Here is a 72,089-nt window from a genome sequence, read left to right as displayed (position 1 = left end):
TTGTCACACGGCAAGGGTCCTGGTCACTACAAAAAAACCCCAAACGACCCCCCAACACCGTAAAAGGTCCTGAAAACTCGAGGGTTGGTTGTTTCCATCCCTGTAGTTTGACCAGTTTCGGTCGCCCGTGCAACTGTTACTTTTCTGCTTGTCAGCTGCAGGGTTAGCTGCAATTCGGGAGCTTCACTTTTGTGCTTTTATCTTTAAATGTCAGCTCAACCTGCTAGCTCTTCCGCTTCCTTGTCCAAAAGAAAGCTTACTTTTTTTTTTTTTTTTAATATACACCGCTAAGTCTATGCAAGTTGTTATGGTTAACCAGGCAAAGAATGTGTCTCTGAATTTATTAGTTGGACAATTAGCCAAAGAAAGAAGTCCATAAATGGAAAGCATTGAATTTAATGCTCGAATAGAAATTAGAAAGGCGTGCTTTAAAAAGGAGAAATTTCATTTCCTAAATGCTGTTAAATTCTCCTGTAATTTTAAATGTTAGCGATGTGCTCACTTGCGTAACAAAGGAAAAGGCACAACAGAGATGTAGCGTTCTACTTAATAGTGTAGCACATGAGATGGCTGAAGGCTAAGAATCCATCTAAAATGCTGAACTTTAATCAGTGGCTCATAAGTGTCTAGGAAGAATCGCTATGTTAATACAAACTTGATACGATGATATATAAGCTGGTAAACCTGTTTGAAGTGGTGAGCTGTGTGAATAAGTAACTATGGTAGTGTTACAGGTAAGCTAAATGGAAGCAGAATTTCTGTAGAAGTACTGAGAGTTGGGTTTGGATTAATTTAAACAGAAATGAGTGGGGTTTTTTGTTTGGGGGGACATTTTTGTTCTTGGGGGTGGGGAGGGTTTTATTTTTTTCTTGGAAGATGAGACTGGAAGTGATACTAATTTTAAAAAAAAACAACAACAACAAGAAAAAAAAAACCACCAGGATGGATTAGATCCTTTGGTTGTACTGTCTCTTCCATTATATGTGATAACTTCTGTATCGATAAATACAGTTCTTTGGGCAAGACAGAAAGGTTACGAAGTTAACATGGAAATCCCAGTAGGGTTTAAGCTTTGTAAACTGCTAACTTTTAGGTATTTTTAAGAGGAACTTCCATATCAGGAAGAACCACTGTGAAGGTGGTGTTTTGTTTGCAGTGGCATATATTAGCAGTGGAATGCGAAGGCATCAGTATCATTTTTCTTGGGAATTCTTCAAAACAAATTACTCTTCATATACCTATGCATAAAAGCTAGTTTAGTGGCATGTTCCCAAAGTAAGGGGAACTACAGTGAAGTGTGAGATACGCCATTTCACTCATGTTTCTTCAGGAGGAAACTTCCTCTATCTGAAGAACCCTAACTTAAAAAGTGCTTATATGTAAAATGGGCTTTTACTTGCGTATTGCAATCTTGCGCAGAAAGATGAGGAAGTTGTAGAATGCATGACTACAGTAAAGGTTGAAAGTGTCATGTTGTTGGGTTGATCTAGATCATGAACGATGTGTGGTTTCGATGTTTGGTAATGCTCACGAAAACCTACTGAAAACAAGCTATACCCAGTGTTAATCCCAAGCTTGATCCTGACATGGACTGTAAAGTGACTGTCACTCTGTGATCAATATAACACATTGCTTAGTGATATCGTATGTTGTGTATGCGCTTCGTTATGATAGCCCTGCGTACTGCAGCGTGCTGTAAGTAGTTAACTGTTAGGTTTGGATGAAGTTAATAAAAGTGGATCAGTAGTCATGAATCAATTGAACTCTCCTGATACAAAGATCGACAAACTTTCACAACTACTGACTAACAGGATGTGAAGTGGGTTCTGAGAAAATATGAAAAACAAAAGGGCAAAATAACTAACTGCTAAGAAGAAAGTAGTAAAACATAGATGTGGTATATGTACTTGCCTCACGGTGTACTGGGTTTAATTAAACAGGCCTTAGATCGCACCTCTCATGGTGACAGTTTTATATTTAAAAAAAATGACGCCGTATCTGATAGAGCCGTTTCTTAAAAACTTCTGCTAGCAAATATCCACTAGACATTTCTGTCCTGCTTTTTCTTTAAAATATTTTCTCCATTCTTCTGTATCTTACTTTAAACATTTCACAGACAGTTAATAGGATGTGGAAAGTATATCTTGCTTCTAAGCAGGTTTTCGCATAAGTTTGTTCAAGGTGAAAAATGCAACACTTACTCCTCAGTAGTTAGCAAATGCATAGTATGAAATAAACTTGGCAGTAAACAAATCCTCTTTTTAGTTTGTTCTGTTCAGTAGCTTCACTAGCAAAATTACCTGATTACCAAAGCCAGCTTACCTTTTTACCTCCTTTTATCTCCAGTACAGGTTCTTTTGTAGGAAGGGGAAGGAGCTTGGATAAGAACCAGTGTTGCTGATGTTGCCTTCCCTTCCAAAATTCTGCTGGCCTTCTCTGGGCTTGCATCCTTTTAGAATTTTGTCCAGCAGGTAAACTAGCCTCTCCAGTGCTTGCTTTCAGGTTAATTGCACAGCCTTTAACTCTCTGCTTCCTGGTGGAAGTGGCAACTCTGTTTCCTCATAAAATTAAACTTTAACTTATGATGCTGTAGGCTGTTAAATAAGGCATCCATGAAATAAAAACTTTTAAGTTTTATATGAAAAAAAAGTCTTTTTTTTTTAATATCATTATTTTAAGAAAAAAGTTTTTGTGAGGTAGTGTGTATTTCCAAAGATGTGTGCTTTCTTGGCAGTGATGATAGAGGTCAGCACAGTAAGGCTGGGGTAACAGAAATTATTACTTAGAGTTTTTAAATGAGGCTATTGTGTATGCAAAGTGATTGCACATTTGTACTTCAAGGTGTTCTCTACCACTTCTTTTCTAGACAGTAATGTAATTGTTTTTATCTTTAGACTTTTCTCGGTAATGTTACAGGATTTATTTTAAGAAAATTTTTGGTTCACTCAAAATTATGCTTCCAAAACAATACCTGTTTAACACCAGAAAAAACCAATGTATTACTTGGTTTTATTTGCTTAAATGAAATTGTTTGGTCAAGATAGAGAACTTGGGCTATGCCCTAAAGTAATTAAGGATGTAACAGACCCTCATTTGCTTCAAATGGAAGTGTTAAAGGCTCTCTTGGAATGAGTTTTTCAAATTTCAATACATAATTTTAAAATTACAAAACATTGGCAAAAATGTCTTTATTTCTGTGTTGGTCAGAATAAAGGGAATTTTTTTAATGGATATTTTGTTTTAATGGAAGCCCTAGTCATCTAATTTCCTAAGATGCTGCACTTAGGGATCTTGAAGCATAAATTTCATTACAGCATCGTGCTTAAAGGCCATTGGTAACTTTTTTTTTAAAGTAGTGATGAAGAGTACCACAACTGAAAAATATGTAAATTATGCTTACACGATGGCACATCCGGTATAGTTTTTAGTTTGTTTTATTTTTCCGTTTCATATATGGGACAAGAATATTCATAAAATTAACATGATTGAAAAATGCTCAGTATTTTGTTAGTCTGCATGATAAAAATTGAACAGCTGAGCCTTAGATTACACAACTGTGTTTTGTATATAAATGTGTATAAATTAGGCACTTGCACCTCGCCATGTTCGGTTAAACTACTAGATGGGACTCTGAATGCCTGCATTTCATTCCTGGCTGCTCTGCTCTCAGCTAGGTGACATTAGGCAGATGACTTTGCTTACTCACGTCTCAGTTTCCTCATCTGTAGAATAGAGGTAATGATGCTTGCTTTTTTAGAGATAAAAAGTACTGTGTATTTATTATTAGCTGTGGTCAAGTGCCTAAGGACACCTTAAAAAGGTACAAGTAACCTAATTAATCTGTTTTGAACAGACATTGTAATTAGGCTGAACACTCAGCAGTAAGACTCCCTTCAAATACTGTTCAGCTGGGACAGATGAGCCTCAAATAATTTTGAATTACTCTTGTTTCTTCAGAACAAGAAAATGTCACATTCAAGTGAAAATATCCTGAACTAGTCTACTGCAGTTTAGACATGAAAGTGTGTGTACAGCTGCTTGGGACTTCTCAGGTCCCTACAAACGCTTCCAGAACTGGTGGATTTAGGGAAGCACTTCAGGTTTTTTCCATTTGTGGATATATATTACTCTTTAAACAGTACTCTGTTCAAAACTTGTATTAGCAAAATATACATCCTGTTCTCAGTGAAACATAAACAGTCCTTAAAATCCCTTTAGGTAGGTGCATGGGTGGGGGTTTTGGTTTTGTTTGGGACTTCTCAGGTCCCTACAAACGCTTCCAGAGGATTTGGATTTAGGGAAGCACTTCAGGTTTTTTCCATTTGTGGATTACTCTTTAAACAGTACTCTGTTCAAAACTTGTATTAGCAAAATATACATCCTGTTCTCATGAAACATAAAACAGTCCTTAAAATCGTTTTTGTTTTTTTTTTTGTTTTGTTTTGTTTCCCCCCCCCCCCCCACCCATCTTCTGAATTCTCTGCCTGCCTGTTAACATAGGAACTTGTATATGACATAGACTTGTATATATTTGCCTGAATTTTCTTTATCAGAGCAGCTGTCTTTCTAAGACCCAGATCTGTTATTTTAACTCAAGATAAATTATTAGTAATGGCTAGTAGAAAAGTATATTTAGTTACAGTATGTGTAATAGCTCTGTTGGAAGAGTTTTATACATTGTGAATGGTCATTCATTATAATGTAACCTAAAATCTGTAGTAGAATAACTAGATAAACATGTCCTTTACATTGGGAAACGGTGGTTTAAGGGCTTAATGATGGGATTAAGAATCTCTTAGTCAATGTCGCAGTGCTTTGCTGAATTAGAGACTAAGACATTACATGGCCTCTACTTAGATTCAGAGTAACAAAGCCTTATGGTGTGTTACATGCAGCGCGAGGGTCTCAGTCTGCTTTTTGCTTTTCCTTTTTCTAGAAATCATGTGTACGACTGGTACAAATTGGTTGATGGTAGACTTTTCATTTGTTTTGTTTTCTCTACGTGGATCCAGTAAGTGAATGGGTTCAGGAACGGACTGAGCTGAAGCATCTCTCATGAGATCTTGCTCTGTAGCATGGGCAAGGCATTTGTATGGTACTTTGAAGCTTTAATTATTAATTCTTGGTCTGCAATTCCTGGCACAAGCAAAATAGCTTCTTTGCTAGTGTTTGGGGAGGGAGGGGTTGTTTTTAAAGAAATGAGATTTATATTGTAGTATCTCATCCGTGACTTCTGTTACTTTGAGATACGATTCGGAAGTACTACATTGAAACAGAAGCTAGTAGTGCCATTAGTTAACAAAATGCTTTGGGCCTGCCCTTACAGTAACACTATATCTGATTAGTTTGTTTATTTGAACTGCAACAATATAATTATGTCACAGTGACACAAGTCCACACCATTTTTGTTACTGCCGTTTTACAGTTACTGGTTACTTACTGTTTGACAGCTCACCAGTGAGTAGAACTACTTGCATGGCAGTCTGGGCATGCATCCTACAGAGCAAAGTTCTGCTCTGTGAGTTTTCTCGTGGTGCTTTGTGGGGTGCTTTCCCAAACCTTCAGGAATTCTGTGACTGTGTGTCAAACTACTGCAGTTTTGTGGCATCCATCAACTTTGCCGGTGCAACTTCTGGCAGCTGGTGAGGAGGATACGGCTGAACTCTGTGGTGGGCAGACACTACTGTGAACAGGATAGTGACATGCAGTTGCAGGCTTATGTTCAGCTAAATGGACCAGCTCTGCTGTGAATTGTGCTGCTGTTGTACTGTGGGTAATAGAAGAGGCTGAAATCAAGCTGTTCAGGCTGATGCATTTAACTTCACAAATAGGGTGAGTTGAGGGAGTTCAGGTGATCAGTTACTATGGCTCAGTTGTGGGACCGCCAACTGTGGGTAGTGGTGATCTGATTGTTTTTTAAGAGTAGGCCACACCTATTTTTCTTGATATTACGTATAGATGCAGTTTCCTATGCAGTTTCCTATGCTGTGTATCAACATTATGCCCACTTTGGCTGTAGTTCCTGTTTGCTGCTACAGTGGTGTAGAGAGCACTTCTGGAGTGGAGGCACCCTGATGGCAAAGCTGTGCTCTCATCAGTGTGGTTTGTCACTTCTGGGCAACCAGGAAAAACACAGGAATATTAGCATAAGTGTATTTTGCTAGGACAACTGCATCTGTACTAAAGGCCTTTGTTATTTTATTATAGATATATAGATAGCTATCAGGTACCAAATAAGAAATGATTGACTGGGAAGGGCTGGGCTATGAAAGGTTAATATATGCAGATTTCTTTTTTTGTGCCATAAAGAAAGGTTGATCTGTGACAGGGCCCAGGGAGGGTTTGCTCAAGCCCATTATGCAAATCAGGAAAACTGGGCTATGTTGGTAAAAACCTTAATGTGGACATGACTAAATTAGTTAGCTTTTTCTGCCTCCAATTCCTGTGGATTTCTTTAAGCCTTATTTTCTTTACTGGAGATGTATTGGTTTTTAAATGACAGAGAATTTCTGACTTGTTCTCTAAATAAGTACAGATCAGAGAGCCTGAATCAAAAGCTTATAATATCTGTTTCATGTCTGTAGTGTTATGTATGGTAGTCTGGTGCTGAAGCTAACTGTTTTTTCTGTTGAGGTTTTTCAAATATTTGCGATCCTGCAACATGGTAGCAGGGCTCATAGATTTTAAGTTTCCATTAAACACAACAACATGGTAACCTGGAAATGAAAGTAGCAGAACCAGTGCTATTTCTATTGAGAAGAACCAGGGGGACAGCTTTCCACTAACTTTCCACAATTGTTATTAGTGTGTCTCAAAATACAGTAGGCGGCAGATCTATAGCCAGGAGAAGGCATAATTAAGTCTGCAATACCAAGGTGCTAATAGATTATATCAAAGTTCTGAGATAAATCACAGGAATAATGTGAGGCTGTGCCTGTTAGTGTGATAGAAACACGTGCAAGGAGATCAGGTCAGAAAGGACAACTTCTCATGTGGATTACTACAACAGTACTAGTATTCTGAATTAGTGCTGGGCCTTAAACCTGGAGAATATTGCTCAACTCTTGGAATGTAAGCCTGATATACCTTTTTTGTTAGCTCATAAAAGTTAATACTCAAAGCACTTGAAGATCACTATCATGTACAATTTCTTTATGAAATTTAAAAAGAATGTACATGAACTTCATAAGTAAGTATGTAACATCCCTCTGTTTACTCACATTTGTTAGACTATTGAAATAAATAGGTTATTAAAAGGAATAAGAGCTAATAGTAAGTGTAATTGTTATTTACCTGATTTAGAAATACTGCTTGCAAATAATTGCGGTGCATAGCTGTTCTGAAATTATTTTTCTATCTGTATGTATATAAATTTTTTTTCATATATAGACTTCATGTAACTTTTGAGGAGAAATTGAGAGTTGATGATTAAAAGAAGCAGAAAAAAAGTCCTTTTTTTTTTTAAAGTCCCAAACACAAACTGGCTAATTAAACAGGAAATAATATTAATGATATGGTTTACTATATCACTGGCGCTATAGTTTGCTTATGAACTTAGGAACTTTAACATATGTATCTTTTAAAACTGTCAAAAGGTATATTCAGTTTGGTTATTTTGTTGCAGATCACTAAGATGCAAGGCAGGTCTGTGATGTAAATTTAGGATGGAAAAGTTGCCGTGTGCTGGAACTGGAAGCTTTGCCCGTACAGACTTGAGGCTGTTGTTCAAAGAAAGTGTCAGACTTTGTCAGCTGGTACTGCTGCTGAAAACGAGTAGGTGCCATGTTGTGTTGCTTTACATTTGCACAGACAGCTATATGGTGAACAGATTTTGTTGTTAATTTTGTTGTGGTGGGTTTCCCCCCCATCCCAAATTAGTTTTCAGCCAGATCAGGTTCACAATCCAGTTCACTGTGTGGCCATATAAAGGTTTGTACTGGCATCTATCAGCGAATGGTCTGGGGCAGGAACAAACTGTTAGGGGAGGACAGGGACTGCTGGTTCTTTAGGGTGCTTTTTTTTGCTTGCAATGATGGGTTATGCAGTAAAATGTTTATCAGATTACAGGCTGAGATTTACTCTCGTGTATGTGGCTTTGAGCTAGGGACTGTAAAAAGAGTCCAATTCTGCTGTAGATGAATATACAGCTAACGAACAGTCTATGCCCTGTCTATGGCAATTCTTTCCTAGCTTCGCATTCTTCAAGCAGAAGGTCTCACAATATGCTGCATGTGACAGTAAAAACCTGTTTGTCTGAAAAAGCATTGAAAATAGAATTGGTTTGGACATCATGCATGGATGGAAGAGGTAGTTTCATTTAGTTTGATGTCAAAGGCTGAGAACAGTGTTAAGGTTTTGTAGCAGTACGCTAGGCGAATGTGGGGATATCACCACAACTTTATTTGCTAGCTTTCAGAACTTGCTGTTAAACCTTTTATGCACTCAAGGCAAGGAGTAGTTTTGAAAAATCTTGAGTCTCTTTGTTATTTCTCTAACTTAAGTGAAAGAAAAGTGAGTATATAAGTGAAACAGATGGGATCGAATTTTGGAGTGAAGACAACTTACTGTGCAAATAATACTATAAAATTACTGTCCATAAAAATAATGAAGAGTGTAAGGTATTACAGTTTGGTATGAATACATTTGTCAGTTATTGAATAGTTCAATAACTGTTATTTAGTGTTAACAGTTAATAACTGTCAGTTATTGAATAGTTCAATAACTGTAAGGCATATTTAGTAGGAAAAAACCCAAACAATGATGACTTGAATGTTTGCAATAACAGAATACCTCTTAATAGTCACATGAGCATCAATTAAAGCACCACTTAGAGGACTTTGAACCACTGTGTACAAGATTGATGCTGTGCTTCAGAGGCGTAGCCAAATTTGGTGGGGGGGGGAAGGCCTGAAAATATGGTGCAGAAATAACAAATTTGAGGTAACAAAGTGATTAAATGTTTCCAAAGTTCTCATGGTGTTGAATTCATTTTCAAAATTTTCAATTCTTTCTCCTCCTTGTACACATTGACAAACTCTGGGTGTGTTATCTTTGTAACTCAGCTATGCCATTAGAATCTGGGACTTTTTTTTTTTTTTTAAACTGTGCTGTTGGAGTGAAGGATTATCTTTAGAATAAACAAGGAGAGTGGTTTTGGTAATTTCAGATGTTCCAAAGCTCTCTACTAAGAACTAGCTTATTTGTGTAATGTGAGCAAGAAACTTTATGCCAGTCCTTAGATAAATGGAAAAAACTTGCTTAGTTCTGTTCTTCTGCCTACCTTTCTTATTTCTCTTCCCGCGGAAGAGAAACATGACCCCTTTTATGATAGATTTTAGGACTTACACTGTTTACATGACTTAGGTTATTAGATATGAGATTGAAATTGCTCTTTCATCATTGTGATGCATATTATCTTATCGCTTGGATTTTTAAGTAACTTAAGTCCAAAAGCCTCCAAAACTATTGTTGAGAATTTAGGAGGAATGCAAATTGACTGTGTGGCCTGTTGCTTTTTACAAGCATAATATGTAAAACCATCCACTCCTTTTCTACTTCATGTGTTTATTTATACAGGAAGACTTTGCAAAACAATTAAGTGGAATGTGGTTTAAGAGGATGTTCCCTTTATAGACAGATCTGCATATGACATGACGAGATTATTTCTTCCCTAATTCTCAAATTGTGTAGGCTAAAATTATAAGACAAATGATGACAAGTAGTGTCAGCTTTTCTTAAAAATAAAAGACACAAGTACATTATTAACCTCTGACGTTGTAAGGATGGATGCTGCTGACAACCTGTCCAGAGCACATGGGGAACTACATGGGCATAATGGGGTGGGGAGTCAGAATACAGTAAATTAGATTCTAGCAAAAGATTATAGAAGACAGAGTCAGACTGAAGGCAGGGTTTCAAAGACTTGTTTTGAAAAGTACCAAAATAATCATACTACAGATCTAGAGAACATTTTAAAATCGGCAAGGCCTTTTTGTAGGACATGTTCTAAACTTAGTGGCAGCAGTAGAAAAGTAAAAGTACTGTAAATCGTACATGCCTGACTACTAGTGTAGCATTCTTGAACTGCTGCCCATTTAGGACTCGGCAATCTCCTTTAATGGAAGCATGTTTTCTTCAATATTTGAGTTTGTTTGTTGCTTATTTATAAGCTCATATGAAGCTGATGTTTTAGGCTGAGAATGACTGGATGTTAAAGGTTATCGTTTGCAAATTACAATATCAGTATAATTAGAGATCCTCAGGAAGATTATGTAAATTTTGTTCTTGAAACTTAACCCATTATTTAATGATTTTGCTTCAAGTTGCTAGGATTTGTGTCTTTGGTCTCTCCTCTCCTGGAGAGATGGAAACATGACATTTTGAAATTTAAAACAGATAGTACTTTAACATTAGAACAAAATAATTTATTTCAGAGGGGTTTTTAATTGTTGTTCTCTACTTCTTTATTCATACCAGTTAGTCTGAGTCAAACTAAGTATTTGTCTGTTGGGAGAAAAATGTAGTAAGTTTTAACTATTAATCTTTATCAAGATGGTTCAAATATGATTCCTCATCTCATAAGCCACTTCACAAAGTAATATCTAAATCTGACTTTTTTTCCTTTTCATTTTGTATGTGCACTCTTCAAATAAAATGAGTGTCTATGGCAAAGTACATGGCATTCAGGAGCAGCAGCTAATTTTTGTTTGGGGGGCAAACTCCTTTCTTGAATTCTGCCTTCTGTTGTAACATACTGCAAAATGCAGAAACAATTTATGATTGTTAAACGCTTTAGAAATTGGTGTTTACCTGTATTAGGATTCAGTACAAGAGAGTGAGCGAATGTATTCTCAGGCTTTAATTAAACTAATTCTAACAGATTTAAAAAAAAAAAAAAATCCTTAGAAGTTTCTGAAGTGCAGGAGGAAAAACAACATCGGTCTGCTGTAGAGTAGTATTCAGGATCATCTTCTATTTTTCAGGTTAGCAGCCAGCACTAATATTAAAGTGTTCTTTTTTGAAGTGTTTCTTTTTGATGGGAGTAACTCAGTGACACAGTTGGGGCAGCAGCTGCTGTGCATGTGGGAATTGGTTTCTTTAACTCCAATTTGATTCTTGAACCAGATGACCTTGGGTATGAAAGAAAGGCAAGGGAGATGCAAGTTCTGCAAGTGGTCTCCCATTTTTGTAACTCTTTCCTTTCTATAATAGACAATACTGTTTTACGGACTCAAAAGTAACATTTCATTTCTTTAGCATCTGTCTGCCTTCCCGTCTGTTGCATTTACTTGGATTAATTAACTGTCAATTTAAGGTTTATACAGTACTTCAAGTAAACAGATTTTTAATACTTAACTACAGGCATCCATATTCTGAATTTATTCCCATACATTTTCTAAACTATGCAGTTGAATTATTTTCTTCTTGATTTCCATCTAGTGTGTAATATTTTCTGCAGATTTCCTTTACTAATTTTTGTCTTGCACTTTGCTAACCATATATGTTGAAAATGTCAGGTGTTTCTAATTACTTTTATGAATTTTTTCCACTGTTATAAAATAAGCTGTCTACTGTCCTGAAGTATTTAAGTGTTTCTTTATCACAATGAATACACTTGAAGCTTAGTACATAGTCAAGTACACCTACTGGGAATTCCTGCAAATCTGAGTTACAGCAGCAATGAGTGTTTTGGTGGCATATACTGGGAATGATCAGAGATGCCACTTCCTCCTTCAGAGCTAGCAAAAGGAGGAGGGAAGGGCTGGCTGTGGTTCTGGCATCTTCAGAAGATGGGGAGAACCTGTGTCTAAGCAGGAGCATTGGCTGTACCCCAGAATGTTTATAATAATGCCAGTTCATTGCGTCCTGGCTAGGTAAAACAGTGGGAAGGGTGTGAAAAAGAAACCAGTAATGCTCAGAGAGGTCAGAGAAGTATACAGTTGAGAGGATGCTAGTCTGAGCTAAATATAGTATCTTATTTTGGAAGATGGTGTGGACAGATTGAGACTGTACTTTATTTTTGTGTAGTTTAATTTCTTTTTTATTATAGAGACTGCTTTTTATTTTTCTCCTGTGACTCTTGACATCTTTAATAGAATGCTTGAGAGGGCCTCAAAAAAACCACATACACACACACACACACACACACACACACACCCCACCACCACCCACAAACCACCACCACCCTCCCCCCCACTTCAAATACAGCTAGGAAATAGCCACGACCTCCTAAAATTTAAGTTTCTGTCAGAATATGCTGGTCTCTCTGATCAAGTGGAAGAAGTCTTCCTGCTGGTATTTTTCAGTCAAAAGTTAGTTTGTGTATTTTTGTCTCCTAAAGATGACATGCTTTAGATTAGATAGCTCGTTATAGAGGAATACATAGTAGATACTCTTGGGAATGCAACAGGTTAAACTTCAACCATAAATAGCTTCTGACTGCAGTAATTTCTTTCTTTAGCTTAAAGGACTTCTTCATGAAGGTTTTGCTGAATGTCATATCTAGAGTACTTTTTGTAGCTCTTGGTTATTAATACAGCAGAATATTCTACTTCTGTTTAACATATTTTTCATGCTACAGTTTTAATTACTAACTAAAGGTTTTTCTCAGACTGCTAACTAAAATGCTTCTGAATTGGAATGAAGTGGAAAACTTCTAGCCTTGAAGAAGAATGTCTTGAAAGTTATGAGCATATCAAAATCAGTTACACTGGAATATTGGCAACAAATATTCCTAGAACGCTTTTTAAAATTGTAAGTGTGTGTGAAAACTACTGTGTATATATGCCCTGTAAAATAGGGTGAGGTTTTTAATATTAAAAAATGGATCAATTTAGGATAAACAAAGGTTAAATACCAGATTCCATTCACATGATTGGTGCTGGAAAACACATAGAATGCATGTGTAATCTTACCCACTCTGAAAAAGGAAGGGCATTGAAATCACTAACAAGTATGCCTCACTGTAGGCTTTCTGAATACTCAGCAGTATAAAAAGCAACATATCATTCCGCTAGTTTAATGCAGTTGTAAGGTGAGAACTTTTTGCCATTATTATGTAAAGTTGGGTTTATAGCATATCCTTTAAGATCTACTTTTATAGGCACATCTATATGTGATGCATTGAAAAGCTGTTGTTTTATGCTGCTTTATTTCTGTTATGTTACAGGTCTCATTGGTGCATTGGTTATTTGGAAACTGATGCTTCCCATTTTCAATTTAGCTGATATTGAAACTCTGCTGGTAACAAGAGCTAGATGGAAGAGAGTCCTACACAAGTATATATGCAAAACAGGAAACAGCTTACTTGGGCGATGGTACTGAGACTGAATGTAAAGAGTAAAACTTGTTAAATGAGCATTAAGAAATCCTTCAGCTAAAACCTTAGACTTTGATTCAACACTTCTCACTGTCAACTTCATATAAATGTCAGAGGTTCATTTTGGGTCGTAAGAAAGTAGATTTGGATTACTGTACTGCAGGTCAGTGGGGGATCAGGGCTTCTAAAAACTAAGAAAATGTAGAAAGTTTTTAAAACCAAAACTTTAAGCAGATTTGTATTTTGAAATGTAAATGTATGAAGAATTTTTTGTAGTCCACATAATCAGTAAGTGAAATCACCTGCCTCTTTTTCATTGCTATTGCATATAAAGCAGTTAGGTCAGGAAATTTTCTTTTTGCTTGTGTTGTAGGTTAAGACGGGCTTCTGTTTCTTCATGACTTATCTAATACCTAGGGAATTAAATAGAAAATGGACATTAAGAGCCAGTGAGAAATTTTCTACCGTATTTTAAGGGTCGGAGAAAGAAGGGTTGCAAAAACGCTATTCAAATGTATCACAGCATACATCAGTGATGCTCTGTAAAAGTCTCAGACAAATGGGGATGTGAAGTAATGCTTCTATAAATAACTCTGCGTTCATCCATAAACTTTTACTGGAAAGGCATGGAATGAGATGCCTGCATCTCTGCAAGCAGAATTTTGGGTGTGGCAATACTTATCCCCAATAGTGAAAAGTGATCTTTTCTACTGACCACCTGTAAAGTTGAGGAAAGGATTTAAGGAGGCTTTTTCATCCTTCTTTTACTGCTGGAGATGAAAACAGGAGCAGCATTTCCAGCTGGTTGGAGTGTAGGGTGTGAACTTAAGTAACTTCAGATATAATAGCCAAAACTACTGTGAAAGAGTTCTCAATCCTAGAGTATAAAGACATAGTTCCTTGGTATAAATACAAATATACGTCCCTTTCCTGTAATAACAGATTCAGCTACCAAGCTGGGGAACCCATAAGATGTGGTGAAGGCACTGTTGCACAGTCCTAGAAAGCAAAAAAAATCTGGTTCCTTCACCAAGATCTAGTATTTAGCCACTTGGCCTGTTGCCTCATAAAACAGATGTTAGTATTATCTCTGATATGTATTGCTGCATTTATAATGTACAAAATAGTTGGCTGCTAAAGATGATGGCTTAATTAGAGTGGAATGTAGACTCTCAGCTCTTCCATTAGTTTTGCAATGGCTAAAAATAGCTCCTGTAAAATATAGTAAAGTTAAATGGACTTACGTAGCAGTTGTCTGTGCTGAAAGCTGAAATTGCTGGAAACAGTTTTTTTTAATTCCCCCCCCCGAATCATAATTATCCATCCCGGAAATGGAGATTCTCATACATGGATCACTTTGTGGTGGTTTTCAGATTAAAGAAATTAGTGTATTGTTCTTTAACAGTGTCCTGACACTTGTATGTGTTATTGAGAAATTCCTGTTTACTAGCTGAGGATTTCTTTTACATCATTTCAGTGATTTAAGATTTTTAACCTGCACTGAAAGAACAGAGAAGTCCCAAATTGTACTGACTTGTTTTTGTAGTAAGGCATTTTAGCATTCTTCTCCTGTAGTTTAGTTAGAATGTGTAACACTTTAAGTACCACCACTTACAGATCTGGCAATAGCTGATAATGTAATTTGTGGATGAGCAGAATGGTCAATCTGTTGCATTATCTGAGATAGATAATAATACCTTTTAATTAGATAATAGTAGCTATTATCTAATTCATTTTTATCATAATAGAAGAAAACCACCTTACAGATGGGAGTGGACCTGTTTGTCATTAAGTATTAATAACTGGGGTTTGGGTTTCTTGGGGTTTTATTTTGACAGTTCTGTGTAGCGATTAAAACTTCTTCACAAGCAGAAATTTAACCACACGTTTATCTTAATGTTAACATTACAGCCATTGAAAATGTGTAGTTGCAACGTTAACTTTACATTAAGGTAAGTATATTTTTTGGATGCATGCCCAACAAACTATCACCTTTGTACAGTGTGCGTTGTGTTTGAGGAGGAGTTACCGAAGTCATAAGGCGTGATTGTGACTCATGTGTGTTCACTGACCTTTTTACTTTTGAATGTCTCTTCTACCATATCATATCCTGGAGCTTGGATAATATAGTAGTAATATTTTTTCCAACATCTTGAGCTATATGTGTAATATTATTCTGCTCTGAATGTTTGACAAAATTAGGTAAATATTTTATATGAAAAAAACCAATAGAAGTATTTATATTGGGGTGACATAAAACAAAATTATACTAACTTTCTGTAGCAGCAGAAATGCTTTATTTTAGGTGTTTGCTTTAACACACACTTCAACAGGTACCTTACTAGTTATGTTTTATTTGGGGAAGGAGGAGAGTGTTTATCTCGTGCACAGATTACTAGTTTCTGTATTACCAGTACTTGGAGGCAAATTTTCCACACAACATTTGCATGACCTTAGCTTTATCTTAAATAGTTCTGTTTCTTCATTAAGTTATGTTGAACTTCAAGCATTTCAGAGCAGTAAAACAACTGCTTGCACCAAACTTGAGCTTAATGTAACTACAGAGAAATCAATCAAGTCAAACTGAGACAAGTCTAGTGATAAGAATTTCTCTCAAAAAACCCTTGTTTTAATCTGCAGCAGTAAATCAAAATGAGTGTATTAATTTCTAAAAGAAATGGAAACCATGCATACCCATATGTAGTATTTGGCAAGAATATTAAAATACACAGCTTATTTTAAAAGTACATACTTTTTTTTCTTGTATATATTCAAGAAATTATTCTAGGCCATTAGGATGAAGTTGTTTATATATTTACATGGTACAGAAAATTACAGATGTTCCCATGAAGAAAACAATAACTCTATGTTTATTTGAAAGTGTTTAAAATAACAAACAAATAAAACAACCCCAAACCCCACCAAAACCTAAATCCCTTTCAATGTTTTTTTTTGCTATCAATTTTAAAATTTAAGGTTTTTTTTTTTTTCAAAGCAGCCTCAAACTGTCAAACACACAAAACCAGTAATTTCTCTGCTATTTACCAGTCTTCGTGTTTTTATTTGTGTAATGGGATCTTAAGAATTTTTCCCCACAGTACGTCTCAAAAGAAGACTAAATTTTCCAGATCAAATTTGGAAAATGCAAAACAAGTTTGTGCATGGAATTCCTGTGTTGGCAGTAGGAGATATGACACACATGCATGTCCATTTTTGCTGCCCAGCCCAGTACGTTAAATGTACAGCTCCAGTTCAGAATCTGTGACTAAGGGACTTCTTTTCTTGAAATATATTATGCTGCTTTGAACTTGCTTCTCTTTCGTTTATTGAACTGTCATTTAATCTGCCTGCTTTTCCTCATCTTTTAAACAGGAATGTGTGTATTTATCACATTATGAATACATGCTATGGTAATGCTACAGGAATTAGATGAGAAATTATCATTTCAGTGCTTCTACTGCATGCATCTAGGTGAGGCTGCATTTTAGGGGGAATTACTTCAGTCTTCTTGGCACCGTTCTATGATACATCATTATTGGAGATACTTCCAGCATGCGGTACGGTATTAACAGTTCATAAAATCTTTTTCCCTGTATCTTGAAAGAGCTCGTTTATATTTTGGCATTTAATAGAGCTTCTGCTACTGTGTGTGGTCTGCTTGAAACCATATTAATTATGTAAAATGCAGTTTTCTTCTGAGTCTGTATTCTGCTTCTTTATCTTGTTATACTAACTGAGTTACTGTAGCACCACTGATAATCATTGGTACTTCATGTGCACTTAAAAATGAGAAGCTAAATTAAAACTAAGACAGCAAGGTCTCATAGAGAATGGAGGAGTGGCGTTGTTATAGGCATAATTTCATATGCTGATCTTGTTCCTGGACACATGTGATAAAAGTTGTGACAGCAGGCCCCAGTCATCCTGACGGGGATTTGTGTTGTTTCTTTTGCACATCTGAAACTAGAGAGGGTAAGGTTTGTTTCCACTGTGCTGGCCTCTGTTGGAATTTTTTGGCTAGGAGTAGGAACTTGAAGTTACAGATAAAAGTTCGGAAACTGCTGAAATGTCTGTACCACGCCTGTTGCCAGAATATCTCGTCATGCTTCTTGGATACTGTAGCCATCTGCTGATCTCAGATTCAGGTGCTCATAGCTTGTGCTGTGCCATAGCTTCAGTCGAGTCCTCGCGATCATGAGAAAGGTGATTGTGGGGATTTTCTTTTAATGACATATTTCTTTGCAAGCCTCCTTGCAGGTCCTTCTCCTAGCATAAAACCATCAGGAGCTGCTACAATGAGAAGCAGCTGAAGGCAGCATTTCTTAAAATGTTTTCCTTCCTTTCCATGATGAGGAAATCGCCCTCTTCTGCCCCTTTCTATAATCAATGTTGGCACAGCACTGCATGGACACAACTTCCAGTTCTATAAGCAAGTCTGTGCTGCTGTTGGAGCCCATGTGAACCTCATGAGGTTCAACAAGGCCAAGTGCAGGGTCCTGCACCTGGGTCGGGGCAATCCCTGGTATCAATGCAGGCTGGGGGATGAAGGGATTGAGAGCAGCCCTGCTGAGAAGGACTTGGGCGGATGAAAAGCTGGACATGAGTCAGCAATGTGCGCTCACAGCCCAGAAGGCCAATCGTATCCTGGGCTGCATCAAAAGAAGCGTGGCCAGCAGGTCGAGGGAGGGTATTCTGCCCCTCTACTCTGCTCTGGTGAGACCCCACCTGGAGTACTGCGTCCAGCTCTGGAGCCCTCAGCATAAGAAAGACATGGATCTGTTGGAGCGGGTCCAGAGGAGGGCCACGAAAATGATCAGAGGGCTGGAACACCTCTCCTGTAAAGAAAGGCTGAGAGAGTTGGGGTTGTTCAGCCTAGAGAAGAGAAGGCTTCAGGGAGACCTCATTGCAGCCTATCAGTACTTAAAGGGGGCTTATAAAAAAGATGGGGGCAAACTTTTTAGCAGGGCCTGTTGCGACAGGACAAGGGGGAATGGCTTTAAACTGAAGGGAGGTAGATTTAGCCTAGCTATAAGGAAGAAATTTTTGACGCTGAGGGTGGTGAAGCACTGGCACAGGTTGCCCAGAGAGGTGGTGGATGCCCCATCCCTGGAGACATTCCAGGTCAGGTTGGACGGGGCTCTGAGCAACCTGATCTAGTTGCAGATGTCCCTGCCCACGGCAGGGTGGTTGGACTAGATGACCTTCAGAGGTCCCTTCCAACCCAAACTATTCTATGATTCTATACAATTCTATGAAATGCTGGCCTAATCAGGGATTGTTTGTAGCTGGAAGCCTAGATCTTAGCAAAGAATCCCCAGGGAATTTTAATACCTGCTTAGGTGCAATGTTCTGGCTGAGGCAGGCCACATAGCTTTTCATACAGGTGCTGTAGGACTGAGTGCTGCAGCCCAGCAGCTTTCTCATGCTTAAAAGCAAACATTCCTCCTGAAGTGTTCATTGGGGCAACAGCTCAAACTGGGAGAGAGGGGCAGAGGGGACCAGCTGATTGAGGACTGTAGGTTGGACATCCCTATTTTAGCAACACTTTTTTTTTATCTATTTCATGCTGGAAGCCTAGATCTTAGCAAAGAATCCCCAGGGAATTTTAATACCTGCTTAGGTGCAATGTTCTGGCTGAGGCAGGCCACATAGCTTTTCATACAGGTGCTGTAGGACTGAGTGCTGCAGCCCAGCAGCTTTCTCATGCTTAAAAGCAAACATTCCTCCTGAAGTGTTCATTGGGGCAACAGCTCAAACTGGGAGAGAGGGGCAGAGGGGACCAGCTGATTGAGGACTGTAGGTTGGACATCCCTATTTTAAGCAACACTTTTTTTTTTTTTTAAATCTATTTCATCTCATAGATGCAGCCAGGCACTCACTGTTTGCACACAGGAATTGACTCCCATTTAATCAGTGTCCTACTTGAATTCATCCACATATAATGCAATGCACTGTGGGTATTTGTGCCTTAAACAGCCTCTTGTTACAAAGCAGAGAACTGTGACTTAGATTAAATTTAAATCCTGATTTGTGACATGTTAGCACAGCAAACTAATGCCAAAATCTATTAAGCCTCCAAGGTTTTTTTTTTTGTTCTTGACGTTGGGTGAGTGCTGAGATCTTGACCACAATCACATTTGCTTCTGGGCAGGAGGAAATAGTCCATGTAGTTCCAGTAATCCAGACAAGCCGTCACATCTGGTTTTATGAATGACTTCAGGGGGGAAGGGAAGTTTGCAATTGATTAACATTGTTCTTAAAATCAGAGACTACTGTAGTTTCAGGAATTACTATAGAGAGATTCAGGGACCTTGGCAGTTAGCTCAGAAAAACAACTTTTTTTTTTTTTCTTCCTTTTTTTTTTTGTCCTAAAAGATTATTCCGAAAATTAAACTAAGAGACCTAATAGTTCCAAATCTGTACTTCCAGCTCTTCAAAATGAAATTAAAAATTAATACACATTTAGACTTTATGGATTATGGTAATTTTTTAAATTATACATAAGATGAAAATCCTATTTTTGTATTTGAAATGAGTATGCTTATGTTAAATAGCCAAGCATTTTTTTACTATACTTGTCAAACAGGTTTTCTTATTGTTTCAATAGACAATAGATAATTAAATGGTTAGTAAAATTCAAGAGCATATAAAAATGAATGCTTTAGTTTTAGGAAAAAATATACAATGTTTTACTGTGAGTTTTGATATGGTCTTTTTTATTTTTTTATAAAGGTGGGTTGAGTGTGTGCTAGTAGCAAGTCAGTGTGAAGTGTAAATAGTATTGTGTATGAGTACTCACCAGCTGTTAAGCATGCTGTAGTTTAAGGCTCCATTTACCTTTCTGTAACAATTCCTACCAGAAGTCAGCAATCCGAATTCTTGCCCTATGCAATATTCTCTGTGGTGAATACATGCTATAACACAGTGCAGCTGTACTGTGCTCTTAGGAGCAAGTCTTTGGGACTTATTAATGCCCAGGACTTTAGCATTATCTTTTTCTTCTAAGAGGTGGCAATTTGAGAATCTCATTTTGAATTGGAAGTCATTAAGTTTATACAACTTAAGCAGATTCTCTAATGTGTTCAGCTTCATGGTACTCTCTTCTATTCAGCAGTACCACTTCCATCGTTCAGCAATTTAGATGTTTTATTCTTAAATGAGAGTTTGGGTGGTAAATGCAGTTTGGCAAGGCACCTGCTTCACTGATTATTTGGTTCCAAATTGACCCAAAGAAAAAGCGTGGTGCCCCCATGGGTTTTCATAAACAACGTTACTACTCTCTTTCACCACATCAGCCAGAATAGACTCTGTGTATTATTAAAAGACATGCTCAGACCACTACCCATTATTTTCAGCAACTATACTTAAGACATTTCCCAGGAGTACAGAAATTGATGGCTGGCATCTTGAATTCATTTGTGTAAATAGATAGTCTTTGAGCCAGCAATCAAAGTGAGGTTGAGTCATTAGGCCACTGCAGCAGGAAAGCTGTATACATGGGTTCCCCCTTTTTTTTTTTTTTAAAGCAGTAGTATCTAATTTGTGGTTCAGTTTCATTACATGCTGAAATGTTTCAGAAATCTCTAGTCTGGCTCATAAACATGCATTTTCCCATTGCAAAGAAGTATGCACCACTGCCTCTAATTGCTTTCCATACAGCCCAGAAGCAGGTTGTTAGGAGCAGCAGCACCAGGTGCCTGCTGCCCTTTGCTGCTGCTGGGGCAAAGAACCAGGTCACAAGCAGTCTGCTGTGGTGCAAGGGAGAGAAGGATGCTATGCCGAGTGGTCCAGTCCTGGGACCACCCAACAAAGATCTGCTCCTCTCTTTTAACCAGCAGCCAAAACACTACCAGAATTAAAAAAGAAACTGAGAATCAGTAACTGGCTGCCCATTCTTTTGTCTTACATTTTAAAGCAGTGAGACCTGTTCCCTGTTTTGCCAGCAGGAGTGGTTTAGTCATTATCTGCTTCAGAGCATTTCCACTCTTAAGATATTTTATGTAAAATGATTCTGGGAGGGAGAGTGAAGGAAGTTGCTGTGCAAAATCCATTGATGGTTTCTTGGCATAGAGAACGTGAATGATTTCTTCTGTCTTTGCACCCTGCCTGACTGAGCAGTGCAAAGGAAAGGACCTGGCCCCTGCCTCCAACCGTTGTTTCTTTTGACATTGTTAATTTTCAGGTTGAGGGGACAGAACACCTACGTCCTAATGGATGTGAGGCTCATCCTAGGAGGGAGTTTGTCCAAATGGGGAAAAGAATTTTTTTGAAAGAATATTCAGCTCTAACGAGATTTGTAATAGGTTGTCATCAAATAAAGCTGGAATATCCTGTGTTTTAAGTCACTTCTCAGTTTAAAAGTAGAGTTTGAGTTTGGCATTTGGGGAGGTGCTTTTCTTAAAGCAAAACTCCTACCTCACTTCTCTTACTCAACTATTAGACGTTCTGTCCAGTTGTGTCCATCTTGGCATTACCTCCATTTTAAAATGGAATGTTGCTGAGGCTGCTCATCTCTCCGGCATGAGGATCTGTCTCAAACTTCCATTGCAGCAGCAAAACGTGTCAGCGCAGGAGCAGAGCAACTTCGCTTGGAGAACACGCTCTTGCTCTGCATTCACAGCGACCTTCAAGGTCACTGAGTGCACGGTTGTCTCCTTGGAAGACTGTTTATTTCACAGTGACCTTTGTGCCAGGTGACACGTCTAGGTAACTAGGTGACAGGATACTTTTAGTTCAAAAGTATAATTAACTCTGGATGACAAGATCTTGAGACAGAAGTATCATCTGTGGCTTTTGGGGGGATTTAAAGATGAATGCTTAAATGCATAGGCAGTGTGAGCAGCTTCCAGTGTTAGCATCCGTGCTATTGAGCTTGGCTGTCTCAGAAACAGATTGAAGAAGACAACACTGTATCCTGAAACCCTTAAGTCCAGGCACAAAGATGCTGCTGAGACTGCTCAAGCTGAGGAGAACTTCAACTTAATTACTGGAAATTTGGAATGCAAATTACTAATGATCATGGAGATTTAATTTAATTGAAGACTTGTTAGAGACTCTATATCTGGAACAAGGGCTCCAAAAACCTGTTTATGGAAGAACATAACATCCCTTTGACAGGTGGGATGTAGGGCTTGTAGAGGGATAAAAACCTCCCCTGTAACAAAATACGTTATTGTTCAATAGATACACAATTAACTAAAGTCTCTTTGGGAAACCCTAGTCAGGAATATTTCTGAATTATTTATGTTTTCATTACATTATTCTGTTTGAGAAGTGTACATTCTTGGCATAATTTTAGCATACTTCAAGTGCTATTGAAATACAGAATAAAGGTTTACTTTTGGTTTTGGGGTTGTTTGTTGTTCTGGGGTGTTTGGGGTTTTTTGTTGTTGTTAGGTTTTTGGGGTTTTTTTACATTTACCACTTGTCTTTCTCCTGTGAACTTTGAAAAGTGTAATATCATGCTTTGAAGGAGGTAGATGATAAGTTTATTTCTAGGAAGCTTGCAGAACAAGTGCAAAGGATTATGATTTAAAAATACACACTTTTTTATTTACAATCACTGTTTTGATCTCTGTTTTTAAAGGCTAAATAGTAGTATACTAATCTTGAAGCTCTTTTTTTACATCCTAAATTTTTGTGTGTTAAACAGGGAAATCAAAGATCTGAATCTAATTTGGATATACTTATTACTTAAATAGTTTGCTATACAGTTGCTATATGAATTTATTTTCAGTTTCAGTTGTTTCTCAAAACAAAACACTCAACATGTGGTGGTTGGTTTCCTCCATTATGGATATGAACCTTTGTACTAGTTGCTCATCACTATTGATTGTTCTTTAAAAAAAAAGTTGATGCTTTTTATATGCCTATATATGGAAACAATGTCATGTATTTCCCAGTACAACTATTAATAGCCTCTCTACATATGCATAATAAATTATTTATTTTGATCTGCACTAACAGAAGTGTACTTACAGGAATCACAAGTGCACTTTAAGTATAAATTTGCATTATTTTTTCCCCCTTTTGTTTCTTACTCAGTTTTTGTACTAAAAGTACAAAAGTACTTTTTTGTACTAAAAGTAGCAACTATGGGTAGAAATGTTTTAATAAGAGGGGTTTAAAGATGATTTAGTAAACTTCTAAAATTATAGTTGAGGACTAGTAGATTGGATCTTGCTTATAGAAGGCAGTATCACTGGAATGTGCACAGATTGAAATAGTTTGACCAGCATTACCTGCTGACATATATGGCCCAGGCACAACCTTCATGATCCTCACTTCCTCAAATTCTTTTGAAAACAAACAAGTCACTGTGGACTATACCTAGAGATCATGTGTTCTGGGGCATTCTTACAGTTTATTAGCCCGATGCTGTGCTGCTTGAACTCCTTCCTGAATGTCGTCTTCTACTGTTTCCTTTGCTGTATTGGTGGTGTTTCCAATAGCAAAGAGTGATGACAACTAATTTTACACCCAAAACTTTCAAATTTTTAATCATCCCTTCAAATACCTTACTGTCCATCCAAATATTTCAGAAATCTAGGCAATTTCTTAGTTGTGTTTAAGAAAACTTACTGGAATTTTGGTCTTTTGGGTAGTTACATACAGATCAGGCCACACATTTACTAAATACATCCTGAATTACGACTAGATCAGATTCTAAGTTCAGGAGAGCCCTTCTTTGATCTTCACTCACTTAGAGTGAAGCTAAGACTTCTTGGGTAGGACCTAGTGTCTACTTATTGTACAGGGTCCATGTATAAGACACACAGGAAGTGTTATTACATATGTAATTAATTGTACTTTATTGATGTAGGTTCTATAACATGACCTTTGTAGTCTTAGTTCTCAATGATACATAAACACATACTAGGCACAAGCATGACCTCATACATACTGGTGATCTGAAGACTTTTCATCCCCTGTTCCCTTACTACACCAACTCCTATTCATCACTGCAACTTTTTTTTTTTCATTTCAGCCTAGCTTGCCTGCACAAGAAAGTAAGATTTTTTGATTATTATTTTTTTTTTAAGTGAAAGGCTTTACTTGAGGGATTTTTTTTAAAAAAAAAAAAAAAGGTAAATTTATTTTCCAGTAACATCTTGACAAATCTTTATAAAGATGCCAGTATTTCTTTAAACATTTGCAATCATCACTAAGGTTTTTTTAACTTTCTTTTAACAATCTTTAGGAGGAATCTATTCTAATGAATGTATAAAAATTCATCATAGATAATAATTGTTAGAAGTTAGTCTTATTCCTATATCCACTTGGTCTATTAAAACACACAATTAAATCTAGAATGTGAGTCATTAGCTCTGAGGCATATAACTGCCAGGCAAGCAGCCATGACAAATCCCGAAGTATTTAAATCTCTTGGTGTTAAAAATAGGCATAGTAAAGATGTCGCTAAATTTAAAATAAATCTGTTGTAAAATGTAACTCCAGTTAACATGTAATGTCTTGTGAGATTGTTGCTTTAGGGCAACATGAGTGTAGACCCGTGGTTAGTAAATGGTCTTACAAAGTGAGTGTTTAATATACAGAGGCCTAAAGCCTAGTCATTTTAACTGTGCAGCGTGTGTTGTCAAGAAACAGTGTTTCCTCGAAGTTATATTACTGTTTTTCTTTCTAGGGGGATGCCAAAAGTCTTCTAGCCTCTGAGAATGTGAGCACTGGCCAAAAGTTGGACTTTTCAGATACAATGGTACAGCAGAAGCTGGATGAAATAAAGGACCAAATCAAGCGGGAAATAAGGAAGGAACTTAAAATCAAGGAGGGAGCGGAGAACCTCAGGAAGGTCACAACGGATAAAAAGAACTTGGCATATGTGGACAACATTTTGAAAAAATCAAATAAGAAGTTAGAAGACTTGCATCATAAGTTACAGGAGTTAAATGCACACATTGTTGTAACGGATCCAGAAGATGTTGCAGGTACCATATGTTACTGTGAAATCATTTTTTCCTCTTAGCTTAGATAAGCTGTATCCCATTTCACTTGAAAAAAATTGCTCAGCAAATACATAGCTGGCAAGTTTGTTACTTATATATGGCTATTTGTTTTGATTCACAAGTAAGTGTCCAGTCCCTTTGAGTTTTAAATTGTTTTCTGGGGAGCACTGTATTCCATGGACTATTTGATGATGCTCTAAAGACTAACTTAACATGTACCAGTTCTTCACTTTCAGTTATTAATATATTAAAATATTTTCTCTATCACTGTAATATTTCCTAATGGCTTTTCACTGTATAAAGGCAAATTTCAGTAGCTCTTCCAGTGACTTTCTCTGAGTTACGCTGTAGGAATCAGCATTAATACACATTTTTATTTTATGGTGGAAAAAAAATTACAACATTTGTACTTAAAAGTGTTTGATTTTTTTTTTTTTTTTAAACTTAAATCTAACTTTTAAAAACTTTTTCTGTTATGCCATTTATCTGAATAACTTATCAAACATTTCTTACTGTGGCAATGATTTGTTAAATCTTCAGGCTTTTCCACAATGAAGCTACCATGTTAAAGAAAATTTGAAATTGTTTTCACAGAATCACAGAATGGTTGTAATTAATGGTTTTAATTAGTATTTTCTGTGGCACGGCAGTGAGTCAATACTAATTTTGAATGTATTTTTTTAAAATACCAGGCTTGGTATTTTAAGATGGAATGTTGTGAAAGTAAACAGTCCTTTTTCAGCTTTGTGGAATGACTTGGGAGATACTGCCAGCCTGGTGATTTCACATTGCACAGACTCTTCTTGGCAAAAAGTTAATAAATATACACAAGCCATCGAAGGTGTTTGTGAAGTGAATGCCAAGCCTTAAAAAGCTTTGGCAGTCAAATAAAAGGCCGCATCATCCTTGTAAGAAAGGTTGGTTATAGTGAGAATTTAGGAAAATACTGGCAGGTGATGTCAGCAATTCATACTGTCTGGCCCTGTGACATGCTGCAAAACTGTTGAAGTGACCATGGTAGCCTGCACAGTATTCTCTGTGTTCTCTGCATTTTTTGCTTTTGATCTTCATGAGATACAAGGGGCGAAGGGGGGGCGACAGGTGGAACTAGTGAGGCAAAGTAGTTGCTGCAGCATAAAATGGGAATGAATACAATAATGTATGGTTCATAGATAGCCATTGGGTTTTTTAGTAGGCATGAAGCATTCTGTTCCATATTGGCTCAGGTTTATGAAAATCCACTTCAGTGTTGACAGTAGTGTGGCTTTTTAAAGGAATGGGAAGAGTGGAACAGAAAAAAAAATTGGATCCAAACTGTGTATAGACCGAATATAAAATCTGTGCAGAAATAAATTTGTGAAGTTCATCTAGTAGTAGAGTTGAAAAGTGGATGAGCACAGAATGCTCTTGTTGGAATGCCCCCTTCCAGTGTAGCATTTTAAAACTATCACAATGAGTTAATGAGCAATATTGTCCTTGTGCGTGACTCAGGAAATGCAGTAGACCCTAAGAAAGCACTTACTAGTTCTAAAGAGATGGGTTGGGTACAAAGATCTAAGTAATGTTGTTCAGATCCTTAGTACACTTCTGAAAAGGCCAGCAGTGCCCATTGCTTTTGTAAATAACTGTTAGCAGCCAGGCTCATCTCGCCTTGTGTTCAAATACCAGAGACTGAATGAAAGGCTCAAAGGATAAAACATCAAAGTTGATAAACTTATGTGCTTCTACCCACTTTTGATGCATGCTAAACTTAGTAATATGGTTTTAACTTTCATTCCGTTCAAAGTGTTATTGGTAAGATAGCATTTACAGTCTTAATTATTGAAATATACAAGAAAAAACTTACTAATTCTGTTGAGATCTTTATATTGTCTGTATAGTATCACATCAGGTATTCCTATATAAGACCCATTTTAATAGAATACATTGCATAACTTTCTGGGAAAAAAAAAGTAGTCTTTAATTCTTCTAATGTATCTTTTTAGATCAAAGATCTAGAAGCACCCACCCTCCAAAATTGAAATGCTTGAGTTTTTTCTACTGTTTGCCTTGTAATTTAATTGCCTGTCACCTTCCTCATTCATGGTCACTAAGTGATGGAGGGGGAGCACTATCGGTAAACATTCTGTCTGTCTTAAGACTAATGGGTGCAAGTGATCTAGGTGATACTCTGATTTTTAATACTGAAGTCTTAGGTTTGACTTAAGGTATTAGTGAGCTTGGCCTTTGCAAAATAAGGTTGGTAATATAAAACTTATGACACACCAACTGTGTGGGTGTTTTTGTGTGTGTGTATACACATAATATTCAGCAAATACTTAGACACATAGCTCTAAAGATCACTGCCATCTGACAGAAGATATCTCTGTGGAGAGGTCACAGGTATCTCAGTTTGGGAATTCTTGCTTTTGCTCATATCGACAGTGAATTTAATAACTATTTACTGATGAATATGGGAGCTCCCCGAATAAGTGCATTGTTTCCAGAGGTTAGCTTTATTCTAAGTTACAGCTTTTCACTTTAGCTCATGTTTGACCTTTTTCTGGTCAGTTAGTGACAAAAGATTTAAAAGAGAGAAGGAAATATATGGGAAATTTTTAGACTGTGCAGAGCATGAATGCTGAAAATAAGGTAAAGAGGGTTCAAGAGCTGTGGGAGTCAAGGTCTGTGTTCTCTTTATGTACTTTAATATTTTTCAGGGGTGGCCCTATGTTTTTCCCTGTCTTCTGGAGTATATTGTGTAGGTTTTTGCAGGTTCTAAGTAGCAAAGTCAGGACTGAGATCCATTGAGAAGTAACACTGAGAGAATTGTTGCCTATAAGATGATGATCCCTTTGACCTGTCAGGCCTGAACTCTGAAGATTTTTGGACTGTTTCTGTTGCCTGGTTGAAAGGTCGTTGTGGTAACTTGGAAAAGTCATTTAATCTTTCCTTGTTCCTGTATCTGAAAAGTGGGTGTGAACATATATTTGTAAAGTGCTCCAGATTTAGAGCTGAAAAGTGCCATGCAAGCTGTTGTGACTCTTACTGTTGCTTATGGTATCAAGCAGTAACTTACATTACCACTAACTTGTAGTGTAACTTCTTTGTAATCAGCACAATTTAATTGATACACGTTAAAACCATTAAATGTAGTGTTAATGAATGTACTGTAGAAAAATGTGTTTTAATAACATTCCATTTCAAGCAAATTAAGATGTTTTGATGGTAATTTGCCTAGAGCTGAAAGCTTTCCATGTCCTAATGTCGTAGGAAATTATTTTCACAACTGTTTGAAGAATTGTTATTAAACCTTAACCAAAAAGTGCAGTTTGTCAAAAAGCTATGTTACTGAATGTGAGGGTAGATTTGGCAGCAGATGTATGATTCAGGAACAAATTTTAGCATAACATAGGTTTACTTTACATTACGGGGTTGCTGGTGAATCTAGATTTGTTTTGGAAGTGGGATGTTGTACCCAGGTCTGCCCTTACCGTGCAGTGTATTAATCATACTAGGACGCAGAGTTTTAAAATTTGTAGGTCAGCACTTAAAAGTGAAGCAGAATGCAGCAATACAAAACGAGTAGGACAAGTCTAGTGACCATTACTGCTGAAAATCTGAGAGATTTATTTTAATGTGTAACATGGGGATGATTACTTCAGTCTTAGAGATGATGAAATTTTGTATCTTGAAAACATACTTCTACACAGTAGCACAGATTAAATTGATATTCTTTTCATGTGTCTAAAAAGTAGCAGTAGAGATTGTGGCTTTTAATATGACTCAGTAAGATGTAAGATTGAAATAGCTTACCTACAGCAAGTGACTGATTTAATTAGGCATATAGTTGATACGTAGGATATATATAAATTGGGAAATTAATCTGTTCCATAGAGCTGAAGTAAAGGTGGATAGGGTGGTGAGATGATAGAATTTTGAGGGAATTGAGGAGACTGGATAAAACATGGAGAACATGAAATCAAAAAGACAAGTTCATGCCTCTTCTTCCATTCTCCTAACTAACTTCTAAGCTATCCACTTTACATCAAATTTGGCTGTAGGGGTCACAAAGAAAATAAATTACTTTGTTTAAGAATATGACTAGCTGACAGGGGAGTGAGAGAGACTGTTTTGGGGATTTCTCTGTCCCTACAAATGACTAGGCTCACCTGTCAGACACCAAAGTGTCCATACAAGACCAATTACTGGAAACTGGTAGAGGTAGCAACCAAATTAGTAGAGGTAGTGACTTTTTAGACAGCAGACTCCACCTACAAGGCTCATATCTATAGGAATTTCATGGTAGCTTTTGGGAACCTTAATGTAGAATAACATTATTGAAGCAATTTGAAACAATCTCCTGCCACTTGTTTAGTAGTTAAAATTAGCCGTTACTGAATTGAAATTCAATGGACCTTCAAAAGTTTCCAGGAGGTCAGTGCTGGATGTCCTCTGGCTGCAGAATGTCCACTGCTGCCTTGGACTTACTGATGGCTTAGTTCAAGTGCTGATGCAACCATCTGACTCCCTGAGAAAAGCCTGATGATGCCTCTTTCTTCCCCCCTCCAGCAATGCCTAAACATGCATCACAGGTATTTCTGTTGGGTATGACACTGATGAGGCTAACTGCAATTAAATATCCTCAAATAAGAGTAAAATTAACTGTTTACCAAAGGGCACTTGCTGCTAATTGAGTAGCTTAGCAGCATGCTGCAGTACCATCTGGGAACCCAAATTCAGAAAGTTACATGGAATCCTAGATTTCACACTGAGCTTATTGAAGAAATAGTATACCTAGCATCTGGGGAAGAGTCCCCAAAGGAATGAGCAGCAGTTTCAGAAGAGTAGACTTGTGTCACTACTCTAATAAATATAATTTAGACAGGAGCGCTGGTAAAAGGCAATTTAGAAGCAAAAAGTTTTTGCTGGTGAACACTATGCGAAGACTCAGACTGAAAAGGTTTTCAGAAGAGCAAAGATCACAGTTAAGATAAACATTTCAGACTGAAAACTGCCATTGTCCTGATGCAATCCAGACATTTAAAAAAAAAAAAAAATCAGTTAAACCATCACTATTAACTTATTTTAAGTCTTGTGAGTATATGTTCATGAAAACAGGATATTGCAAGTGCTGGGGAAGCAGTACTCTGGCTCTTCCAGCAGCCTGGATGTGTGCTAACAAGCCGCACAAAACTCATTAGTGTTAAGCAACAACATTTGCAGTTGTTCAGCAAAAATAACATGCTAGTTACTTGAAATGAAGTCAAGTTCACTTGAAATACATCTGTTACTTCACTTGATATTCACTGTCAAGAAGAAATGCCTAGGGGCACTAGGCCATACCCCAGCAAAGCTCTTGCTGTCCTATGCAAAGTTGGACTTGAATGCATCCAAAATGGCAAGTCCTTATTGACCAACAAATGAGGCAAACTGGAGAATCTCTTATTTTCCTCAGTCCCTACTTACCTACTTGAGTGAAATATAAATTTTGATATGAGTACTTGACTCTTGTTTAACTTTAAGCATATACATAAATCCCATTGATTGCAATTATCTGGATGAATTTATTACTTATTTGTATTATGAAGCTGACTAAATGTCTCCAGATGAGATTTGAGCCCCTCTGTATAGTGCTTTATACAAATAGATCAGAGATAACTAGACATACCGAAGTGATTACAACCTCGGTAGACATTACAGAGGGGGAAACAGCTAATACAGATGTAGCTTGTAGTGCTGCTGCTAAGATTGTCAACGCTTTCCATAATAGGACCAGTTTGTCTGGCTGATTTAAAACTTTAATCTGAATTCTTCTGTAAGTAGCTGCCTCAGGCTGCTTACTGAATTTTAATGGGGTCGGGGGGGGGGGGGGGGAGAAGGAGTCACTTGGAAACCATTTCTGAAAAGCTGTTGGTAAATGGGGTTTTTTTCCTTTAAAAAAAAAAAATCTTTGTTAAGAAACCATATTGTTCCATGTTTGGGAGTTTAGTGAGCAGCTATTATGCCTGAAGGCAAAAAATTATTTCTTCCTAGCAATTAGTCCATACTGCAGAAAAGTTTCCTTTGCTGCTGGTTACTAACAAAGCATATACTAGAACCATTTAAACTAAATGGTAGAGGGTAGTTCAGGTCCACAAGTTAGACCAACTCTTGAGATGACCCAGGCAAGTGATGTGATTACACCTTCACAGTGCAGACACACAAAGGGAGATAATAACAGCTGCCTGGGCAACCTGAACTGTGGTATCTAATTAGTCCTTGACTTGCAACTTGAGTGTTGTTTTAATGCAAAGGAAGACTGATTGTGTGCATCTTTAAAAGCTGTGAAAACAGACTTCAGGAGCCCCACAGTCTCACCAGGGATCATCAGAGGGCTGGGATCTTTAAGTGGTAGAGGCCTGCCTCATAAACCTAAAGTTGGTAAATACTCATTTGTACGATTAATCTACTTTACAAGGAGACTTGACACTGTGACTTTCAAGTTTCACGTTTGTTCTAATTTTGAATAGATTATTAGGTGAGGATTAGTTGAATGTGAAGACATAAGTGAGAGGAAAGCATGTTGTTAATCTTTGTTTTATTAATAACAGATGTAAGGTAAAGCTGTTCAAGTGCAGTTTCACAGAGAAATCAAGCCAAAACATTGAGGAGAGGATGAATGATAAAACAGATGAGGAATAACACTTTTTTTTTAAACATCTGGTATTTTATGTACTACTTTTAAGTAGTGAGGATGCAGTAAGAGTCTTGAAGTGGCTTGAAGTGAAGAGTGAACTAGCAGCAGAGGAAATTAAAACTTCTCCTTACATGAAATCTGTATGTAGCCTCAGCAAAAATTGCAATTTAGGAGGAAATTACACAGCAAACTTGAAAGTAAAATGTATTAAATGTTCAAAACTAGTTATCAGAAGCTTCTACAGAAGAAATATGAAATGGCAGATAAGACATCTTCTCCCCATGACACCTCATAATTAATAATTTGTAAGTTACTAGTGCATGCCTGTGTTTTATAATAAGTGAGGATTTCGGGAACTTGATCCATCATCCTAGTTTTAATTCAAGGAAAATTAATTAAAATTGGGGAAAAAAGACTATACTGTTGTGGTCGGGTAAATATTATCTTCCAGGAGACCAACTAATGTCACTTGCTCATAGAGAAGGTATTCTCTCAGTTGTTAGGGTAGAAGAAGTCAACAACAAAACAACATTATTACAGTGGACATAATTTATCCTCTTTTACAAAAAGTTTGAAAGAGAAGCCATTGGGACTGTTAGGGAAGATAGTTAGCTAAAAGGACAGTCGTGTTGGAAATAGTTAAGTACTAGGAAATAGTCCGGTGGCCACTTACTTTCAGTTTGCTAACAGTTCATGTTGCAGAAGCTGAAATATGAACCAGTGATTAATTGACTTTTCTGGAGGAGGATGGAAAAGTTAAGGAGTTTGACTATATAATTTGATTGATAAAAATAACTTGCATTCCATTAAATTAATCCAGCAAGATGGAGATCTAAACACAGTAATATTGTCAAACGAAAAAACTTTATCCTTCCCACGGATCACAATTGTTCAATAACCTGTCCAAGGAAAATTAATAAAAATTGGGGAAAAAAGACTATACTGTTGTGGTCGGGTAAATATTATCTTCCAGGAGACCATAATGTCACTTGCATGCCTGTGTTTTATAATAAGTGAGGATTTCGGGAACTTGATCCATCATCCTAGTTTTAATTCAAGGAAAATTAATTAAAATTGGGGAAAAAAGACTATACTGTTGTGGTCGGGTAAATATTATCTTCCAGGAGACCAACTAATGTCACTTGCTCATAGAGAAGGTATTCTCTCAGTTGTTAGGGTAGAAGAAGTCAACAACAAAACAACATTATTACAGTGGACATAATTTATCCTCTTTTACAAAAAGTTTGAAAGAGAAGCCATTGGGACTGTTAGGGAAGATAGTTAGCTAAAAGGACAGTCGTGTTGGAAATAGTTAAGTACTAGGAAATAGTCCGGTGGCCACTTACTTTCAGTTTGCTAACAGTTCATGTTGCAGAAGCTGAAATATGAACCAGTGATTAATTGACTTTTCTGGAGGAGGATGGAAAAGTTAAGGAGTTTGACTATATAATTTGATTGATAAAAATAACTTGCATTCCATTAAATTAATCCAGCAAGATGGAGATCTAAACACAGTAATATTGTCAAACGAAAAAACTTTATCCTTCCCACGGATCACAATTGTTCAATAACCTGTCTGCCTATATATCCAATTATCCCAGGATTCTGCTATGATTCCAGAGCAAAAATTGTTCAGCTTTGTGACTAAGGAAGAGGCTCTTTTTATCTATTCTTAATTTTGACATAAACCGTGTCTGCAGTGTTCACACTAGAATCGATGAGGATCTACTTAATATCTGTATTTAGACCATGCTCATTAGTATTGAATATTATTGTCCAAGTTTTGTTTTTAAAACACTTAGATTTAAAATCAAGAGTGTAAGAAAGCTTAATGGAAAACTGCATTTTTAATTGACTCAAGACATTCCAGAAGAAATAAATCTCATTTGAAACGAAAATAGACCTAGCTGCAAACCTGCCTATTTTGCCACTCCCGGAGGTGATTCATGTGAATTAGGACATGTGTAGGAGTCACTAGGCTTTCGTGAGGCTTTTCCTGTTAAGGCGCATTTGCAGTGCTGTTGCAAAGTAGCTCTGGACAGGAGGGTCAGTCTTAATACTTACGTATGACGTTCCAGCTTTGTTTAATCTATAACTTAATAGAATAGAAAAGTTTAGATTGTTTTTTGGGGTGGGAGTTCAGGTTTTGGGTTTTGTGGGGTTTGGGTTTTTTCTTTTTTTTTTCTGCACACGTTACATCTTACATTTAATTCACAGATTGTCCTAGGACTCCTGATACTCCGAATAGCGATCCTCGTTTTTCTACTAACAACAGATTGATGGCCTTAAAGAAGCAATTGGATATAGAACTGAAGGTAAAACAGGGAGCAGAAAATATGATACAAATGTACTCCAATGGCTCTTCAAAGGTAAGGCTTTGGAATGCTTAAAGAACAAAATGATTGTGGATTTTCGTATTTCTGTGGCGTGAATGTACAATGTATAAACAGTATGCAGTTTCAGTGGTTTTAGTTTGGGGTATATTTTTGTTAAGTAGTTATGTCAAATCTGCTACAAATTTCTATACCATTTTTTGTTGTGGTTTGATACCCACCCAAGTGATTGTCTTATCAATTTGTCCACATGCAGTTCAACCTAAATAACAAATCCGGCTTACTAAATTTAGTACATCTAGTAATCTTTGATCATGTGTGATTCACTTAGCAACAAAGCTCGGTATGACACTGACTGGTATCTGATGCTTTGCCTAGCTCCACTAAAAAAAAAAAATCCATTAGTTTAAAGTTGTAATGTGCATGATAACTACACAAAAGGCGGCATTGCCAAGTATGCTTCTAAAATGGTCATCTAGTTGTAGTTGGCAGTAAAAAGATTTGTACCAAATATTTGTTTTAATAAGATGTGTATAGTATTCTGATAGAGTTGTTATAATCTGCATTAGTACACACGCACATAAAATACACATAAAGATACTTTTTTTTACAGAAGTGTGGTATTCTAGAGGTAGCATCTGATAGCGTCAAACAAATTAAAAACAAAGCCACACTTAATTCTAGATCTGAATTTTAAACACATGCTCACTTGCACTTACTTTCTCTTGATAGCATCAGAAGTTCTCCAAGGAGGTGGGGGGGAAGCGTTTGCTAACCCCTAAATGGGTTTCATGTATTACATGATCCTAACTATGTAATAAAATTCATCATACTCTAAGAATCCCTTAACTCAGCTGAAAGACCAGCCAAAACTTTTAAATGAAAAAAAAAAACCACCAAACAAAACCACCAAAACCCCAAACCCAAAATCCAACCAAACCCCCCCCCATATTTTATGAGTATAAGGGAGTCATAGTTCTCAAATAAGAAAAAAGGGAGGGGGAGGGGGGAATCCTCTGCTCACCTGCCCCTTCACCCTTCATTAGTTACTCATTACCTGTTCTTTCCATTTACTTTTACTAAATCATGAAGGAGATGAATTTCCAAACTAAGGGGAAACACAAGCATAGATCTAACAAATAGTATGTAGTAGCTTGGTTAGATGTTTCTGTGTACAGACAACAGTAAATAAAATTGAAACGTTTTAAGTTCTTAACTGACTGAGCCGACACCTAGCTAGGTCAGTGAACTTCTGAAAAAGAAGTGTTTGACTTGAAGAGTAGACATCTGTGAATTGTGTTGCTACCCCTTATAATTGATACTAACCAAAAAGTCCTGGAAAGGAATTTAATGTTTCTGAGTGAATTTCTGCTAGGGGCTGGTGGAGAGGCAGATTACTTTGCATCTGCCTACTGCATGACTTTCTTATACCTCGAAAAAATTACAACGAATGCTGCTCACCCCCAGAAAAATGAGTTTAGGCTAGATGGAATGTAGGTGCCATCAAGCCCATTCTGTCCCAGCAGCACTTCTGTTGAACCTGCTGGTACTTTGGTAGCCTTATCTGAAAGTGACCTATAACCTACTACCCTGGGGCAGATGGAAGAAATATCTGGAGTGCACCTTATGACTAAGGGCCTGGGAATGCTGTCCATGCACTACAGTGCCACAGCTCCTGGAAACCCTGGAGTCTACATCCTCTGGGGCCATGTACTTAACATCAGGTACACTTAAAAATAATAAGCAGCTGACCCAAATGGATCAAAAGACATACACGAATTATATTCCTAATAAACCCTCAGTAAGTAACCTTATAACAGCCTGAAAAAACTTAACTAAACACTCAGGCTATAATATTAGACATTGTTAGCAGGCTTTGATCAGACTAGGTAGAAAGGATAAATTCTGGCTTGCTTTATGATTGAGGCATGTAATTAAAATTGATGATTGAGTCTTGTATTTGCAATTGGTAAATACTTAAATCAGCCTACCAGATTGGGTGTATATAGTAACTGGGCTGGGGAGAGCAAGCTGGAAAACACAAAAGCATTGCCAGCTGCTTCAACAAACAGGATGGAAATGGTACGTATTCATTCTCTCATGTTCTTAATACTCAGTAGTGAGTTAATTTGGCAGGTTTAAACTGTAGGCTTGAGTATGGTGATTACATTTTAAAAAGCAGAGCTTAAAACAACTCAAGTGTCTGGATGAGGTGGGCAAAAGGCGCAGAAAATTCCCAGTTTGAATCCAGCCCCGGTAATCCAGTAGTTCTTTAAAAAGTAGTCGCAGGACCCTCTTTAAAACATATTAAACTCTTTTGTGACCTTTATTCAAGTGTACTATATGATCTAATTTCAAATTTACTGTATTATTTTCAGACCTAAATTTAATGGAAGGAGGTCATAATTTGTTTCTTAAAAATGAAAAAGCAATCTGTTAATAGTAATAAATAGTAACCCATCATCTCATGGGAGGGTTTTCCTTTTGTACTTACTCGCTTCAGTAACATTCAGCTCAACCTATTCAGACTTAAGTGTTTCTGAGATATTGATTATCTTTCCTTGGACTTGTTTGGATTCTCTGAGATCCCACGACAGCTTTGCAGATCAGTTTTACAGGCACTGTCAGTTCTTCTATACTCAGGAGATGCCTTGAAATACTTTGTATTCAGCCTCCAACACTAAAAGAGCTGCTGAGTAGAACACATTCATTTTGATTCTGAAGATGGGATTTTCTGTCTCTTGAAAACATAAGGATATCTCTATAATCCTGAATTACCTCCATTCTACGCATTGAAGGGCTGATACTGCCCCTGAGCAAGCAAATCCATTGCAGTAAGAGGATATGAGGGACAATCAAGAGCAGCAAGATCAAAAAAAACCATAAAAGTGACGATACAGACAAAGAAACACTTACAGCATATTTATACATCAGAATGATGCATGGATAAGGTTTAATACAGGATTCTAGAGTTGCTTATAATCTGTTACTTAGATCCTATCCTCTGCTGTAGACGGTGGTTATTTCAAAAGTTGATGTTTGTATTTGAGAAGGCATTTATTTAAGAAATTCAGTGTACTCATTAAATAATTGGATAGCTAACATGGAATCTTAAAATATGAACTAGTGGCATCTCTCTGAAATGTTGATTAAAACTAAAACTTAAAACCAAGAGTTCTGAGACTCTGGTATGCAGAGGGGGCACAATTTCTCCCCATGCAGCCAAAGCCTTTTTATGTGTATGTCTTGGTGTATCTACCCTGCGGAACATAGGGCAGCATTAAAATATCTGAGTAATGCATTAGGCGCAAGGTCATAAGGAGCTCTATGAAGGTAAATTTCTCTCTTCTCAGCATACTGATTTTTCTCACAGTATACTTCATGGTGCCAGTATTTCTAGCTCTGGGTATCTGTGCTACACTGCAGTTCTTTGTCTTGGTTGTGGTAAGGGGAAGAATTTAATTTCTTTAACTTCTTAAATAATTGATAACTTCATTATAAAATTAAAAATATAAGTATAAACCATGTCCATGGGAAAGTAACTTATTAATGAGGTTATAGAGCGGCTACAAAATGAGTTAACCAAAATACCCTTTGGGCTATAACAAGTGTGATACTCATCTACACTGACTACTATTAATTACTGTGATTGATTGGTACCTCACAGACAGGACAAATAGACTGCCTTAAATTTTCTTATACCCCTTTTTTTGTTCTTACTGCAAGTCAGATCACCTTTAAGTTATCTGGTAATTCCCAGAACATATAGAGAGAGCCATGCAGCAGCCATAGAAGCACATGCACAGTTCCACATCCAAGAACCATTTGATAATCCATTGTAAGTCAGATCTCCAGTAGCTGGAGGGCAAAAAATGGTATACCTGAGAAATGTGTGGATGGCTGGCTGCGCTCCTGACAATGAAATCGTATTTTCAGTTAGTCTGAAAGTTCATCTTCAGAAATGTTCTCTTCTAAGCTGCTTCTTGTGGTACTGCTTTTGAAAACAAAAATTGCTTATCTTAGTTTCTTTAGATGAAAAGTACTGTACTTTAAGTTGCTGATGAAATAGCTAATGAAGTAACCCTCGTATATTATGTATTTATTAATGCAAAAAAATCTTCAGCTTTGATTTGTTCAGAAAAACATACTGCAGACTTATTTGTAATGTGCTATGTAAGCTACCTTCATATTTCTAATTTCAAGATTGAAAATCAGCTCGAGTGAATTAGTACAATGATCTTTATATGGATTTTGTCTAGCGTATTTGTCTATTAGAAGAGTTCTCATCGTACTCACAGTAAATCTGAGTCATTCCATGTAGGGTGGAGGTATTTTGCACTTAATATTTGTCCTTTCTTTAGTATCAGCTTACAAAACATTAATCTTCACATGCAATGTTGCTAGATCATGCCTCCTTTATTCAGCTTTAAACAGATACAGTTTCCATGAGAGTGGCTTATAGTCTTTAAACAACCAGAATATGCCTCTGTCCTAAATTAATTTCCACTAATATCCTAATGTGGTTTGTTGAATTGGTCTGCTATACTGAATGAACTACATAGATTTAGTTCTTGTTCCTAAAGCACGTGGGTTTTGAAGCTTTCAATGTGTTTTGTTCCATGAAGAGTTTACCATTTTAACTTTGTTTGTTTGTTTGTTTGTTTTAATAGGATCGAAAACTTCTTGCCACAGCTCAGCAGATGCTCCAGGACAGCAAGACAAAAATAGAAGTTATAAGGATGCAGATTCTTCAGGCAGTCCAGACTAATGAATTGGCTTTTGATAATGGTGATGGAGTAGAAAGGAATTATGAATCATTACTGTCAGAATGCCATGTAGATATGTACCCGTATGCACACAGTTACCATAAATTTCTAGTAGGAATGTTGGACAAAGCTTGCATGAACCAGAAATAATCGGAGACTAGGCATACCATAGTGTGTGTTAGGATGCCAAATACATCTGACTTGAAGCAAAATACCTTAAGCTTAATGAAGAGAAATACAATCTCTCATCGTCATCCTTTTTATACCTTATGCAGTCCATTTCTGCTTTGTGGTCTTCCCCCTCCCTTCATGCATGCTTTCTTTTGCCTTAACAATAACTAGTAATTTTCTTTAAAGCATATAATCTTTCCACTATCCTAAAAGAAAAAAAAAAACAAATCCGACATAGGTACAAAGCCTGCTTATCATACTTGAATAGATCGACCTTATTATTACTAATGGGAGCACAGATGGAGGCAAATTTTTGCTGTCTTTATGGGTATTTAGGCTAGATTGAGTAGTAAACAACTATTTTAAAAACAACAAAAAAATCAGTGGTTTTAAAATGACCTGACTTGAAATACTCACGCTGCATTTAAAAAGTAGTTTTAAACTTGCATTTCTTTGGAAATCTTTAAATTTAAAAAAAAAAAAAAAAATTACCCCTGAGCTATCATAGCATGAATGTACTATAAAATTGTGGGCATATCGGTACATCTCTAAGTCTTGAACTTTATTCGTATGCATTTCTGAGTATTGAAGTTTTATGACGATGCTCGTAATCAGGGCCTGGATATATCCTAGATAATGAAAAACTTGCGTGTGTTTTGTTTTGTTTTGCAGGGTGTGTGTGGGGGTGGTTTTCTTTGTTTGTTTTACACTTATGACACTTCTGGCTTTTTTTAACACACCATCTTAGCACATGTATTATGTATATCATTTGTTCAAAAGAAACAGAAAGGTATTCAAGCTAGAAAGGGCTTTCAAAGGCCTTTTTGTGTTCCTACTACTGTTAGAGTTTTAAACAGAAAGGAATATATCCAGGAAACTTTCTCATTCTGTTTAGGAAATCTAAACACTAAGAAGTGGACATTAGAATGGTTAACCCAATCCATTTGGGGAAGGCAGTGTATGGGACCTCTTACATTCTCTGTGCTGGCAGAAGCCAGATTCCCTGGGATTTTGTGTGGAGCAGGAGAATTATCAGAAACTGATCAGGGATCTACTTAGCTACAGAGTAGTTTGAAAGATAACTCCTCAGAGTGTGGTTCAGAAATGTGGAAGTCTCAAAATCTCCTTCTTGCCAGCTGAATGATGTTTGGGAGATTTGGCTTTTGTCCCTTAACTCCCCTGAAGACATGTTCTTCTTCTCGCATCCTCTAGCAATTATAGCTCTTCAAGGAGTAGGACCTGTTAATTGGATCGAGGCCCTGATCAGTTATTTCTTCCTTCAAATGCAGATGCTTAAAATTTCACTGTTGCTTTTATGACATACTTCAAGTTTTTCTTTGGACTACCAAATCTGCATCTCACTCTTTTTTTCTTTTTTTCTTTTTTTTCTCCCCTCTCCTCTGTTTATATGGGGGAGGGATTAATATTAAAGAAATTAAACATGGGTATTGTCTTCAGTGAAGATTGATTGTTTATATCTCTTTGCAGCAAAACCTGTGATAAGCCCTCTTGAACTCCGAATGGAAGAATTACGGCATCATTTTAGGATAGAGTATGCTGTAGCAGAAGGTGCAAAAAATGTGATGAAATTACTTGGATCTGGGAAAGTTACCGACAGAAAGGCACTTTCAGAAGTAATTTACGTCATTACAATTTCTGATACTTTATTTTAAATGTTCTTTCAAGAAAAAATCTGAAATATTTCAATTTTTTTTTATTTTAAAAAGGCGCAAGCAAGATTTAATGAATCAAGCCAGAAGTTGGACCTCTTGAAGTATTCACTGGAACAGAGATTGAATGAACTTCCTAAAAACCATCCCAAAAGCAGTATTATTATAGAGGAGCTTTCATTGGTCTCCTCACCCACATTAAGTCCTCGTCAAAGTGTAATATCTACTCAAAACCAGTATAGTTCACTGTCCAAACCAGCAGCTTTAACAGGTATGATTTATGGAGCGCATTTTATTTTATTAAATGGTTTAAAACAAGTCTTTAATACTGACTTCATTTCTTTCTGGACATACTTCATCTTTGTTGTTCTCCTAGACAAAGGCATTTAGAATTTCCAAGTGCCTGTGTGCCAAAAAAATGCAGATAAGTTTCTCTGATTTATTTGTTGACCTTTTTATAATCCTATTGGAAAAAGTGAAGTTCTGGCCTTAAGTTAGGTCATTATAGAATGATATTACTAGCGTTTACCTAACGCCTTTCATCTTTGGATTATCAGGCACTTTAAAAGGTGGGTAAGTATCATTATCCCCATTTTACAGATGGGGGAACTGAGGTGCAGAAGGGTTAAGTGACTTGCCCTGGTCATACAACAAGTCAGTGGCAGAGCTGGAGGGTAGGCACCCAGATTTTCTCCCAGTCCCTATTTTTCCCACTGGACCACACTGACTTCCTAGAAGGTGAGATGTATGCTACCAAAATATGCATTATATTTCTAAACCAAAGAGGGAGATCCTAACAAACGTGTGGAACTATTGAAGCCTCTATTTATTGGTGTGAATTGTTTTCCTTGCGATTAAACATGGAGTGGTTTTTTTTTTTTTTTTTTTAGAGACTTGGCCTACTGTGAGGGAACAGTTACATTTATATATAAATATAAGACTGTAAGACTTAGGAACTTCTCATAGTTTGGGTTCACCTGGAATTGTCCTTCATTGGAAGTAAACTCTTTCAAGAGATGAGCTGTACTTTAACAAAGCTCTTAAACATTTGCCTCCCAGTGTTCTTAAAGAAAAGCAAATACTTTTGACTACTTTGGGGTATGTTGCTTTACTAAATTTATTTAATAAATGGTCGTATAAGAATTACTAGTACAGATAGGTTTGGTTTTCTGTTTTGTTTCCTAAAACATTTTACATGTAACTATTAAACCATCTATTAACAGAGTAAGTTTATTAAAAAAAAACAATCTGTAGTTCAAATGTTACTCTAGTTATACATGTATAACTGAAACCAGAATTTAGTTTTGAAGTACCGTGGGGTTCTATTTTAAAACAAAAAGAGGAACTCTTCTGCTGAGCTGCAATAAGAATAATAAAATGGAGCGAGTCTAGTTGTCTTCCATTTTGGTTCAGTAAGACATGTAGCAAAGGGTAAAAAGCATCAGGACTTCAGCTGAGAGCCATTGTAAAGTTGCAGACTTTTAGTGAGGGGAACTTTTTTTCATCATATGGAATCTCAAGTGGCCAGTGACCATGGGCAGGAAGCATCGTGCCTTGGTTTTAAAACAGCTTTTTTTTTTTTTTTTTTATTCTTTTCCTGTAATACATAATCATGGGTCAGATATATTATAGTGACAAATAATTCCTCTTTAAACATGATTTACTGATACATACGAACAGTTTCTAATAGGAATTATCAAAACAGAGCTACATGCTTGTGAAGTTCTTAATAGTTTCACTTTCATATTGGCTACATAAAGAGCTTTTGTATTGAACTGGATTTAAATGAACGGTGTCTTTGTGTTTTGCCTCTAACACTGTGAAAAGAAGATCAGTCCTACTGTCATACTTTTTAAAGTGCATCAACAGAACTTTCTGATACGCATCCAGTCCTTATACAAGATTATAGCCTTTCTGATTTTTTTTTGGGGGGGGGGGTTGTTTGGTTTTTCCTAAACAGAGTTAGGGAATTAAGTATTCTTTTACCTTTTAACCTGTTTTGGGGGCCAATAGCATCTCTTTGTCTTTGTAGCCTAATGCTTAGCTGTCACTAACGGCTGTTAGTTCCCTCCAGGATGGGATTTCTTCAGCCTGGTTTCTTGGTGTCTGTTCTGTGGGCTATAATGTTGCCAGACCGTTTTTAGGTCAAGTCTGACTTAAGTTTCTGTTACAAAAGAGTACTTTTAAGTTTCACAGATAAGTACATTTGCTGTCAAAAGAACACTGCATTTAGGAGCTGCATTTCTAGCTGACAGTATGATTATGAACTGGCTAATTTCACCACTTCTAGTAGTTAATTTTGTTAGTGTCGGTGGTGTCACAGTTTTACAGATGCTATCTTGTACAGGATGAGGCAAGTCCTACCGTTCTTGTAACCATCTGTGGTATTCAGATGTTTCTGTGCTGCTGGAGGAAACTCTTTTAAATTAGAACAGCAGCCTCTATACCTCATTTGGTTAAAGATGTAGAAGATTTTGAAGAGTAGCTTCTTGTATGAGTTTTATAAATCCAAATTCAGTCAAGTTGGAACAATTCAATGATTTTAAATTATGTACTAACTCAAATTTGTCTTTAGCATGCAGCAGGCAAACGTGACTTCTGAATGTATCTTAAACAAATTTGTAGTCTCAATAGTCAATGTGTTTATTTTAATTACCGAAACAATGTGTTACTTTGGTGAACTGTTGCTCCTTCCAGAAGGTTGAGTGCCACATATTTGACTTTTAATGCTTATTTTCAGTACATTTGTCTGTCTTAGATCTGTCTTTTGATTTCATCTGATATTTCTGTTACACTCTGCGAGGGTCAGAATGTGAGCTATTGCCATAAATCAATCATTAGTCATTCACTTTGCTTACTTAAGAACAGAAATCTTTGAAAAATCATTGTCTGTCTTGTTCTAGGTACCCTGGAAGTTAGGCTAATGGGCTGCCAAGATATTTTGGAAAACGTCCCTGGTCGATCAAAAGCCACATCAATTACGCTACCTGGTTGGAGTCCAAATGAAGCCAGATCATCTTTCATGAGCAGAACCAGTAAAAGTAAAAGTGGGAGTAGTAGAAACCTTCTGAAAACTGATGACTTGTCCAGTTCAGTATACTCTTACTTCTCTTATTTTTATGCATATCTTTTATTTACATTTTAATGTGCATGCCATGTTCTGTAACTTAAAATCTACATTGATTTGAAGCTTTAAACGTCTTTGTTTCTTCATCTGTCAAGTTGTTTTTAAAAAAAAAAAAAAGAAATCCAAAACACAACCACACTATTATGCCCATAAAAACCAATTAAATATGAGATTACATTTTTAAGAGAAACTTACTGAAGATTTTTTTTGTTCATGGAAAATCTTCTTAAAGATTTAAGCTGAGTTTGTGTACTTTACTTACAGATGAAGTCTGTGCTGTACTGAAGCTGGATAACACTGTGGTTGGTCAAACTAGCTGGAAACCTATTTCCAATCAGTCATGGGATCAGAAATTTACACTGGAACTAGACAGGGTAAAAATGTGGTCTTACTTCATTGACAGCTATAGTCGATTCTTTAGATTAATTTCATGTTGCTTTATTTTTTTTCTTCCTGTTGTTGTGATCATGTTCAAATTTCATATGTGCAAGTGTTCCCATCCTTAACAGAATGAGCTCCCTGGGGGTAAGCTGTTACACTGGGCTGGCATTCTAGAAATTTTACCTTTTCTGGCCTACAAACTGACATAACACTTTTATCCAAGATCTAACACTTAGCATCTTTTTACCCTGTGATAGACGGTGCTTAAGTTTTTATTAGGACCAACTTCTCATTATTTATCAATAAATTCTAATATCAGATATAGTTTGGATATTTTGGTAAAGCTATGTCATAGAATTTTTACAGTGCTTCTGTAAAAGTGTTCTCATGTGAAGCTGATCAATTCTTCAGGAATAATAAATAAATTCACTAACGGTTCTTTCCTAGAACTTCAAATGTTACTTGGAGGACGCAAGTATCGAAATGATACTTGATGTTTCTTTCCTCACACCTTTTGAAGAGAATTTATGTTATATAGGTTTAATCAAGCATTTGTTTTTTAGATACCTGATAGTAAGTATTTTATGGTACAAGGATTTTTTTTTTCCCATCAGTTTTTAAAATAGACTGAAAATTAAACTATATTTGAAGAGCCTATATGTCATCTCCAGTATATATTTAAAACAAATGAGAAAACAAAAAAAAAAAGCCACCTTCCTGTTTTTGCTCTCTCCCCGCCGAGCCCCACCCCTCCGAGCCCCAAACCAGATTCTTTCCATCTAGGAAGGAAGCAGTTTTAGACCTACAGGTAGAGAAATTCAGGTTCCGGTTAGGAGCAGTGCAGAACAAAACTAGCAGCTGTGGCGTCCTGAAGCCTTGATTACTCTCAGATTAAGACTAGAACTAGTCAAAGTTCAGTAGCTGCTCCTACCAGCCTAGTATGTGTCATGTTCGCTATTTAAGACCTCAATATTAGATGCTTTTTGGTGCCAGAAAAGGACCTTGCTTCTGCTGGGCATGACCACGCATCCTTCTGTATTTGAAATGCACATTCCAAACCCCATCATTTTCTTATCTGTTGCTGCTTTTGTTTCTTTTAAAACCTACAGCTGTCATATAAAGACAGTAAATTGATGCATTGTGATGGAATTAAACTATGCTGAAAGAACTCAGTAACATACAATGCTGCTGCTATATTGTATTGCAGGAATCTTCACACTTTGTAACAAGCTTTTGTAACAGGCATATAGGACACCTTAAGAATATATAAATCCCACCAGCAAGATACAGCAGTAGTTCTTGTTAGTTTAAAGTTTTTGGCCCCTCTTTGCGACCATGTTACAAAAACTTTATGTATTTCTAGAGATACTGTATAAAGTCTTGCATCATGATGGGTATGCAGGTACTAAAATGTCACCACGCAGCCGTGAAATGCAATTGATACTTGTTATAACATGGAAAACTAGTAAAGTTGAGGTTTCTAAACACAGGTAAAAATTTGTTGTCAGAGCTTGAGCTAAAATATCTTGAACTAGCACTGTTGTTAGACTGACTCAAAAAGTCCGGTGACTGTTTGTGACTCTCTCCTTCTACTCTACTCTTGGGGGAATTCTACACTTACACTTCTATTTGGACCCTGGCGATCACATCTGAACTGAAGTGAAATGCTACGATCATCCCAGTGAGAGCTTGCCCAGTATGGCTAGTTAGCCCTGGCACTCTTTTAAAGTAACAGCTCTGCATCTTGATCCTTGAGCTGCTAGATCTTATGATTGTACAGAGGTGACTCTTGCAGAACGATTACTAGTAAGTAATTTCCTGTGTATATGTTTCCTGTCGTAGTCACGTGAATTAGAAATCTCAGTTTATTGGCGTGACTGGAGATCTTTGTGTGCAGTAAAGTTTCTGAGGTTGGAAGATTTCCTGGATAACCAACGGCATGGCATGTGTCTCTATCTTGAGCCCCAGGGCACTCTGTTTGCAGAGGTAAGAAGGTTTCTTTGAAGCACTTGAGCATACTTGCAAGTATTATGTTGCAGAATAGTTTAAGAAGTTTTTCTTAAACTTTTAAGAATGCATTTTGTTCTGAAACTTGAATTATAACACACATTGTTTGAACTGCAGGTTACGTTTTTTAATCCAGTTATTGAAAGAAGACCAAAACTCCAGAGGCAGAAGAAAATTTTTTCAAAACAGCAAGGTGATTGTTTAATATGAACATGTAAAGCTTAAAAATTGTACATATCTGTGATATATCTTTTTTTATACAGACACCTAACATTTGCCTGTGAATAAAGCTGTTGATAATGAAGGATTTGGCATTGCATTTAGAAGTGTTTTGTTTTAGAATTCCTTATTATGCATTAGCATTTAATAGTGAATAATTAGGAATTGCTAAGGAATATGACAAATTCAGTTTGTTCTTCAGAAACTATAAACTGAAATATGATTTCAGACACCTAACATTTGCCTGTGAATAAAGCTGTTGATAATGAAGGATTTGGCATTGCATTTAGAAGTGTTTTGTTTTAGAATTCCTTATTATGCATTAGCATTTAATAGTGAATAATTAGGAATTGCTAAGGAATATGACAAATTCAGTTTGTTCTTCAGAAACTATAAACTGATTAATATGATTTTTTTTTAATTATAGCTTTTGGTAATAAGTAAGGAAATTACTTGCACTCTATTTTCTTTTTTCACAATATCCACAGGCAAAACATTTCTCAGAGCTCCTCAAATGAATATTAATATTGCCACTTGGGGAAGGCTGGTAAGAAGAGCTATTCCTACAGTAAATCACTCTGGCACCTTCAGCCCTCAAGCACCAGTGCCTGCCAGCGGGCCAGTGGTTGATGCACACATTCCTGAACTAACGCTGCCAGCCAGGTGGGTGATATCTACAATTTTCAAGTACTTTGAAGAGCAAGAGTAACAATGAGATGCTTATGCCCTACTGTACGTAATGTACGTCAAATCTGTTTATTCTGCAAGACTGCAGACCCTTCAGTGTTTTAATTTTGGACACCCATTTTATAGACAGATCTACACACACAAGATTTGTTTTAGGAGAAATCTACATAATGTGCAGTTTTAAGTTGGTTTTCATACTATTAAAACAGTCTCTGTTATACACTGAGGAGTTATTTATTTTCTTGCCAGTGACTCTCCTGTTGCCAAATTGGACTTTGAACTTGAGCCTGAGCCTCCACCTGCTCCACCCCGTGCATCTTCCCTTGGGGAAATATGTGAATCTTCCTCTGAGATAAAGGCTCCTGATGTGCCATCTCAGGCAAGTAACTTTAAGAATTTCATGCTATACAGTTTAACAAGGTTGTAATATTGGCATCTTTATGATGGATTTCTCCCCTTATGTTTCAGCATACGCTCACTTAACTTACACGTATAGAATTGTCTCAACAGAATGTTCCCATTACTCTTGGTGGCAAACTGTTTCCATGGTTGGTGTGTTTAACTCTCCATGTCATTGGTTCCACCACAGAAAAAACAAAAGCCCAAAATCATTAGAGTATTCAGGAAAAAATGGTTTTATTAACAAAGAGCAGAACGACTAGAGCGATAGGTCTCATCAGTCTGTGAAAAGCTTGCTTGTTTGTATCATCTTAAAGTATACCATTTTAGCTTAGATAATTCTTGTGTTAAGAATTTCACATGCTTATAGTGAAATTTCTGCATTAATTTGCCTTTGCAATCAGTCTTAAATTTTCAGACTTCTTTTTCCTCGCAGGATGAAGTAACAACTTTTGATTTTGAAAATGGCAGAAATAGCATTGTCCCAAAACTCCAGCCTGAAATAATCCGTGAGCCTGATGCTCCCCATTCAGACATAAAATACACCAACACCCGAGAGCCTGAAGATAGAAGGTAAAAATGCAGTGGTTTTGCTGTTGATCTGAATAATATTTCTTAAAGTTAACAAACTAGAAGATTTTTGACTTTTTTTATTTACATAGATCACAACAAAGATTTCAATTCAGTCTGAAGGATTTCAGATGTTGTGCTGTACTGGGCAGAGGACATTTTGGAAAGGTAAATGTCAAAAGGCTATATCGAATGTCAAGGCTATATCAAAAACTAAATATAGCTCTTAAATTAATTGCTTATCTTCTGGTTTAGGTGCTGTTGGCAGAGTACAAAAACACAAACGAGATGTTTGCTATTAAAGCCTTAAAGAAAGGAGATATTGTCGCTCGTGATGAAGTAGACAGGTCAGTTTGTAACGTATGGATACATGGATTCCATAAATCGTGTTTTTCTTTCTGCATGCAACACAACTGTAAGCTCTACCAAACAGTAGTTAAATTCAGTGAAAGAGCAAAACAAGTTGTCATCTCCCTGCTTAGTTGGCTGCTGCAGACGTCTGTTCTTTCTTCTGGGGCAAGGAGGGAGCAGTGTAGCCCAGGCATACTGATTCGTTTTAGTGCCCTCTTACCACACCTGTACTACAGATCTGACTTAAACCCGATCCTGTTTTTCATTTAGGTTCTCTTGCAATTATTTATTCCGATTACTTGTTCTATAGACTTCCATCACATTTCAGGAGGACGGTGACTATGTTTTCTTTACTGGCAGAAACATCTATGATGGTATTCCTCAACCTGTGACATACTGTCATACTTTCTCCATCGCATTTTCCCTTAAGCCCTCTGTATACTCCACTGTTGGTTGGTTGTTTTTTAATCTTTTTGCCCCAAACCTCAGATTTTTCTTTGCTTGGAAGTGAAGTGGCGGTTACAAAACTGCCTAGTTTTAGTGCAAGAAGGTGCTTTTATAACTGTTTAATAGTGACTGTATTCATTTGACTTGCAGGAAGAAAGATAACTTGTATTAAGAATAAGCTACAAATTAACCAATTGGCTTAAGGAGAGAGAATCTGGAATTACTATAGATAGATGTCTATAATATTGTTACTGTTTTTCCACTTTATGTATTGTATACAATTAAAATAAAAATGGATTGGAGCTAATGCCACATGATATCGATGCATACTTAACGCAAGTCTGAGTATTTGGAAGGAAAATTGGCAGCGTACAATTTGCATGGGCTGCTAGGTTTCCTTTTTTGTTTGTGAAAGCTAAATGTAACTTCGTGGAAATTCTGGCATCAACGTAATGTGTGTGCAAGTATTAAAACCTCTCTCTTGAAACAAAAAAAGTTCTTACCTTATCCTGAGGAATAGAGGAAAAAAACATAAGGTATAAATTACCAATAGTTTCTGAGAGCTGAAAAATTGTGGTTCAGGATTCAGCCTTAAATTTTTACTGATTTTTCTGTTTGCAGCTTGATGTGTGAAAAGCGAATATTTGAAACTGTGAATAGTGTAAGACATCCCTTCTTGGTGAACCTTTTTGCTTGTTTCCAAACCAAAGATCACGTTTGCTTTGTAATGGAATATGCTGCTGGTGGGGATCTGATGATGCACATTCATACTGATGTCTTCTCTGAACCAAGAGCAGTGTGAGTATCCATCCCTTTTTGTGCTGCTAAGTGAAGGTCTTTTGTTCGGTGGATAAAAACTAAGTTCTTTATCACTACATGCCTCTACATTATGTCGTTTCAGTAAATACTGTTTAAGTTTTCTAAAAGGGTCAGAGATTCTAACTGGTTTTGTTAGAAAAAGACACATGCAGGTTTAACGTGCCTGAATCTACACTGAATTCAAAAATGATATACAAATATTTAATGTTTATGATACTTTTTTTTTTTTAAAAGATTACATAAAAAAAGCTAAATGAAGAGTTAAAACAGCAGACAGGGCTAAAAAAGGAAAGAATAAGCCCAATTAGAAATCCTTCAATGCCATGGCAGTGGACACTACAGAAAACTTATCCTCCAGGCCAAGCAAACATACTACAGCTTGAAAGCTGCAAGTTTAAGCATTTTTGCCATCTGGCTTTAAAACTCTGACCTTGTATAAAACGAATCTGTACCCAAAAAAACAATCGGTAATCTTCAGAGCATGGTTAATTTAAAAAAAAAAAAAAAAAAAAAAAAAAAAAAAATCAATAATAATGGACTTCACATTCTGAAAAGCAAGACTAAAATCCATTGAAATTTTAACTTTTTCAACAGATTCTATGCTGCATGTGTGGTTCTTGGACTTCAGTATTTACATGAACACAAAATAGTATATAGGTAAGTAGTCCTTGACCCATTTCCAACAGATGAGTTTCAGCTGTTCTGAATAGTGCTGAAGAACCATCAGTGATGCAATTTTGTCCTCAAATGTTCATTTAGAGATTTGAAGTTGGATAACTTACTGCTGGACACAGAAGGCTTTGTGAAAATTGCTGACTTCGGTCTTTGCAAAGAAGGTAATGGCCCTTAAGTTTTCTTTCTAGGGGAATTTCATAGTCCGTCTTACTCTTGACTGTTCCTTGAGACTTTTGGACTGCCAAATGTGTATAGTGTATACTTACCCTGTATCATCTGAAGGAAAAAAATACATCTCTGATTGTACAACTGTGGAGATAGGAGGAAGTTCCTTAGTAGGGAAATATCAGGAGCATCTGAGCGTAGCCCTATTTTTTTTTTTTTTCAGTTGTGAGCATCACCTGTTCTGATTCTTACTTCATCGTATCTCTGTTTATTAATAAGGCATACTGCTGCATTTTACAAGTTAGCAGAAAAAGCATTAGGTGTTTTTCCTCGTAAACATGTTGACGCTGTACAATGAAATCAAGGACCATTATAATCCATACCTCAACTCTTACTTTTTACAAATTCATTCTCTAATTTTTTAATTCTGAAATAGTCACAACTCTAAGTATATGGAAATGACATGCAAAGTATACTAAAATAGAGAAATTTATCCCAAAAGGGAAGCCTAGATGCTAGAAAGTTACTTTCAAGCATCCCACTACTGGCAGCTACCTTTCAAATACGACATAAAATAGAGGTAGTAACTGGAATTGCAGTGTCTTTCTCAAACCCCATTGGGGGGGAAGATCTGGAAAGGTCTGTTTCCTTCTCCAGTTTGTATAGCCTGTCCTTCATATCTTTTTCCTTTTAGGTAGCCTAAGAGGGAATTTAGTAAATTCGGTAGGTGTTCAAACATCACTGTTGTCTTTAATATCCTAGGGCAAGTCCTGTGACTTGAGCTACAAAAAAGTTCCGTAAATGACAAAAGGAAACGAGGACAAGGAAAGCTCTTTGGTTTACTGACCACTACAATAAATGGTTTTCTTGAGCTTTCTGCAGCACCTCCACTTGTAGCGTCACATCAGTCCTTGCGGTGCTGATGTCCCAAACTGTGCCCCTCCTGCAAATATACAGGGCTTGTTTCACTACACTCCCATGTTTTACTTTACTATATGTAGTTTTGCCACTACGGAAGCATCCATAGTAGGCATGTTTGACGAAACTAGCGTACCACATTTTCTTCTACCAGCTAGTAGAAATACAGCATAAGATCGTTTGTATCTTTCCAAGCAAAGATAACTGGGTGACAGAGGTGTAACTGGAAGCTTAATTTGGCTCATTGCATATAGTTAGGGATAGAAAAACTTAAAACTGATGCACACGTGGAACGAGGGCGTGGGAGGGAAGAGTGGGGGAGCGTTTTACCTCATTGGCCTGAGCCTTCAGGACAGGCCCTGGAACTACAGTATCGGCTGAAGTTGCTCTAGAGAGAGGTTTTACTTGCTGGAGGAACAGGTTGTAGAGTGGCAGAAAATACTGCTTGCTTTTCATTAACTGTAACTTTTCAGGAATGGGATTTGGAGACAGAACAAGCACATTCTGTGGCACACCGGAATTTCTTGCTCCAGAGGTGCTGACAGAAACTTCCTATACAAGAGCTGTAGACTGGTGGGGTCTTGGTGTACTTATCTATGAGATGCTAGTGGGTGAGGTAAGTTCTAGTAAGATACAATGGAGTCATAAAACTAACATACCTTAAAAAGGTTACACAGCTGAAGATACCAGCCTGTCAACATTTACTATGCCCTACCCGTCACAGTTGTATCAATACTTGTACATACAGTATGTATAGGCATACCTCGTTTTACAGTGAGCATCTTAATGTGTTTCATCAAGAAAAAGAAGTATTAAATACTGAGCGGCTACTTACCTGATACGAGCTGCTGTAATGCTATAGAAGTTGATGAGTCATGTCATGAGCTTGAATTATCAGCAACTGTGGAAGTGAATGAGTTGTAGCTGGTCCAAGACTTAATCTCTAGGTTTTTGTTTTGGTTTGCTTTTAATTACGTCATTCTGCCTTAAATCAAATTACAGTAATGGCACATTAATATCAATGTCTCCTAAGCAAGAACGGAGCACATCTGGTTTTGGGGAGCTCAGTTTCCAGCACACACCTGTTACCGTCAAATTTGGATGTGTACAGCTATAGCAGTCTTCTGCTTTCAAATGCTTTGGGGGAGAAAATAAACTCCTTAACTCCTGGAGCTTGAATGGAAGCGAACTTTAATGCATAAAACTGGATAGCAGTGAAAGATTGTGCCAAACGCAGTGCTGTTTACCATTTGAATTACGCATGCGCTAAAACAGAATGCCCCAGTTCCATGTAAATGAGCTGGCATAAATAAATTACTATTTGAATAGTTATTTACCGTTGCGTATATTGCTTTACCTTCTGGTCCGTTTTGGTTTAGTATCTCCCAGGTAGCACAGTGATGGCTTACATGCTAAAAACGGGAGAAAAACTATAGATTTGCTCATCATTTTGTTCTTTTTCAAAAAAGATGATCGTTCAACTTCCTTTTGCTTCCTTTCAGGTAAAAAAGTACAAAAAGCTTGTAGAATGTCGCCTACATCTGTCAGGCCACTTCAAAATAGTTTGAAAACCCTTGAGCTGTGACATGCTAACGATATTATGAAAACAAATTAGTCTTGACCACTTTACTTGTGAATGGCAGCTGTTCCAAAGAGGAGCCTTTCCACATTCTACGTACTTTCCACATTCCCCGTCTATCTTGTGTCAGAGTTCAAAGAAGATTCCAGTTTTAGGTGTTTCTACTTCTAAAAGCGCATTTTTAAAGCATAGTCCTTCAGTAAGAATTAAGGGATAACACCAACTTGCCTTACTTTTCTACTCTTCCTTATGGAAAACTACCGTATCTGTTTCTGGGAAAAGGAAGACTTCATTTCAGGGTGTCTAATTCCAAACTGTCAGCTGAATATACGTTGTTTTCAATTGTAAGTGATTTTTAAGCCTGTTTAATAGTAGTTTTTTATTACTTTCCTTATAGTCTCCCTTCCCTGGAGATGATGAAGAAGAGGTGTTTGACAGTATTGTAAATGATGAAGTAAGATATCCACGATTTCTGTCTACAGAAGCCATCTCTATAATGAGACGGGTAAGAATGTAACAATAATATTACCGTGTTCCCCTCTTATCCTGTTTCCAACATTAAGGAAACTAATTACTTTTGTGAGGAACAAAATACCTTAAGAACCTACGCTTGGTATTCTTTTCTACAGTTAAATTTCAGACTTGCTTCATTTATGCTGTGCCACGCTGCCTATCACCTTACGTGAAAATTGTCAGTGCCGTTCCACTTTATTCAGGAGCAAGTTTTTCTTTTTAAAATGTAAAACACTAGAGGCTCTATTTTCTCCCTGAACTAAGTTTCCTACTTGTATCTAACTAGAGAAGTTCAGCTCTCTTTTCCTAGCAGAACATTGCTGCGTTGACCTATTTGGTAGATTAACATTGTCACATGAATATTTTAATTCAAAGACTTCTAAATCTTTTTGGTTCCATTCCAACTGGGGCAGGGAACACCGTACGCATGGCATCTGCAGTCCCATTCTTGGCAAAGAACAGCTGATTTTGTTTATGATTGTTATTAGTGCTATTCCTTAATGTAATGCCTCTACTTACCTAAAGAAGATGCTTGAACCTGTCTAAGGTAGAAGCTTATCAATCACAGTTGATAAAAGGCGTCTACTGGCGGCGATTCAAAGCCTTCAGAAGCAGCCTCTCAACTTCAAATGTCTGACACTGAATAGCAGTCTAGCATCCAATTCAGCAACGTGCTGCAGCATGTAAGTTAAAGCGTGTCACAGTAACTACTGTGACATAAGTGTTTAAGCTATAGAATATTTATGCTATTACTTAAAGTGATTGCTTACTCCCAGGGAGAGAGTGTTTGTCTAGAGAACGAAGGAAGAAGAATACAGTTTTCAGGCAGTACCCGGGGAGGGTATTTTTACGGTGAAAATTACCACGCCGATATCCACAGGGGACTGCTGCGCTGCACCCAGAATACGTGTACCGTGAACTTTGTGCTTGCAGTTCACTAGTTGTAGCTGTACGTGCACTGTTCCCATCTGAGGAATTCTTACGGAATACAGTAGACGTTATTTTTTGATGGTTGCATCATAAATGTATCAACCCACCCTGACGCTGGGCACTCTGCCTGGAACAGGGGTCAGCTCGCAGCAGCGTGATTCACAAGTGGGAGCATCGGACTTCTGGTGTTAACTAGAAAAGCCTTTTATTTGGCTGGGTGTGTAAAGCAGCATTCCACCCCCTCTTGGTAAATCGACCGCTGTGAAATAGCTGGGCACAGGAGACAGCAGAGTAGTCTCTTCTGAGCCAAGCAAGAAATACTAGCTTATGTAAACTCTGTATCCTCTCCAGCAGAAAGCACGCTTTTCAATACCTCTCTGCTGAACGCTAGCCCCACGAATCACCTCGGGTACCAAGACTCGGTACCGCAGATCTGCAGCGGGACAGATCAGTCTGCTCTGTTCATAGCCAGGCTGCTGGTGGAATTGCGCCAACAAACAGGTTCAGGCATCTGTAAAAGAGCACTGCTGTCTCTAGCTATAGACATCTAAATTTTGTCTTTCCCTTTTGCTGAGGACCAAGAATTTTCTGTAGGTGAGGCAGTATGAACTTCACTGTCCCTCTAATCTAGGTGTTGGCTCTTACACAGTAGCACTCACCCTCCCTAGTTCCTCCCCCTACCCCTGAATTTTTGCACTGAAATCTCACATGTTTTGTCAGCTGCTACGAAGAAATCCAGAGCGGCGTCTTGGAGCTGGAGAGAAAGATGCCGAGGATGTGAAAAAGCATCACTTCTTCAGGGTGAGTACAAACTACTACTATTTCTAAGGACACTAAGGAGTAGAGACAGGAAACTAAACATCAGTTGGTTTCTTTTACAGCTAATAGATTGGAGTGCTTTACTGGCCAAGAAAGTGAAGCCTCCTTTTGTACCCACCATTAGAGGTCGAGAAGATGTTAGTAATTTTGATGACGAATTTACCTCTGAAGCACCTATCCTCACTCCACCTCGGGAACCAAGGATACTTTCAGAAGAAGAGCAGGAAATGTTCAGAGATTTTGATTACATTGCTGATTGGTGTTAACTTCTAGACACTGTGAAACCCCAGCTGACTGGCTCACAAGAATGCCTCTCTCAGAAGAATACCGACCCTTCAATTGCTCTCTGTGCCACCTGTAGCTTCTGGTTTTTTTTAAATCACATGAAGACCCTTTTAAGTACTGTTTTAACGCTCTTGTGAAGAGTGGCCTCTTTGTATATTGTTTTTTTTATCTGAGCACTGGAAAGCAGGTCTATGGAGTTCTTAAGCTGAGTCGGTGAACCCAGGCTGTATTAAGCTTCCCGCACACGGGCACACGTGGATCTGTACTGTTTCTCTCACTCTCCTACAGCAGATAACATCCCTTTTTAAAGTATCTGCCTTAAGTGGGAAAAGCAGACTTTGAGCTAGGCGATCGCTTATCCCTACTCAGCCACATTGACACAGAAGTTTGGGATACTGATGACACTCTCACAGAACGTGATTCTAGCTGGAGAAGGCAAATGGTTTCAGTTAAATATTATCTTGTGCAGTCTATAAAACTACACATTTCTATGTACACCTTCATCTTGTGTTCTTAAAAGAACGGTATTGAGATTGAACAGATACGCCTTGTTTTGTAAATTTTCTATGGTATTTATTAGGAAAAATGTTAAATGCCTTGCCTTTGAGATAACAACGGTGTAAGTGCTTCCATTACAGAGAAAAATCCAGAAAGTTTACCAAAGCCACTTGCCAAACAGTTTTGCCTTCAAGCTTTTTAAGCATGGCTTAAAACCCTGGTCGATGCGAAGAGGGTAACAAGGACATTGCTCAGTCTAACCGCAGAGCGAAGCATGTGCATTTCCCAAGCCCATCCACTTCTGTACTCAAATTCATGCTTTTCCTGCTCACCGAGTGGACAGATAAGTTAACCCGGTCTGTAGCTAACCACCTAGATCATCCTCTGTCTGCTGTACAATATCATATCACTTTTAGAAAACATAAGGATTTTCAATGTATACATGCTGTGAACATGTATATTTGGAAGTTGTAATGTATTCTTATGCCCGGGCAAGTAATTTAATTATACCACTTCATTCATTTTGCACAGTGGCCGAGTGAACAACATAGAACTCTGAGTGAAAAAAAATATTTGTATACATATAGGCCACTGAACTCCAGAACTTAGATTGGCAGTTACTGAGGGTAAAAGCAATATGTTGTAACGGAATGTATAAATATTTTTGATAAAAACAGTGTATATTTTATAAACCCCTTAACACTAAAAGCTGTACCTCAAAAGTTGAAAAATAATTTAGACCAGACACTGTGCATACTTGTAAACCAAGACCCATTTTTGGCATCTGGGGTTCTGGGGGCAAACATTAATTCTTGGAAAATAAATTTCCCACGTGGTCCTTAGCTCTGGCGCCATCCAGAGCTGATTGCACGTGCAATCTCACAGGTTCATCCTAGCCAGGAGTTTGCTGTTCATGGGCTAAGACAGTGAGAATCGGCACTCGAATTCAGAACTTGTAATTTTATTCCTTCAAAGAAGAAATGCAAACCACCTGAGTGCGCAACGCCAGGGCAGTTGTGTGAAGTCATGATGCTGGACAGACCTGCAGGGTCAGGCAGGGGAGAGGCTTAGGGAGGGGGGGAAAAAAAATGGTTACTAGGTCTAAATCAGGCATCCCCCCGCAGGAAGAAGGAAGGCATCTTTACCAGCTCTACGAATCATGTTTGGCGGAGTGAGTCAACTTTTCAGCATTACTTGTTTCCAGATTCTAATTAATAAGAAACAAATTACGTTCCTGTATCTAGCTGAAACCAATGCTTTTGAGGTACAGTCAGTTCACTCACCCTTTTTGGTTCCCAGATATATATATGAGCATCTAACAGGGTGCTTAACACTTAGGAAAGTATCCTCAAAAATGCCTTTTTGTAACTACATCTTGTACAGAAATCTTTTTTTACTCTAAGTAAATCACTAAAAAAAAAAAATTAAAAAAAATTAGAGGGCAGGGTATGTTCACCCAGTTAAGCTGAAAGAAAGCACTAATTTTATCTCTGTAGTTTTTTAAATATTTTTAGGCAGATTAAGATTTTAAACCCTAGATTGTAAATATATTTTGCTATACTTTATCTGTATGTGGCTGCTCAAGCACTTTGTAAGGAAATTAGGATATTTTAGAATGGTACACTATGCATTAAAATGAAATGTGCCTTTAACAAATGTCATTCTAAGTGTTTTGCAGTCATTAATATCACAAATTAAAGTTTTAAATAGAGTAATTTGTAAATTGTGTCCCAAACATGATTTTCCTGTTTCTTGAAATGTCTTGTCATGTTTTCTCCACAGGCAGCTTTGGAAAAGTTATCCTGCAGTCAGGAGGGACTTAGAGAAACCCCATCTCTTAGTGGTAGCTCAGTGTACTTCCTTCTGGTTTTTTTAAGAATCAAAATAAGTAGTTACCTCCGAGCATGCCTTCTTTCTGAGGCTGAAAGAAGGTAGCCCCCTCTTGCTTGGGTGAGCAGCCCTTCTGAAGGGAGCAGGAGAAGACCATGCCTACTGCCGTCTGGCCAGCTTGAATCAGCGTTCTCCCTTCACAGGCTTCCCTTGAGGGCAGGGGGAGACAACCCTCACTCCCCTCTTGGGTACTTCTTCATTATAGTCTCTCCCCCCCTCCCCATTACATAGGAAAGCTCTGTAAACAAACAAAAACCCGTACCCAGCCCCCAGTGAGCTTGCTCTTTAAGCAGAGAGTGAAGCTTTCTTCTCCGAGTGCACATAGAAAACAAATCTTTACTCTTAAGAACAAACTAAAATTTCACATGAGACCATTGCCTAGAGACGCTTCACTTCAACACCTCACTACGCAATCATTCCAGAAAGGGCTGGCTCCAAATGAAGATACAGGTTCAAATATCTAGTCTAAATTGCAGTTGAATTAACATAGGAAGTGCCCGAAGATGCTATGCCCTTGCCTTTGTGTGTGGGGAATGCAGTCCTTCAGCACTCCCGTCTTCTCCCAGGCTCGCTGCTGAACCACCTCCCAGCAGCGACGTACACCTATTAGCAGAGAACCCCAAACCTACGAGCACCTGAACTGCAGCCACTCTCCTCGCTTGCACTTTAGGCTCTACTTGTCATACTGTCTTTGCTACCACGTAGCTTCGGTAACACAAGAAGGTGGTAATTAGCTAAACCATGCTGCAGAGCTGCAACAGCCTCCTCTCCAGCTCCCCACGCCTATCCCTGCAACCCCGAGAACTGCTGGTGTACCATGCACGCAGCTGCACAGACATCCCCCACAGCCACAAAGTGCCCCAGCCAGGAACAAGGAGAGCTCATTTCTGAATGAGAAGCTTCTGTAGGAGAAGCCAAATTCCTTAGCTTCATCAAAGCAGCTTACTAAAGGGGTCGTAACTGCCTAAAAATGAATTCAGAGTTATACTATTTTTTTTCCTGGAATGCTCCACATTAACCAGTTACTACTGGTCCCAGCAGACGATGGTTTTCAGAATATACGGCCCCTTCAAGCATATTCCTCGTTCTACCTCCCTGGGCCGCACGGTTACTACCATCTCCGCACCGAGGGAGGTCCCGGAACTGCTTGCGGAATTGCAGGAAAAGGCAGGGTCAAGCCAGGATAGTATGTCCCTGCCTCATCTGCTCCGCTCCAGAGCTTTGCGCAGATGCATTTCAATTTCAGTCCAGACAGCTTTTGTTGTACATAACAATTTCAACTGCAAACACTCACCACTCACATGTCAAGCGCTCATGCATAATGCCTGAAAGCATTTAAAATAAGAGCATTATTGTAAATGCACATTTCAGCCATTTTTAACCTGCACGTTGTAGATTTAACACACTGATCTATGCTGGAAAGTACGCTCACGGTAAAAGAACTTTCACCTTTGCATTTCTAAACTGTAACAGTACGTTAAAGGTCGGGCCCTGGCTATTCAAAGCATCACGCCTTCTCCCACAGAGGAGGTGGACAGAGTAGCTGGGAGCAAGACAGGGAAAGCCCAAGTAATAGAAAACGTTGCGACAAAGTTTAAGGAAATACATTAGACATTAGAATACGATCCTTCCAAACTACCAAGACCACCACCTTTAACATCTGCACCAGAACTGTTCGTGACTGCAACCAACAGCTCCGGTGGCGTAACAGCCTTTGTTACTTGTTTACAGGGAAAAAAAAAAAAACCCTTGAGCTGCCACATTTCAATAGTCTCGACTGGCGGAAGAGGATTAAAACTAAACCAGGAAGAAAACAGTGAGGGCTATTGACAATTAGTGCTATTAGCACTGGACACACAGCCTTCCCTCTGGACAGCTTAGGACCAGATGTGCAGCAAGCTGACCCCTCAGCTGTTCATTTTCGTAAATCAAAATGAATTTGCACCTGTGATAGAAAAGGAACTCGGGAACCAGAAGACTCCCAGTTAAGTACAGTTGTTGCTTCGCACACAGAGGGACCCTGTCAGGAGGCAACTAGTTTTCAAAGCTGTTAGTTTGGGGAGGGCTGAATAACTTCTGGCCTTCGGTCCTCAGCACCTGGTACATCATTTCAAACAAGCAAGTGCTCACTTCGAACCTAACCGTGCCAAAAGCTTGGCCACGGGCCAGCCAGACTGCAGGGTGGACTGAGAGGTCAGAACATTTAACAGAAACTTCTACTGGAAATACTTTTTTACCTTCCTTTGTGCAGTACCGAGCATCACAAGGTTGTCAGGAATTCAGGAGTCCTTACGTTTCTCTTTAGCTGCTTTGTCATTACGTCAAATTCACAGAAGCAAAGCAGAGAGACATCAGTGAAAGTCGGGGAGATTGTGCCAAGGATGCGACTAATCCTTTCACAACGAATTTGGAAATCTTCAGCAGCAGTTGCGCACATACTCGAACCGCTTTTCAGCAACTGCTTGCGTTCTGGGTTAAGTCATCCACACTCTACCGTACAGCCACACTGGAGATTAAAAATTGTCAAGAAAGCGAGCATTTAAGCAGCCTGGTGACCAAGTCCGTAAGCACGAAGCTAACTCTACCGTTCTATGGACTGCATCCCAGTTCTCAGCACGTGGAACAGCATGTGCCCGTCAAGTTGCAGTCATATTCACAAGATGGTAAGTGTTTTTGGAAAACAGTTTATTTGGGAATTACATAATATTTTTAAATTTTCCAAAATACATCTTACTAGATCCCTACAAAAGAAATCTAAATAAGTACAACAATATGAAAGAAAGCTTGTTGCAACAGTCATTAAATATTTACTTCCACTAATATATACATACAAAATGCCACACAGTGAGCTTGTTTACCCTTGGAATGTGTGCTGCGTTCCAGCAGTTATGCTCCATCTCCATATCCTCCAGTTCCACAACATGAAGACTCAATATTAACACTTTGTACATCCTTTATTATAGGCAAAAATCAAAAAAAGTTTGTTGTTGTTGGGGTTTTTCTTAATAGAAATTAAAAGTAACCCTCTGCAATTTCACAGCTGTGGTAGTTTGTCTACTGGGGTATCAAACTTGAAGTCTGCTGGGAAGAGATCTGGAGCTCGAGGATAGATCAGCCTGTACGATTGCCTGATCGTAACATCAGCCACACCAGCAATATCGCCAATTTCTAAGACAAAAAGCAGATAAGCGGTTAGCTTTTACTTTTGCCATTTGAAAAAAACAGCGACCGTAATTTAATCGAGAAGTGCTATGCGCTTAGCTTAATTCGTAACTCTCCCAAAAGCCTGGTAAAAATGGTTTTAACCATGGTGACTAATACTTTGCACGCATAAGTCTGTCTTCTCACGTGCCATAATTCAACTTGGGCTATCAATCTGGGAATAGTATCGGTTCCAAATTGGCAGAGGGCCAAAAGTGCAAAAGTCATTAGAAACATCTACTGCAAACTCCACATCTGCCCGGCAATATTCTAACAAATCGTCATCAACATCAGGATCTTCATTTTTGCGCTTTAATTAAATAAGCAAAAACAGCAAAAAACTTCGGCACAGACAAAGCGCGGTACCTTCTGCTAAACATGAAATACATTTACCTTAAAATGCACAGAGAAATACGTCAGAGGCACAGAGCACTGTTCAACGAGCAAAGGACACACTTGTTTGAGAGGCACAGAAACTTAAATTTATTCAAGATTTAACCAAGTTTGGAATTTAAACCTTGAACTGCACGAAAGCCTTCAGCGTTGTCTGAGGCCACTGAAGGAGTATGGAGCCATGTCTGTATCCATGGCAGGCAGATGTATTTTGTTTTAACGATCGCTCTTAAGGCATAATTCGATTGCTCAAGGCGAGCAAGGATGAAGGCACCATGCTGCTCGGGCTCTAGATCACTCACACGCCCAGGAAACTGCCAACATGATGAAAGCTCCAGGGACAGAATAAGCAATGATTAATGCAGAACAAAGCACCACAACCTGACAGATAAAGGCTATTCGTTACCTAAAAGCAGCTCTCCGCTAAGGAATTGCTAGATTTTTAACATGTCTGATCTGGACTAGACACATCAACGGAGCTTCCACAGCCAGCTGCCAGCACTTGGATCCATTTGTCACACCAAGTTCTAACCACCGCAGCCTCAGCTCCCTTCCGTCTCCATGTGCTGCCCCCACATAGGCCTGATTCCCTCGCGCCCCGGAGGCTGATCCACACGCTGCTCGGCAGCGCACGAACAGCCCTGAACTCTTTACTGGCGTCCCCAAGGGCTGCCCTACCAGAAGAGGGTAATGGCAAAGGTGATCTACGGCCAAGCCTGCTGTCCCACCGCTCTCGATCTTTATCACAGGCTCGCAAGAAGTCAAGGAACACGTACTGATGTAGGCGATTCCCTGGCTGCTAGAATGATTAAAGACTCAATGTAATCTAAAGCCATCGTGCTACCCGCGACTGCCCCCAGGCTTGCGTTTGGAGTATTTTAGAGCAGCAGAATGTACACATGCAAATATTAGCACGGGTGAAGTCAAAATTATGCTCATTTGAATGCACTGGTCTATTGCGTTCAAGAATCCAACTCCTAGTGCCAGAAGAAAGCGAACTCAGTTTACATTGAGCATAGCCAATTACTCAATTCTCATTTTGGGGAGCGGGAGGTCCTCGTTTGGTCCTTGCTGTAGCAATTAGAATGGCAACTTACCACTACTTGCACAGACCTCATGCGAGTTTTACAGTAACACTGAATTCTCTTTCAAGCAGCAAGACGTGGGGAAGGGAAGGAAAAAAAAAGAAAAAGTGAAGGTTTTACCTTTTTGTGTCCTTTTTTCTGCAGAAGCTTGTGATGCCATGTAAATAGCTGCAGCTGCTACAGAGATAGGGCTTCTCCCAGGAACCAAATCTAATTCCACAGCTTTACGGGCAATATGTGTTGCCGCCATTTGTACTTGTTTGGGAAGACCCAGATTGGAACAGAATCTTGACATGAAGTCTCCAGTCGTAATCAGATCAACACTGGTTTCAAGAGCTTTCAAAATAAGTTTGAAACACCGGCCTATTTCCTTCTTCGAAATCCTGGACACTGCACATATTTCTAACCAAAGAGTAAAAATTAAACTTTAGGCTTGACAGCATTTGCTCCCCCAAAATAATCAAATTTGATTCTCAATATATTAAGACCCACAAAGAAGGCCAACGTCATGAAGGCCACCATCACTAAATAAGCTTTGCATGTTTGTGAAACTTCCAAATCACTTCAGTCAGCACACATTTTTCATAAGGAGCTAATTAATACAGCTTGCTTAGTAAGGGAAATTTGGTACTCAATGCCAAAAAAAGTTGTATCCCTGTCAGGGAGAAGTTACACATATTTACTGCAGAACTGTTGGTTCAAATTCAGTTACAATAGTCCCCACCATCCTCCGGTCAAAGCAATACCTTTTAAGTTTCACCAACACTCAGAATGACTTTCAAACGCTGCTTTTTTTTTAATGCATTATGACCAAAAATCCCATGCTTAAGAGCCTACTCGCTTCACAAATATAACAAGTTTCCAGACTCCCTTCTACCCACCCCCCACCCCCAAAGGCGAGCTGTAGCTGAGAACAGCCAATTCAGCAAAGACCAGGAATGAGAAAACCAGCCTCCTGCAGTGACAGTAACTAGACCTTTCCTTCATAGCAAAATTGAATCTGTATCACTGAAAACTTACCTTTAAATGTTCTTGGAACACCCTCTTGCCTACAGGCTATGTAGAGACAAGCAGAAGCAATGGCATCATTACTCCTTCCCTTCAGGCTCTTTTGCTCATACACTTGCTTGAATAAATTATTTGTTCGATCCTTCAAAGCAAGAAGACTAAATTTAATTAACTCTAGGCCACTTAATTAGCAGCAATATCAAAAATTCATGTGCTCATTATATTATGCTAACTAAGTCAATGCCAGGACAATTTAGGGAAGGGAGACGTGAACTTACAACTATATTTCTAGGGAGGTTGATTCTGTCAGCCATGTTTGTAATTTCTTTAAAAGCATTCATCATTGCACGATCGGAGCTGCTCATAGTTCTGCGATTTTGGTACTTTGAATTCCCAAATTCATCAAAACTTGCTGCACCTGTGCCCTGAAAAGAAAAAATTTTATTGTGAATAAAACACAAGCAACTTCCTCCTCATTTCAAGAACAAACATCTTCCAGCTTTATACATCTTAATTCAAGGCATTCAGTTTGAACAGTTGTGCAAATAAACATCACTGAAGTAAATCGTACAATCGAGCGTTGTTCCAAACATCGGGTTCTATACTTTGCACAAGTCTCAAATCGTGACTTGATTTCCAAGGACCACAGATAACGCAGGGATTTTTCTTTCCTAATGTAACAATAGTTTAAAGAATAAAATGAGTAATATGTAGCCAATGTGTGCGTCTCAATACTCCTGTCACCAGTGCTGAGGTCCAAGATTAGATTTTATGCAACCCATATGTCATGTGGGCTGCACCTGCACTGCGGCAGACCGGCAAGTCAGGAAAACAAAATTTTATGGCCAACTGGAAACCAGTTGTTACAATTAGAACTCAAATATGAAAATGAAGGCATGGGCAAAGAGACATCCAAACCAATTACCTATTCAAAACCAGTTTGATACTGTGCCTGCTAGCAGTTGCAAGCCTTACCTGTGGCAAAATATAAATATCCACATATTCTGCCTTTACAGGAAAACCACAGACCTCTTAAAAGAAAAGCTTGAGGTCTTAGGAGAAGTAAGAGCCACCAACTCAACCCGACAACTTCCAAAACAAGCTTCCAACATGCATTTTTTGGTACCTTACAACTGATAGTACAAATCGCATACTTCTATTAAATATGCAATCAATTTTGCCCAACTAAGAGGGTCTAAAACGTTTAAGGTCTTCAATTAGCCATCAGCCTGAAACACGTGTTTAATAAATAATGCCATGGCAGATCAGTAATAGCTGATGATGACCACATGGCCCATAAGTTCAGAAGAGCAATGTTTGTAATTTCTATTGTCTACTTATGTGTTTGCCATCAGTGTGTCAGGCCGTGAGTTCTCTCAAGCGGAGAACACTTCTCCAAAAAAATTCCACATCATGAGTGGAAACCTGGATTCCCTGAATCAGCATGCATTTACTCCTTGCTGGCACCTTCAAACAATTTAGCCAGGCAGGGGCATCCAACCTTCATTGCAGATCCAACTTTCACTGCAGACAAGGTTTGGTCATTTAAACAAGCTGATAAGGTGGCCGTTGCAGACACAGACTACTACACTGTTCCGTTTTGCCAAAAACAGTAAGCATAAAGCAGATCTTGATCTATGACTGACTGCTAACCTGGCCATTCGCTTACACTGTTCCACTTCCCTACACCCAAGGACTCCAGTTACACCCCATTTCTGAAGAGCTCGGTGGATACCTCTACTGTCGACACCCGTACCTGTGGTGCATACACACTTTGATACTGCTGTGGAGACCGAAGACTCCGGCACAGAACCCTCCCTTCTCAAGCCTCCCCAGCCCCTTGAACAGGCCCTCTATGACAGACGCTAGATTCCAAGAGCATTCTTGTTTTTTTCCTACTCCTTCAAACATCCTTTCAGACGAAAGAACCACCCAGAAACGATCCTGGCACCTGCTCCAACAGCAATCCTACTTCCTTGACTGGGTTAACACCTCCAACTATCCAAAGGTTCCCAGTAAGGTTTAAAGGTAAACAAAGGGCAAGAATCAAGCACAACAAACTTGAGGCCACAAAGAGCATTACAAACCTATCTGCAACACTAGACCTTCCTTTCAGAAATTATGCCAGAACAACTTCCCTCGGCCCAAAACATATGCAAGTTTCAGGTCAAAAGGCTTCTTCTTTCTGGCCATCACTCATACCCCTGTTCTCCACAATGCATTACAACATTGGTGTGCATCATGGCCTCCTAGACTAGCGCTAGGCACAAATGCTTATAGGAACTGCATGTGCTTAAAATCTTGTAGATGCCAGAAGAGTGACCACAAAGGCCTATCAACCCTGACAGCAAGTCCCCAGTCCTTCTCTATTCAGGCTTCATGCCAGATAGTCCTCTACTAGGAAACACTGCTCTGCCCTGGGGCCATCAAGTATTCCCCTTCACCACAGGGATTTTCCCTGTTCCACTACACAGCACCTAAAAGTTTTTTTTTTTTGGTAATGGTTCTCCTTAACCTCTCATTTTCCACTTTTTTGCTGGTACTTATGGTTACCTTTTCCTTTGAACATTTGCTTACGTATATTGAAACTACCAATGCAGCTATAGGCAAGTACTGTTAGCCACAGGATTTTACCCTGTCAGTATGAGCACTCGCCAAGAGCCATACCCAATATACAGCTCACAACTATAAAAGGGTTGAAAAATACTTTTCCACCTCAACCGCTTAAATAAACCACAACAATTCTCCCTGCATTTGCTATTTAAATGCACCACCTACTTTCCTTCTGGAACTTTCAATTGAGAGACCATGCCTTGTTAGCTTCAGCCCTTGACAACCATGTTAGGAGTCCCTTTCCCTTCATGGAAAAAACAGAAGCCATGCAGTTTCAACTGAAATCAAGTAGACTTTAAGAATTGCATGTTTTACTGTTGTGGCCTTTATGAGACACCTACTCATATCTTTCCCATCTCAGCAAGAAAGGTACCTGTCAAAGTCAGGAGTTCCACCTGTTTGGCTTTCAAACAGAGCCGAAACTTCATGGATACAACCCTGGAAACAGCCTCAAAGATAGCTAGAGCAAGAAAACACAGTCCAGTAAACAGTGGTAATCTCTGAAGGACCTCAATGGAGGTTAGGTTTACAGTGCTGGCAGCCAACAGCTTTGTACCCCAGTATGTTCCCTTTAATAGCAGAAAGTAGAAGCATCACCAACACCATCCACATCATTGACTTGAGGTTATCCACAACACCAGGGAATGCCCTCAGATCTGGCAGTCGTCTTGCCCAGTACAACCAGCTCATTATACAGTCCGATGGATCCTTTCTTCTTTTTCAATCATCAGCCCTTCATATCTTGCCACTGCTTATCGATATAGCACTTCTAGATCCAGGCCGCGCAGTCTGACAACAGCCAGCTTCCTTTCGGAGGCATCTGATCAAAGGATAGGAATTCTATACCAAGAGATTGCATTAGTTTCTTGTTCGACCAACCTAATTCTCTTGTACTTGCAGTCACTACAAAAAGGAATAGATTAACTACAAAGGGTGACAAAAGACAACTTTTTCCACAAGATAGGTAGGAAAACTTAAAAGTTTTCTTTTAGATTCACAGAAAAGAGTTCTTTATATCAAGGCAGATCTAGAAGCTGCTTGTTCAGTTATTTTTCTTGAATTTTACACAGGGATTTTAGAAATAACATTCTGGCAATCAAGTCACAACTAATGCCAGACTTCACCATGTCTCCAATTGATCTGCATTGTCATCAGATCAACTGCAGCACACAGTATCTACTTTTCTGAAAGAGACAGTTCTGTGCCAATATCCTAAAGATCTGCCTGAAGAATGCAAACCACTTCCACCACAGCCAACTACGCTATTCATCCTCCTCTTCACAGACAAATTAATCTTTCTTCCAACGCAGGCTGTTGCTGCCTCAGACAGATGGGTCCCTTAAGTACTAAAACCAATTAGGAACGAATCCCTTTGCATGGGCAAAGCAGCCTCTCTTTTGCTGCTAGCAGATACAGACCACATACCCCCAGCAGAAAGGAGTCCCGAAGCAGCACCTCCTGGTCTCAAAGAGGAAAGAGTGACAAACCATTCTGTGAAGCAGAACTGGCCCCCTTCCTTTACTATTTCAAGGCAACAGCCAGTCACCAGAACTTTACTGTTGTAACTGGCAAGTGGCTCAGACTCCACTTTCATACTCCCAGGAGTTAATGCCAGACTTCACCATGTCTCCAATTGATCTGCATTGTCATCAGATCAACTGCAGCACACAGTATCTACTTTTCTGAAAGAGACAGTTCTGTGCCAATATCCTAAAGATCTGCCTGAAGAATGCAAACCACTTCCACCACAGCCAACTACGCTATTCATCCTCCTCTTCACAGACAAATTAATCTTTCTTCCAACGCAGGCTGTTGCTGCCTCAGACAGATGGGTCCCTTAAGTACTAAAACCAATTAGGAACGAATCCCTTTGCATGGGCAAAGCAGCCTCTCTTTTGCTGCTAGCAGATACAGACCACATACCCCCAGCAGAAAGGAGTCCCGAAGCAGCACCTCCTGGTCTCAAAGAGGAAAGAGTGACAAACCATTCTGTGAAGCAGAACTGGCCCCCTTCCTTTACTATTTCAAGGCAACAGCCAGTCACCAGAACTTTACTGTTGTAACTGGCAAGTGGCTCAGACTCCACTTTCATACATTCCCAGGAGTTTACAATAGATCTCTAATATGATGTGCCGTGAGAATTATGAATGTCCTTCTCTTTTGGATCTTCCACAACACAGGCTGCGTTTGGGGGTTGTTTGGTGGTGGTGAGCAGCTTTTTGTTTTAAAGATTCTATTATCCGCAGCCCTACCTCTCAAGCAGAAAGGAATACCTCCGTTCCCTGTCCCATGTGAAAGGCTAAAGCAATCTCTGGCACACAAATCTGAGGTCCACTCCAGGGAATTCTAAGATTGTTGTTAACTGAGAAAATACAATCTTACCCTGCTTCATTCTCTGGAATTCATGAAGGCTGTCCTGTACTCTGTCGGATACTACTTATCTTCCTCATGACTACACCAATTTCACCCTTGTTCAACCACTGTGCATTATCTAGGTCAATCTTCATCCCAGCCTACTGCTGGCAGGGACTTCAGAAGACTGCTTGAGAAATGTACTACTTCCTTGGTTTAGTTATTTTTGCTGCAAAATTCATGGCCTTTCTGCACTGATAGGAAATTTCTTCAGCATCTTCTGATATAAGCCATTCTCTTCCTTCCAAATGACTGAGGAAAAACGCAGCTCCCGATACAGAGTTCACATCAATGAGCCGACATCCCAGAGCCCCTGCTCACTGGCAAGACAAACACAGGAACTCTTGTACAGAACACATCCTGGTTTGTCAAAGAGATTCCCAATTTCCCGTAGAAAATAATGTGCCTCTTCTGTGATTCCTCCCCGTGCAAATAAAATATCCACAGTAGGACAGACTGCTCCCTCTGCGTTCTCCAACGTGATCCTGGCGGTTCCAGTACTTGGGACATTTTTACTCACAGTTCTCATAGGTTAAATCATGCCACACTGACATTCCCGCATCTCATCTTCACTGAATGGCAGTCTTTGCTACAGCAAGTTTGGTCATGCCTATTCTGGGATGTTCTGGTTAACAGCAAAACTGTTTCATTAGATGAATGTCTACCTCTAAACATTTTTAGTTCTCATTGAAAAACAAAACTTTTCACAGACATTCCTTTATGTCTTTTATTCTCTCACTGAGGCTGCTATCCCTTTTATTCTAAACGAGGATCTGAACCTCCAGAGAGAAGAGGGTTAACAGCACAAGTCACTGTTCACCTGGATACAAATTCTATCTTTAGCTGAAATATCTTTTGTCTTTTCCAACACGCAGGTTCTAAAAGAGCTCAGAAGCTCACCCTACCTACTGAATCAAACCGAGCTCCCAGAAACAAACCCTTTATTTACACAGTTCCAAAACAAAACAACGGTGTGAACCTGGAGCAAACAGTCCATTTCTCCATCTGTCTATAAAGGGGTATTTCTGATCTTTATCATAGCTGACCAAATCAGTGACAGAAATCCAAACCCTGGGAACTACCATCTTTCTAGACCTATACAGGTGACATTAAAACCCCAGTGACTTCTACAGCACTGCTTCACAGAGCTACGTAGCAATGCCAACTTTTTTTAACGGAGCAGCGCAGAAATTTGTTTGCCTGAATGGATTCCAAAAGCCACCATAAGACATCCTAAAATCTGGTGGGCAGCCATGTTTGGAGTTGTTCAAAACACAAGCATCTACTTGGACAATCCTTTGAACAGAAGGTTTCTTTTTCACCAATGGTGAAAGATTGGTTGTCCATAGCAGTGTTCACTAGTCAACTTCATCTCTTTGAAGAATTCTTGGTTGAGAAGTATGGTGCACGCTCCCCTATACGTATCCATACATGTTTAGGTATGTCTACTTCTTCATCCTAGCAACATCACTGGAACAAAAACTTCTGAGAAATCCTGGTGTGCATGTACTGCAACACACAAAGCAGCAATACATTTTTTTAATAGTTATTTATCAGCAACTGGACCACCTTTCATGAAACATTCAAGAAATCCACAAAAATCCATTTGGATCTTGCAGTAAAAAACGTAACACAAAGTATAACAATTAAAACTTACCTGGGTCACTACTTCATTAAAGGGAGTGCATTTGCACAATTAATCTTGTTTGCTTTCTCATGGGAAACAGCAGGATATGGCTGTACCACTAAATTTCAACTCGTACATTGAATACTTTCTTCTGGAGCACTCGCACCACAAAAGAGTTCTACATTTAGTGCTCTAACATTAACTGGAAGAACATGTACAACATGCATGTAGATCTCCGGGTGTCCAATATGAATCTGATACAGATTTTATTACAAAAAATGATAGTTCAAGTTGGGCAGTACTAGCTATTGAGACCTTAAAACTGAGTATCTGTTATTTCAGAATCATCTCAAATACGCATGCTAAGTCAAAATGTTTCTTTAGGGATTGCAACATCAGCTTTTCTATTTATAGCAGCGTACCAAAGAGTGCCAAGTAAACCCACAGCACTGCAAGCTTTTCTTTTGTTGAAGAGGTCAGCCCTTTCCTGCTACGCCCAGGAAAGGGCCACATTTTACAGACCATTGAAATGTAAGAGTTCAGTTCAGACAAAATCTCTTTGTAAATACATTCTCTGAACAGTTTCCCTATGGACATACAAGTATATACTTGACATAAAAATGCTCAAACTTGGTAAAATTTAGTATTTTAAGTGTTACCTTTCCAATCATCGTACTCAAGTCGCCATCGCTCAACAAAGGATTCTGGGTATCCCCGACTCGAGATGGATCTTTTGTTGCTTTGTCATTGCTGAAAGTTCTCCACTCTGACCCTACGTCTATGACCCGGTCACCTGAGTTCACAGAAAGCAATAGTCTGTATTAATGTAACATTTTGAATTATTTCATGAAACATGAAGTTACACATCTGAGCTCTCCATTATAAGAAGGCAGTCTGTTGGCATTCCCAAACAGAACAGTCACTTGCAGGACAATGTACCAAAATGTTTGGGATTTAGAAGTTAAGTTGAAGGCAATGGAAAAAAAAAAATATTAAACTAGAGCTGCACAGAAAACATAAGTAACTAGAGAAATGCATCCAGAATACAAAGAGTTACAGTTATCCTTAAAGAGTATCATGGGATCTTTCAATACACAAAAGGAATCAAGACCTTGATTTCAAGCTGCAGGTCATGGTTGCCTTCAGATGTTCTCAGCGCTTGGACAAATGAGTAAGTTATTGTAACTTAACAAGTTCTCTCACATTTGCCATGTGTTCAAAGTGCACACGTGAATTATCTATCATGCACAATCTCATTAAGCTGTAGTAAACCGCTTCTGTGCATGAGCTCCAGGTCCTTGGTAGTCTGAAATATGCCACCTTCTAACCCACCATAACAACATTTTGCAGCTCAATTCTTGTTCATGAAGGGAAGTCTGACCCTGCCCAACTCCATTTCATTTACAATGCTCAACAGTTATCAACATACAATATATATATATGACTATTTCTTCTTAAACTCAATCTACCTTGTTATACCTGGAAGAGTTTAAATACAGATTCAGAGTAAGCAGAAAAAGCACTAAACCCACATTCTCTGAATGAAACAACTTTCCTTGCAGTCCCCTATTCATCTCACATTCATCTAAACC

At 38.3% G+C, this 72,089-nt stretch overlaps 2 protein-coding genes across 2 annotated transcripts in view; one reads left to right on the top strand and one right to left on the bottom strand.

The window, feature by feature from the left end:
- Positions 1-24,962: 24,962 nt before the first annotated feature.
- On the top strand, positions 24,963-56,937 carry PKN2 (protein kinase N2). Its single transcript, XM_009273961.2, has 21 exons — positions 24,963-25,263; positions 34,157-34,308; positions 38,943-39,060; positions 40,698-40,843; positions 40,937-41,150; positions 43,783-43,968; positions 44,271-44,380; positions 46,230-46,373; positions 46,512-46,587; positions 47,102-47,276; positions 47,550-47,679; positions 48,136-48,272; positions 48,362-48,437; positions 48,525-48,616; positions 49,689-49,865; positions 50,481-50,543; positions 50,646-50,722; positions 52,118-52,260; positions 53,621-53,728; positions 55,387-55,467; positions 55,548-56,937. Exons 1-21 carry the CDS (start codon positions 25,032-25,034, stop codon positions 55,749-55,751), a joined length of 2,841 nt encoding a protein of 946 aa, XP_009272236.1. The 5' UTR covers positions 24,963-25,031; the 3' UTR covers positions 55,752-56,937.
- A 4,157-nt stretch (positions 56,938-61,094) lies between these two features.
- The window catches only part of GTF2B (general transcription factor IIB), a 22,792-nt gene continuing 11,797 nt past the window's right edge, over positions 61,095-72,089 (bottom strand). Inside the window, exons 2-6 of the mRNA XM_019470727.1 lie at positions 71,157-71,290; positions 64,124-64,270; positions 63,858-63,987; positions 62,958-63,239; positions 61,095-61,326 (exon numbers count right to left, since the gene is read on the bottom strand). Of these exons, the coding sequence (XP_019326272.1) occupies positions 61,193-61,326; positions 62,958-63,239; positions 63,858-63,987; positions 64,124-64,270; positions 71,157-71,290 (827 nt within the window). The 3' untranslated portion in view covers positions 61,095-61,192. The remainder of the gene's footprint in view (positions 61,327-62,957; positions 63,240-63,857; positions 63,988-64,123; positions 64,271-71,156; positions 71,291-72,089) is intronic.

This window comes from Aptenodytes forsteri, unplaced genomic scaffold (genome assembly GCF_000699145.1).
Source record: "Aptenodytes forsteri isolate BGI_AS27 unplaced genomic scaffold, ASM69914v1 Scaffold59, whole genome shotgun sequence".
NCBI classification, from domain to species: domain Eukaryota; kingdom Metazoa; phylum Chordata; class Aves; order Sphenisciformes; family Spheniscidae; genus Aptenodytes; species Aptenodytes forsteri.
This window is presented reverse-complemented; position numbering and strand designations above follow the sequence as displayed.

What these genes read in the sequence shown, in the direction of transcription:
- PKN2 (XM_009273961.2), top strand. Translation starts at nt 25,032, where the DNA reads ATGGTACAGCAGAAGCTGGATGAAATAAAGGACCAAATCAAGCGGGAA. An exon ending in GGATCCAGAAGATGTTGCAG is followed by an intron (nt 25,264 to 34,156) that starts GTACCATATGTT and finishes TTTAATTCACAG; the next exon opens with ATTGTCCTAGGACTCCTGAT. An exon ending in AGGGCACTCTGTTTGCAGAG is followed by an intron (nt 46,374 to 46,511) that starts GTAAGAAGGTTT and finishes TTTGAACTGCAG; the next exon opens with GTTACGTTTTTTAATCCAGT.